The 72,089-nt window shown below is 37.6% G+C and overlaps 3 protein-coding genes across 5 annotated transcripts; 2 read left to right on the forward strand and 1 right to left on the reverse strand.

Annotated features, from left to right (window-relative positions):
* Positions 1-499: 499 nt before the first annotated feature.
* On the forward strand, positions 500-5,433 carry clul1 (clusterin-like 1 (retinal)). The gene is made up of 9 exons (XM_017411038.3): positions 500-622; positions 1,949-2,076; positions 2,248-2,396; positions 2,480-2,650; positions 2,878-3,316; positions 3,414-3,536; positions 3,611-3,825; positions 4,105-4,283; positions 4,417-5,433. The coding sequence occupies exons 2-9, from the start codon at positions 1,983-1,985 to the stop codon at positions 4,430-4,432; spliced, it is 1,386 nt and encodes a 461-aa protein (XP_017266527.1). The 5' UTR covers positions 500-622; positions 1,949-1,982; the 3' UTR covers positions 4,433-5,433.
* A 161-nt stretch (positions 5,434-5,594) lies between these two features.
* yes1 (YES proto-oncogene 1, Src family tyrosine kinase) lies at positions 5,595-26,583 on the reverse strand. The gene is made up of 12 exons (XM_017411037.3): positions 26,191-26,583; positions 18,779-19,069; positions 16,994-17,093; positions 14,674-14,772; positions 13,683-13,786; positions 13,070-13,219; positions 12,169-12,324; positions 10,411-10,590; positions 9,603-9,679; positions 8,802-8,955; positions 8,429-8,560; positions 5,595-6,373 (listed from the first exon to the last, which is right to left on the reverse strand). Exons 2-12 carry the CDS (start codon positions 19,059-19,061, stop codon positions 6,165-6,167), a joined length of 1,644 nt encoding a protein of 547 aa, XP_017266526.1. The 5' UTR covers positions 19,062-19,069; positions 26,191-26,583; the 3' UTR covers positions 5,595-6,164.
* Positions 26,584-30,477: 3,894 nt separating this feature from the next.
* On the forward strand, positions 30,478-36,018 carry adcyap1b (adenylate cyclase activating polypeptide 1b). 3 transcript variants are annotated; one of them, XM_017411101.2, is made up of 5 exons: positions 30,478-30,787; positions 31,038-31,142; positions 31,998-32,132; positions 32,470-32,574; positions 33,132-36,018. In XM_017411101.2, exons 2-5 carry the CDS (start codon positions 31,039-31,041, stop codon positions 33,313-33,315), a joined length of 528 nt encoding a protein of 175 aa, XP_017266590.1. In that variant the 5' UTR covers positions 30,478-30,787; position 31,038; the 3' UTR covers positions 33,316-36,018. The 3 variants fall into 3 exon arrangements, with proteins under 3 accessions (XP_017266590.1, XP_017266592.1, XP_017266591.1); XM_017411103.3 differs by lacking the exon at positions 32,470-32,574 and having other exon boundaries at positions 30,479-30,787; XM_017411102.3 differs by lacking the exons at positions 30,478-30,787; positions 31,038-31,142 and adding an exon at positions 31,173-31,781.
* The last annotated feature ends 36,071 nt before the right edge of the window (positions 36,019-72,089 follow it).

Consider the following 72,089-nt stretch of genomic DNA (forward strand, 5'->3'; position numbering starts at 1 on the left):
TAATTTATTTACAAATATTTTCACCACAGAAACACATTAAGATCTTTTGAAAAACATTGTTCTCTTTAAATCTGCTTCAACAAACTTACACTAGTTTTATCTTCTTAGTTTCTAGCTAGCATTTTGTTCCTTTTAGCTTTTATTTTGTGTTTTTCTCATTTTACCTTTTAGCTGGTGCTACTTTTAGCTATTATCCAGTGTCTGGCTTATTCCAAGCTTTTAGCTATTGTTCTGCTACTTTTAGCTTTAATAACTCAGTTTCAGCTTCTACAGCAAACATCAGCAAAGTCATTCAGCACTCAGCATTCACACTACATCTTTGCAGGAAGTTTTTATATTTAAAATTTTTCTCTAGATATAATTTTAAAAAATCTTTTTTATGGGTGCGTTTTTTCCAAAGGTTTCATTCGACCAGAGAAGCTCTTATACAACGCAGACCTGTGAGCGTGCCCAGTGTTGGATTAATGGGCATCAACCTTAAGCAAAGACAGTAATAGGATAAAGTTCACTCAGGACGAGCACAAATAGAACCCAACCAGGTCAAGATAACCTGAAGATCTCTGTTTGAACAGAGAACTTTGTTTACGGCTGTGGACGAAGAGGCTTCTTCATTCTTCTGCTGGTGAGTTTCATTGGTTTCTGTTGGACCTTTTTCCTCCTCTTCTACATTAGTAACAATCTGTCATTTGACCATAAATCTCACCTGAGTTTGATATTCTGCAACAAACAGAGCAATGTCTTTAATACATTTTAGTAATTTGACTCTTACATCCTTATTTGCTCTTTCAAAGTGGCATTTTGATTTTATTTTGTAGTTACTGAACATCATTTTTATTGGTTTGACATTTTTTAGACTAACCTATCATACCAAATCATCCACTTATGTATCAGTTTAGTCATTTTGTAACATTACTTAATAGTTGTTTATATAAACAAAAGCTATGTATGTTCCCAGTCGGATTTGAAAGAGCAGCTTTTAGAACCAACTTAAACCCGTATGATCAGTGGGTACATCCCCATGTGCTGTAAATCTGTGCTGGATGCCAACTTATATAACTTCACTTTCCAAGCAGACAGGTTCAGCTGCTGAAACAAACCGGCAAGTATATCAGAATCGTCAGTTTTCTTTTTTTGTGTGCATTTTTGATGGAGCCAGGCCTGCTGGCACAGCAGATGGCCCAGACATAAACACATCCTCCCAGCAGAGTCGACCCATGATGTCATTTATTCAGAGCTCCCATACTGCTGTTGGCCTCTTTTTGGTGAGACTCACAGTAAAAACAAAAATCAGCTGAATGAATAAAAGGACAGACAAGGAGACAGGAAAGTAATGTGTAAACTATTTAGATGGAACCTACTTAATGAACGCAAATTTTTAAAAAAGTTACTTCTTCTTTTCCTATTATTTCAACCGAAATCCATAAATACAGCCTAAAAAGTTTTTGTAAAATATTTTCTTTTAGTCTGACCAACTTGATTTTTAGTGTGACAAATGAGTGCAGTTTTGTAAACAGATTTGTAGCACCGCCAAGTGGCAGAAATCCTTATGGCAAGTATTTTTGATGGTGACTCTTGTGCTAAATAAAGCTCAAATCCTAATCAACTATTTGGATCAGATCAAACAGAAGTTAATTCTTTGATTATTACCAAAGTTGAAAGGTGGCAATGTTTTTGCAGGTGTGTGTTTGTCTGTGGCATTATCAAAATATCTCATGAACCACTGGACAAATTTTAATGAAACTTTTAGAAAGTAATTATTGGATGCACATCACAACTGATTAATTTTTTAGAAAACAAAAAACAAAACAAACTCTAGCATTAAAAGTGATATGTATTATTTTAAGGAATGCCAAGACTTTAATTTGAATCTGTTTGTTTATGTCAGCTCACTCATGATTTGGTAACATTGTTTCTGCCAGTAATCAGTCATTATATCATGTTCTTTCAGAGTGAATTTTTCTCATCAAACACTAAACCTGAGGATGAAGCTCCTGTTCGGTTTCGTGCTTCTTGTGGCAGCAACAAGTGTCCTCAGTTCTGTTCCTGAGGACCAAATGAAAGTGAACATTCTAACACGTGAGTTGGTAGAGCAATATCACATACAGTATGCAGATATTTAAACATATTCATCTTTTTACATTGACAAGAAAGTTAACTGAGATAATTTCTATTTTTTTAATCTGAACAATGTTTGCAGTCTAACTACAAGACTGTTACTGAGATATTTCTGCCTTCATTTATTCTCAGAGTTGTCAGAAGATGGAGAGAAACTGGTGAACGAGGAGCTGAGCAGAGCTCTGTATGGGGTGAAGCAGATGAAGGAGGTGATGTGGAGGAATGGGCAGAAGCACGAGCACCTCATGAAATCTTTGAAACACAGTGGTGACAAGAAGAGGGTAAGACCAATGTTAACTCGCCTATAAGAAAGTGGATAAAAAAGATTAATGCAAGTGATGAAGTGCTCCTTTTATCCCACCAGGGGGCAGCTCAGCTGGCGAAGGAGGTGAGTGAGAAGCTGGAGGAGGCAGAGGAGCAGTGCAAAGACTCCCTGCAGTCTGAGTGGGAGGAATGTAGACCCTGTCTGGAGGATGCATGTAAAACATTCTACACCTCCACCTGCCGCAGGGGCTTTGCTTCTTTCCAAGCTAAGGTATCTTCCCACTTTGTTAAAAGAAAAGATGATGCGAATGTGACTAAACCAACTTATGTATTTATTACTCTTGTATCTGTTTCTGCAAAGTGACTCCCTGACTCTTTGTACCCTGTGCAAAGTAGACCTGTTAAATAACCTGTTCATACTCCATCATCTTGCAGCCCCCAGGCGTGTAACCACAAAGATACATAACATTAAAAGCTGCCATAACATTTGCATTACAGGTGGAAAACTTTTTCCAAAGAGTCTCCAGGCGCTTCGGACCTCGAGAGCCCCCCATGAAAGCAGGAGACATCCTGGTAAACCAGGAGGCTGATGACTCTGAGGCAGACATCATACGAATTGAGGATTCCTTCAACCGAGTGATGATCAGGATGGACTCTCTGGTGAACCGCAGCATCACCTTTGCCTCCAAGATGAGCAGCAAGCTCGACAAAGTCCTTCAGAGAGCATTCCTGAACGCCACCGAAGTCCTGACAGAAGAAACCACCTCTGATCCCTTTGACCCCAGCAGGGATTCGGGCTTCCTGCAGGGAGTGGGCCTGGAGGAAGTGCTGGAATCCTTCTTTGACTTTGGCAAGAGTGTGGTGGAGGAGTTTGGAGCCGTGGTGACCCAGGTGTTCGATGACCTCCATCAGGCAGTGGAAAAGGAGAGAAAGAAAGGTGTCACACATGCAACTAGAGATGTTGAAGAGACTTTAAAGTAACACAGTTGTAATAAATCTCACCGATCTAATTGTTAATTTCTTATTTGGTTCAGAGAGGTTAAGCTTACCTCGCTTCCTGCAAAACAGGAAGTTGTGCAGAGATCTTCGCAGGCAGACGTCTGAGTGCTGGCAGCTGCAGAATAAGTGTGAAGCCTGCCAGGGGGCTCTGCTCACAGGTGAAGCATCACTATGTTTACACTTTGTGTCACGATCACTTCAGCAGGCTAAAGCTCACCTTATCTTTCCCCAGAGTGCCCCAGCGTCCAGGAGCTGCACGTGGAGCTGGATGAGGTTTCCCAGCTGCTGGACGTGTCCAAAGAGCAGTACGATGAGATTCTGTCCATTGTCCAACGCCACGCTGATGAAACAGTCAAATGGCTGAGCACCATGGCAGCTGAATTCAGCTGGGTGGCTCAGGCTGTGAGCAACAACAGCGCTCCTCAAAATATCTTCCGCATCACAATGGTGAGAAGGAGAAAAACATCAGCTATATATAAAAATAGTATGGAAAGCCAAAAACAGAGTTAGTAAGATGAAGCAGATTTCAAAAAGAACAATGCTCTTGAAAGTAGAGATCTCAATGTATATTAATGAGGAAAGTATTTGTAAATAAAGTTAAATATTTTGAAAAGTCTAACAATTACAAAAACAAAAACTATGAACATTGGTAAATTTAACATAATTACAAAGGAAAATCTTTCGTCTCCAACTGGTTGGTGTGAAACTTCACTTTTTCCACTCTAGGTGGCGCCAGAGAGTCACGATGAACAGAACCTTTCTACTACTGAGACCAAGGTGGAGGTAAATGTTTTGAACTCTGTCCCCCTCATCCTCACTATTCCTGGAGAGCTGGAGCTGCAGGACCCAGCCTTCATCCAATACGTCATCCAGGAAGCTCTGGACAAGTACAAGGAGCTTGTCAAGTGAGGTTTACAGACTGAATTGTTCATATTAAACATGTATACATTTAAATTCCACTGGTCATAGTGTTCAGCATTGAAAACCTGGTTTAGGGTGCAATTTTACTCTAAAATGTGTTCTTTTCTCTCTCTACAGGACTGAGGATGAGTAAAACATCAGTGATTTCTTAATCTTCAACATTTTGAACAGAACTAGACTGTTTACTTAGTTGGGATCATTTAGCTGAAACAACTAGACAACAGATGTAACCATGACTGTCAATTACTGAATGTATGGCAAAGTGAATGTACCTCTTTACTGTTGTCAAATGGTCTAAATAAATAAAAATCAGGCTATTTATTGGTCAAGTAAAAAACAAAACAAGATAGTCAACTGTCAAAAACACAAGAACTACAGGAAATATTTGTTTTATTATTTTATTTTGTTCTGTACAAAATCATATTAGCTCTCATTACTTTCATTATTCATGTCTCCCATCAGCTCAAGTCCCAGTTTTCAGGAACAACTGCTCATGATGCACAGAAATAAAGTTCACATCTTTATAGCTTTCATACAGTCTCATTTCTCACACTTTGACATAGAAATATGCAAGTACAGAACGTACCTCTGAGAATTTTTTGATTTTCAGTATCTATAGAAAACACGAAAGCCCTGCCTCAACCAGTCTGTGCGATGTGTTTGTTTCGTCTCCCTGGTTGTAGTTAAAAGCGATCCAACACCTTTAATATTGAGGAACTCACAAGATCTAAATACTGCTGTTGATTTTGTACGGAAAATGACTAAAATAAAATCTGTTTTGTAAAGCTCTAGCTGTAAAATGAAACCTTTCCTCGACCAACAGCAGAACAGGAGACATCACAGGTTTGTTTAGTTAAAAGGTTGATGATATTTTACTGATTGGGAGAAAAAAAAAGTTCCATATACAATGTTTTAAAGTTACCAGACCTATAAACCTGACATTTAACCCATATCTGCGTGTAATAAAAGATTTTTTCTAATCTTTTATAGCGATCAACAATAACAGGAATTTCATTTGACAAATTAACTCATTGTTGTTTTATGTTTCTTGTTGTTTTTTTTTAACTCTGCCCAGCTAAAATGCCCATTCCTAAAAATGTATTTTTAAAAAAGTTAAATAAAAAATTTGTTGTAGTAAATTATCAAAATGCTGCTTTATGATTTCAAGTCCCAGGTTAAATGAAAAAAAACAAAAGATAAAAGCAAAATAAACGGAAGTAGTTTCTCATTCAAATGAACGTTTTAAAAACGACTGCTGTATATAAAACACGTCTTATTCTCGGTCATCCACCCGATCACACCCACTAAAAATACATTTGTTTTTTTTTTTTTTTTATACAAACTGTATGTACATCTACTCAAATCTCGCAGTACATTCTTGCATCCACACAGCCGACCTTTTTCAGTTTCCGTAGCCACACGCCTTACAGTCACAGCACATACTTGACAGTTTGAACCACAGTTATTGGTCGCTGAAACACACATCCTCATCAACCTACATGTTCACACCAAACTCATGTACATATAAAAAGGTCTGGATTCATATTAAAAGACTTGTTTGAATCAAAATAAAGGGAAATTGCTGAAAAGGTGGGGGAATTTATCATTGAAAACCATAAAAAAGGAAGAAAAAAAAAACACGTTTGCATCTGCTTAATTGGAAATCCCACCCTTTAATCACAGTGTTGTGGTGCTTTAGATGGAAGCACCCATCTGCACACTTGAAGGACAAACATCTTCAGGTACATTAGTGTCTTTGCAAACTAGTTTATAAAAATTTTTCTTCGCAGCCATATTGAAATTTTGTCGTCCCGTGTTTTGATCTCTACCTCTGTGTGTAAGAGTTCATCCTAAATTTCTTTAGACTAGAGATTGTCTCCAGGTTGGTACTGTGGCTCCGTGGCTGTAAAGTAGTCTTCTAGGAAGGACTGGATGTACTCAAAGGTCGGCCTTTCGTCTGGCTCCTTCTTCCAGCACTGTTTCATCATCTCATGGAGGGACTCGGGGCAGCCCTGGGGGCAGGGCATCCGGTAACCTCTTTCTACCTGCTCAAGCACTTCTCGATTCACCATACCTTAAAAAAACAGAAGCATGACACAGACAAATAAATGAGTAAATACTGTAAAAGTAAATAGTTTACTTTTGTAAGGTTAAATTAACATGTAAATGATAGTTTCATGTGCTTAGTTTAATAAATCAACATTACCCTTTCAAGCTTTTGCAAGACAAATTTCAGTAGAAACAACACATGATTTAAAAAACAGATCAAAGTTACGCTGAAGAACAAAGAGCCACAAATTATGAGCAGTCCGGATCCCAGACTGATTACAGATCTGCAGGAACCATCATCTGGATTCATGCAAATCCCAAAGGACCTGCTGCCAGTGACCCATAGGAAAATACCAAACATCGTCTTTAGGTCAAACGCTTTGATGAACTGGAATGCAGGGAAATTTGCCAATGGAGTAAAAGACTCTGTATGCTGGAAAAATATAAAATCAATGGAATATATCAAGATTTTATAGATGAGTTGGTCAATTTGGTCATTTTTATTGTGCGAGTGCTGATTCAGCATCCCCACTATTGGTCTCCAGCTTCTCATTTTTCCAGATGTTTTTTAAAATCTATTTCTGCATACGTTGTGCTATTTTAGCTATTTATAAGTCATAACATTCAGCTCATCCAGGAGACGGGTGCCATGGTTTTTGGTTTATACAACTTTTATAATTTTCAAAAATATTTAACTTCATATACAAATACATTCTCCATAGAAATACATTGAGATCTCTTCAATTCCTTCAAAACCATCGTTCTCTTTGACAACTGCTTCCATTACTGGCTCCACTTTTATCCTTTCATGCTACTTTTAGCTCTCATTCTGCTACCTTTAGCTTTTAGTTAGCCTTTTGCTACGTTTAGCTAGAGTTTTTCTTCTTTTAGCCAGTCATATATATTCAGTAAGTGTTTATGGCTACAACTTCTACAGGACAATGATGTTCTTAATGTCAAAGAGAAGACTGCAGTATTCTAACACAGCAGAGTGGTTAACATACTCCAGTTTGTCACCGTCATCACTGGTTTCAGGCAGAATACCAATCAGTGCTGCTTCATCCTTGAGCCGTGGTTTCCTTTCCAAGACAGGAAGACACTGATGCTAAACCCTGTGACACGGCACAGAGACAGCTCCTCTGGGAGCTCAACTGCAGCTAAAAGAGGTTATGACATGGAGTCAGCGGCATGGTTACAGCCTTGACCCCCCTCCTTTCATCTCTCTATGGGAGAGCGGGGATCAGATTATCTCACACTCGAACAGAGAGGAAGGGTCCACGGCAGCTGCTGAGACTCTGATACAGTGGCATGCTGGTATGTCGGATGCCGTGGTGCTAAAATGATTTACGTCTTGCATCTTAAATTCTGATCTCTAATTAAATCTCGGTTATAAATCTGACTGTGTTTAACTAATTTTATGTCCTTAAACCATAACAAACCCTACAAAATGCATTCACATTCAGATGCTTGGTATGTCATGTCTAAGTGTTGCCACACTGACTGAGAAAAAGCCCTAAAACAAAACAAAAAAACAGCAATAACTGAGGCATGGGTGTCTGAAGAGAAACAACTTTAAATATGGAGAGAAGCCCAGAATCAGCAGCTCTGGGCAAAATTAATTAAACTGAACAATTTGCACCGGAACCAAGAAGGCCAGCAGAGCCAGATGGCCCTGCACACAGAGACGGTGGCTGAATCAGCTGCATCGTGAGTGTGTGACAGAGGAACACAAGATGCACAAATGCAGTTTAGCTTCGCCTCAGCAGGGGAGAAGGAATGAGGGGGGCAGATTTTGATGAGCAGATCACGATCACCAAGGGGCTTTCCCCTGAGTGGATAAGTCACAGGACACCAGGAATGCTCCGATCAGTTAAATCTATTTTTATTCTGAGTCACATATCTGGGGTATTAAAACCTTTAAAACGACAGAAAAAAAAAACATGCTGAAAAAAAAAAAATGTACAGCTAACCAATTCCTTTTTACTGGTTTGCCTTTGAAATATTTTTTTATGGGCGCAACATAAGATCCAAATATGATCCCCCATATGTTCATAAGTTTATGTTTATAAGATCTAATTACCTGGATAAGGTACTCTGCCCTTGGTCACCAGCTCTGTCAGTAGTATCCCAAATGACCAGACGTCGGATTTGATAGTAAAGCGACCGTATAATGCAGCTTCAGGGGCTGTCCACTTGATGGGGAATTTAGCTCCTTAGTTTCAAAAACAAGAAAAACAAAAACAAGTGTTAGATAAAAGATATTAAAACAACAACTGGCATTGAAATGAGTGAAATGGGTAAGATTACTTTTATTAGCTTCAGTGCAATAATATCAACAGTCAAACTAAGAATCTAGAGGTAAGTGGTAAAGGTAAAAAAAAAAGGACATAATCTGGACAGATCTCATATGCAGACTAATACATGTTTCCATGCATTCAGATCCTAACACACACCTTGACGTGCTGTATACTCGTTATCCTCGATGAGTCGAGCCAAGCCAAAGTCAGCGATTTTACAAACCAGGTTATCAGCCACCAGGATGTTGGCAGCTCTCAGGTCTCTGTGGATGTAGTTCATCCTCTCAATGAAGGCCATGCCGTCTGCGATCTGAGACAGGAACACACAAGGGGGGGGGCAATAATCAGAAAATGGTACTGGAATGTAAACAAACTAACATTCTAAAACCACTCAAGATGAATTATTCTTAAATGTTAGTTTAGAAATGAAACATTTCATTGATCTCAGGTTTTAACGCAGACTAAGCAACACGGAGTCTGCAGCACAACAATTATAAAACTCTTTAATGCAGCTGTAAAACCACCTCGCACTGGCAGTCAGCTTCCTCTGAGGCGTCTCTGTTTTCAGTCAGTGTCAAAGCAATTTCTTAAACACTTTTCCACTCTGCTGAGCGTAGAGAGAAGCGTCAAGAGCCGAATTAAGAACAGATCATAGTAGGTGACTGAACTTGCGAGCTTAAGAGGCCTCTGGTAAGAGGCTCCAGGCAGTTAAGTGATGGAGAAGAAGTAAGGGAGGGTAGCTATGAAATAAATATACCACCCGATGCAGAACAAACAGAAACCCTTATTTACTATGCCTGAGTGTTTGACACACACCGCAGTAAACGCGCTCAAACAGAACTTTATTTTGTTGTACATCTCAGCAGCATCCTCCTAAACAGACATAACGCAGCAGCTGGGAGGAAAGAGACAAAAGAAGCAGCTGCACCTTTGTTGGTGTTTACATTCTGTTCCTACCTGTGAGGCCATGTCCACCAGCTGTGGCAGCTTTAGATATTTTCCATCACCCTCTTTTAGAAAGTCCAGCAAACTACCTGTCAGGGTTAAAAACACTCCTGTCAAGCAGAATCAATACCACCGAGTGTGCAGAATGTGAAGACAACACAAAAGCATGCAGCAGAGGATGGAATAAAAGTTCAGCATCCATCACAACCATTACAACAACAAACCTACTTGGAAGCAACACAAATGTTTTTGCACAAATCAATTTTTTCAACTTGTCACAAACCCTCTTTCTTAACTAAAACCTTAATTAGATCTGATCCCATGGTGACGATCATCATAGCTCATACTTTTAAACTGATTATAAAAACACAGCGTGTTGCTGAAATCAAATTAAAAATAATACAGAATATATTTTTCATTCAATATATGAAGAATTGTTTAAATAACTGTGAAGTAACTTAGGGGCATAATAAGTTACTTCACATTTAGATTTTAAAAGCGCCCCCAACCTTTTTCTGTAAACAAGTTGTATTTGAGTAATACAATTAGACCCAGTCTTTTTTTTCCCCTGCTTTACAGATCTATAATTTAACAATCTCTCAAATTTCATAATCTAATTTACAGCAGCTTTTAAATTATATTGTTGAGCACCAATTTCAAATTATTTGTTTTCAAAGGCAACAGAACTGAAGAAAATATCAAGCTGAGGCCATATGCTTGCCTGATCAATCTAAAAATCAATGAATGAAGTGAGTGTGGGCGTTTATCGTTTTAAACTTGTCCGCATCACTTCTGGTTTGGGACTTTGAACCGTGCTTACCTTTGCCCATGAACTCAGTAACGATGTAAATGGGCTCTTCGGACACCACCGCGTACAGAGGCACCAGTTTGTCATGTCGTAGTTTCTTCATGATCTGAGCCTCCTCGAGGAACGCCTCTGGAGACATGGTGCCTGGTTTCAGTGTCTTGATCGCCACTTTAGTAGTACCATTCCATGTGCCTGAACAAAAACACAACAAAAGCAAAATGATCAACATTCATTCAAATTTAGTAAAGTTATATTTAAATAAAATTGTTGTACACACTGTAATAATAAAAGACGATGATTTAAGACTTTACATTTCCTTTCTAGTGACAAAAAAGCAAATATCAGTCAGCATGTTACTGACGTGTGTCAGTGCTCTCCAAGTACGGTGAAGTACAAAGAAAAAGAAAGTGACGGCTTATAATGAGGGAGTAATCAGGCACTTCCTGGTTGGCCGCTACTTACTCATGCCCTGCTTACATACAATGAGCTGAGGCAGTAGATCTGCTGTTCCCGTCACAAGGCTGACCTTCATGAATGAATCACACTAAAACAAGCTCTGCATGCGCACACACAAGCTGAAGGCCAAAGTAGGACAATAACAACAACTAATAATGAGCATGGTGCATAAAATTAGGAAGACGTTGAAACCAAAGAAACAAAACAAAACGCATCTGAGAACAAAGTGTATTACGACACGTGAGCAGAGAGGATTTGTAGTAAAAAATTAACAGTTGAGCAGGAAATCATCCTGAACAAGCAGCGCAGTGAGAGGCGGCAGAGAGGGATTCCTGGGATTACACAGCGGAGGCTTGCAGGTCGAGGCTTGCTGCAGGCCAGCCTTAATGAGAGAGTGAGCGATAAAAGAAGAGTGCCGTGTTCGCTCAGAGGGCCCCCGTCTCACATGTAGGCGGGGGAAACGAAGCGTAGGAAGTGACCTGTGATTACTGAGCTCTATGCGTTTGAGACAGAGAAGCAACAGCAAAATCAGCCTTTACATCAGTATGTGGGCCAGTGAGGCAGCAAAACAAGTGGGTTTCTAACTTCACTCAGCTTTAATACAAATATACATCCACTGCAGTGTTGTTTTTACACACATTTAAATCAGTTAATCATGTAAAGATACCTTATCTCTGCATATAAGCTATTATGACTGTATAACTATACACCTACAAAGTGATTTATCTTTATTTATTCACAGCTTTTAGTGTGAAATATCTGCACTAGAATGTGGATTTATGCATGTGTGTTGTTGACAGGAAGTACAAGATACAATAGCTGAACTTTCAAAAGATTTAACACAGTTTGACCAAATAAAGTTCTACCAGAGCAGCAACAAAAGGCTTTTGAAGTTATGCTCAAAGACTACATAACAAAAAAAAAAAAAATGTCTTTGTGTAGGCGTTTAAACAGAATCAGGAGGAGGGCTTTTGTTGTGTTTGACACAAAATTTAAGAATTATATAAAGAGCTACAGTACTGTGCAAAAGGCTCGAGTTATCCCTTGTTATTTTAACCTTTGTTTCCAAGTAGCAAGACTTTTTTGTAATCTTTTTAAGCTCTCTTGAGTTATGCTTTGCAAAGAAAGCATAAGGACACGAGTAAAAGTTTAATCTTATGCAGTCTTGGATAACCATAATATGACAAATTAACCAAAACACCAAAAACATACACACAGAGGTTCACACATCATTGCAGTGGCAAACTTGTTTTCATGCGAGCTCTTACTGAAACACAAACTGGGTATCTGAGTGCCGCGCAGACGGTTTCTTACCCATCCAGACTTCCCCGAAGCAGCCCTGCCCCAGTTTGACCTCCAGCCGGAGGGACTCTCGTGGGATCTCCCAGGCGTCTTTAGCTAGTCCCTGAGTTTGAGGCTTCACTGTCGGACACACGATTATCAGCTTGTAGCACAGTCCATCCGCATGTTCTGGAAAAAACAAGACAAAAAAGACAAAGAGATAAAATGTGATTTGTTCAGTTGCAACTTTGCAAACTTAAGCCATGCTTTCATCTTTCTTCATTCTTTTTTTTTAAAGAAAGAACTTTGTATTGGTATCTACCTAAATAAGCCACACTTATTTAGTATTTTTCAAACATTCAGTGATAAATTAAAACTCCACTCCTTGGAAGATTTGACAACCGTTTCAAATGTTTTTCATTTATCAATGAAAAAACAGTTTTTATAAAAGTGCGCACACTTGCTGACAATTCAGTTGGTCAAAGCTTCTGTTAATCAAATCTTCTAAATACACACAGAAGCAGTGAAACTGTACCTACATTTTCCACATATATCTTTTGGTTTTAATTTTGTTAAATACAAATACAGTGCAATATATTTTTTTTCTAAGGTTGTATTTATCCAATTTGAAGATCTGCTGAAGAGTAGCTGATTTTTTTTTTAATTAAGTCTTTATAAACCTTGAAACTTTACGAGTGTGCTTTTGGTTTTTCCAATGAACTTATATAAAACAAGACAAAGAGCTACTCGTGCAAAAGCTCACATAAAGAAAAGAACACCAACCTGAATGACTCAAATTTGTCTGAATTTCATAACCGAGAATCAAACAACGTGAGACCAACTAAAAAAATGCAAAGAATTTGCCCTGAGCTGAAGGGTTTGTTGTACGCCGAAGTCTACCTGGGTGACGGTAAGAAGTGAGTGGGCTGCATACCTGTGTAGTGTTTCACCAGCTTCTGTAGTGTCTCAAACTGGGCTCGTGTGGTTATGTAATATCCACCACTGTCCAGCTTGCGGATTTTGTAGTGTTTGACGTTGTCACCCTTCACATCATCCCAGTCACGTATAGACAGAGAGTAGGCACCTTTGAAATCCAGAAGAAATCAGGTTAGATGCATTTCTTTGTAAAAGTAGATCTTTGAAATCACGCTTAACATGGCTACACGTAAATTAAACAGGATTTAAACTACAGAGCCATACCAACCAACTGAGAGTCAGTGCTGCTCAGAGTTATGTTGAAATAATTATCACCTGGCTGCAGTAGGTGAAAAATGTTTTTGTTCTTATGTTTCTTTGCTCTCTTTCGCCGAGAGGATCCAAACACTGACAAACTGAAACTGACATTTCTCGTGCCTTAGCAACTATCTCTTAATCCAAACTAAACCACCTGCCAACAACAACAAAAACAAAACATATAAAGAAACAAGAAAAATGTTTCTTATGGTCAACTAAAACGGCCTTAAAAGCAGGATTGCATCACCACATATGTGATGAAATATCGATAATCTTTTGTTGACGTTGTTGCTTTGAGATTACAGTTTGCTTACCTTTTGTTGTCTCACTCTCTCGTACCAAATAGGTGCCCCGTTGATTCCCTGGAAGCAGTAAGAGACGCTCTGCATCTTTGCGTCCCATTTTACCAAAGTACCACCTACAGAAAGAAAACAAGACAGGCACTCAGATGATTCAATACATGATCTTATCAATAAAAGAGAAATATGTTTCTGATGTGACACTGAAATGTTTGACATCTGGAGGTTCTGTATATCTTTTAATATCAGCTCAAACTTTATTATCTGGGAAATATGACTTTTAACATTAAGGATTTCTTTGTGTAATTTTTAATGGGTTGTGTTCAAAGTCAGACAGAGGCAAGCAAACATTGTAAAAATCCAACTTAAGCCATTCTACTAGCTTATTATGAACACTGCTGAAGGCACTAAAATCTTAACTTCTTCCATTACATATTTGAATAAACTAAAAAATGTTTGCTATAAATAATTGAAGAGCTCCAAGCTGTAAACAATCCCACTCTTAAATTGTGTGAAGAGCACAATGTTTAATTCAAGAAACTCCTACATGTTGAGTCTTGTTGCAAACGAGCTGAATTGTCTCACCAGGCAATCCTGCGACCTGTCAATAACAGGTACGCGCTCCTTTTAAGACGCAAAGCAAAATTTAATTGGATGGGTTTTTTTGTGCATTTTTTTTTCCTCCTACATTTTCTTTTTTGGATGAGCATCTAAAACATCTAGCGTTCTTACAAAAAAATAATGTCAAAGAAGATGCAGCCAAAGTGAAATAAGTCCAAAAGTGTGTTAGAAGGATTATAGACCCTTTATGTTTCTGTCACACCAGATGAACAACAACAAACAGCGCCAACAGTTCCCTCCACTCTCAGCCCAGTAGCATCAATTTTCACTTTGAGAGAAACTAATTGAGTGGGGTGTGAAACAAAAGAATAACAAACAGGGGAAAAGAAAGAAAAAAAGTAGAGTGGTAAAGTTTGGCAGAAACTGTAATGATTTGGATTCTTACTCTTCAGCCTGTATGGAGTCGGCTGGTGCCACGTAGTTACTGGGGATGTAACCTTTCTCTCCTGTGTTGATCGAGCGGGCCTCCCACCAGTCACCTTCCCTAAAGAGAGAAATATATGTACTCAAACAAAAGCATGGCAGAAAAATCCACCTACTCCCACAGGAAGAAGGCAAAGTATATTCAGATAAAAAAGAAACAAGGTCATTTCACACGTCATCCAGCTGCATCAGAATCATAAATCATCATCATGGAGGCAGAATTTGGCCTTGAGTTAAAGTCATCTTTAACCCATCTATACCTACCAACATCAAACTGTAAAAACACAATTGTTGTGACTTGAATGTCGTCTGGTATTATTTTTTGTCTTTTGTAGCTCTTTAGACCCTTTACATATTTATAGAATTTATAGAACTAAAACCGTCATTATATTAGGTTTAGTGTTGTGCCAAATGAAAGTCTGTTTTGATTGGTTTTAGAACTGATTAGACTTACTGTGGTCATTCTATAGAAAAACATACTGTTTCAATCACAGAACAGCATTAAATTAACATTAAGTCACAAATATTCACCTACTTAAACCCACCTACTGGGATTTTAGGGGGTTAAACTCTTCAGCGTCTTTTTGTTGATAATAAGCTTTGTGAAGCCATTAATTATTTTAAATTTATCCATGTCTTACACAGTGTCTTTTAGGTAATTCAATTTGGTTGCTTAGGCTAAATAACTCCACAAAAGAGCAACTCAAGAGACTCTGAGAAGTGTAAAGGTAAAAAAAAAAAACATACAGATCAGGGGATTGAATGTATTTGCAATCTAGACTGGTTAACTGAGATCTGACCACTCCAAAGAGATGTAATGCCTGGAGTGAAAACTTGTACCTAAAGCTGTCCGTTTGTGATTGAACACATGTTAGCATCATGTCTGAACAGGGCCAAGGAGGACAAAAAGAAAAAAACAGCTATGTGCAGTTTAAAGACAATCAAATGAGTCAATGAACCACTGCTGCAGCAAGCTCTGGATGCCCTCTGAATGATAGGACGACTGAGCAGTTAATGGAAATTACTGATGCAGATACGCAATATTTGGCCAAGGTTTTGATCTCTATCCAGGAGATGTTTATTTTATTTTATTTAGACAATAATCATAAAATCCTCATGTTATTAATGTTTATATGTTAATAAAAAGTCTGTATTGTTATCATACCAACTCCTGAAAAGATGCAAATACATATTGCTTCAGGGCTTAGATTCAACATTTTCCGACTATTAGAGTATAAGGTTGATGTTGAAGGCTGTTAACGGCAAAAGACTTACTGTCATAAGCAGAAGTAGTTCATAGTAAATACAAGATGGTGAATGTCCTTGATTTGTTTGCATTAATGAATACAGCTACATACAAATTGTAATCACAGCTTTTATTTCCTACATTTTAAAAATATCAATATTCTAAAATTACCCACAATACTGTAATTAAATTATGAAGTATCTCCCACCCACCCTTAACTGGGAGCGTTGAACGGCAGATGTTCAAGGTTAAATTCAGAGAGGAGTAACTGAGCTGCAGAGAAGATGTGTCTGGTGGCATTTTGAAAAACTTTATCTAATCTGTCCTTCTCCCACCTCTCCTCTGAAAGCAGATGGCATTTTCATCACTATAAAAGCCATGTGAGCGTAGACAGCGGCGGGATAGGATGTGGCATGTGATGAATGAGGAGAGCAGGATTTATTCGGCTCTTGGAGCTCTGCCAGTTGTCTCAGTTATACACGTGGGGGAAAAAATACAGTGCAGCACTGCCAGATAGCAAAGAATAGATAAAATAACGTGATGACTTTGTATGATTTATATTTTCCAATAACATAGGGTTATAACCAACATTGTGAAGATATTTCTGATTGTGAATCAGGTTTATTCATTCGGTTTGTCCTAAAATGATTAAAAATTGAAACATGACAAACAACTATGTGCTGTTTTTAACAATACTAAACTAAGAAAATGGATTGGTTGAATAAAAATGATCCATGAGATTAGATATATTTCATGCATATCTAAATCTATATTTTATTGCATGTATTATTTAAGTTTTATGTATTAGTACATTTGACACTGTAACCCAGATTTGACTCCATGAACTACAGGAAACGATGGGAACTTAACAGATGGCCCATTAACAGAAGCCATTAACACAGCCTGATCCCAGCCTTAATATCAGACCTGAATCCAACCAGGGATTAAACACACACTGTACATACACACACAAATAAAACTATAAACGCACACATCAATACAGCAGGTTTATTGGTGTAAAAGAGCATGTACTCACGTGTTGTTAACAATCTGAAAGCGATCCCCTTTTTTGAACGACAGATCGTCAGATGTCCTCGCTTCGTAGTCATACAGAGCGACAAAAAATGTCACTCCACCTAAAAACAACACAGAACTGACCATCAGAAGGGCATAAACAACATCATGTCAAATATAAAAAATTTAATTATGTCATATAGTTCCTCCAGTAATACTGTGCATCAAATGACAACAGCTCTAACCACCCAATTACACAAAAACCCTCAGTATCATTTTAATTTTATATAACAACATAACTTTCATAACATAGATTTCAACAATAGTACCATTTTACTTTTGTTTAAAATAACAGCTTTCTTTTACAATAACCTCTTTCCTGCCCCTCAGAGCTTAGTCTAAAAATACAACCAGGCCTCTCAGCTGTGATTTTTTTCTTTAAAAACCCATCAGGGAAGCAGATTATTCCCTCCACAGTTCTCAAACCCTGTGGTTATCGTAGCAATTTAGATCAGAGAATCAAATTGATGCCATTTAATCTTTTTTCAAATTTAATGAAAAGAAGTGACAGCTGACAAAGTGCAGAGAGGATTCTTGATATGTCCGTGTTGTGGGGAAAAACTAATTAGGCAAAATTAGATCTACAGCAGCCCTTCAGGCCAATTTACCACCCGGAGCACAACAAATGGACTGAGGGGTCTCAGAAGGATATCACTACACTTATGAGGTCCTACAGCTTGTTAGAGACCAAGATGCTGGGCTTTACAAGCTTAAATACCTGTTTGATTAGTTTAACATTAGGATTCAGGTTTAGGTTAAAGTTAAGGTAGGCATTCAGGTGAAAAGGCAAAGAAAAAAGTAATAAGATCAGGAATGTCATATCTCCATGGCAGGATCTCAACAAGGATGGAAAAACAAGGGTGTGTGTGTGTGTCTGTGCACAGGTCATTCTTTGTTGTGCATTTTCGCTGAATAATTAACCCCTTCAATCAATAATGATCCTGATGTCACCGAGGGTCAATTTAATTACAGGCACACTCCCAAGTAAAGTCAAACTACTGTTGGTAATAAAAACTTTTAATGCGCATGACTGAAGCCAATGAATTCTGTGCGTGTAGTTGTTGTTTTTGGGCTCAGGGGAGGCCATGCCAGATGCATTGCTTCCCATACTTTAGACCTATTTTGGTTTTCTCTGCAGCCTTGATGTTTTGGCTTAGTCATTTTAAATGTCTAATTTGCATAACATCTGCTGCTTGTAACATCTTGTGAATAACAAATGTTCAGCAGAGTGTAGTCTGAAGTTGTTTTAAACACAATGACAACAAAATGGAAAGTTTAAACAAGGCTGAGAAAATGTCTGCAGCATAATCTTTTCTTTGGGGTTTGTAAATTGATTAATTACATTAAAAATTATTTTTTATTTTGGTTTTAATTAGAAAGAAATAAAGCTTTTAAAATCAACATTTATTTTACTACTTTGAAACGTCAATTAAGAGAAAAGCAAACAAAAAAATAACACTAAATGTGGAGCTTGGCTGATTTAAGATACAGGAGTTCAAAAGGAGCTGGCAGCTGGAGAAAATTGCCATGTAAAACATTGCATTCAGTTGCATTTTTGTCGGCTACTTTTTGTTGACTGACCAAAGATATTTTGCAAATGTTTGCCTAGAAGAGTCTGTGTTATCCCCAATCTGCACAACGCAGAAAAAAGCCTTGTGACTTTAGCACTTGACACTGGGTTTCGCCTCGTGGATGGTCAGCCCCCTACTTTTTCTAAATAGCCTACTCGTGAAAATTTTGAACTGACCTGAGATCACATTAGGGAAGGAGTTGTTCACAGCCACTGCGGTGAAGGAGGTGGAGGCTCCTCCAAACGGTGTCATGACTGAAGACGTTCCACCAAAGGGTGTGAGGGCGGCCGTGTGGCTGTTGTAGCTGTTGTTCTGTGCCTTCGTGGAAGGTGATTGACCCATTAGGGTGGGTTCGGGCCCATAGTGGCCCAGGTGAGTGTTGACCTGTGTGGCATTTGAGTTGTCGGTTCGATACTTCAGGGCCGGATCCTTGCCCTCTTTACTCCTGACACAACCCATTGTCAAACCTGCAAAGAGGAACAGAAAATAGAAGAATTTGAGGGAACAATTATGATACGAAGCTGAATTTATTTCAATCTAACCACATAAGATATTTACCATCCTACACCTGAAATGCATGTGAATAACTACTATCAAAAGTACTCTTTTTAGGTTGTACTATGTAGAAACTCAAAAGTGCCACAATCCAGTAAACAACTACTGTACAAAGTAAATGATTATTTATTTGACAATGTCTGATTAAATGCGGAAATAAGTACAATAAATATTTAAAGTTTAGCACTTTTTTTTATAACTAGGAGTTGTTTGTCATCTTGCATGCCAAGTGACAATGATCTTGCTCAAAGTATGTGATGGAGATGACTCTCAGCCCTCATTACATCAAATTTTAGCTCAAAATCTGTAAAACCGACAGAGTTAGAGGCATTTTTGTGCTTGCTAAGACTGATCAGATGTGGCGACCATCTTGAATCAGGTTGAATCTAAAAGTTAGTCAGTTGTAGATTCAATAATTACTGGTGACAGACAAACACACACACAAAAAATTTGATAATTCAGATAAACATCTGCTTAAGATATTTGAGAAACAATCAAAGGATAGCCATGAAAAGCAACTTTGCACAGGACATGGACAGAAAAACATCACAGCAGTGCTTTGTCATAAAATGAAATATAATACGACATCACATAAAGAGAGAAAACCATGACATTGTTAAAACTACCCTGAAGCATTTTGAAGGGCTTCAGCTCAAGTTCAGGAAAATAAAGATTGAAAGCCAGGTGTGTGTGTGCGTGCATGCGTGAATGTGTGTTTGAGTATCGAGTCAACAAAGTGAAAAACTACAACACCCTATGAGCACCTCTCCCAGGTGATCACACTGTACTGACATAGATCTTAAACAGGAAACAAAAACTGTAAGGATAAGAGCTGCTCCTTCAAGATTTTTGACACATGAAAACTATTAAGCTTGTGTCTGTGAGTGAGCTTTAATCTTTGATGATTTAGGGCAAATTACTTTATAAAAAAATAAAAATGTAAGAAAACATTTCCCTCAAGTTTTGAGAGAAAGACAATTGACTGGATCCACTCAGTCACACAGAGCAGATCTAAACACTCACTAGAAGACTAAATGCCAGTCAGTGATCCACCTGCAGACAACTTCCACTTCAGTCCCGACAAGAAGTATCCAGTAACGGGTAAGTACACGCAGTGCAAAAGGCGTGTGTCGTCAAGAGCTGCTAATTTCTCCGTCACCTTTGGCCTTTCTGTCAGATTACTGCTGTGTGCTCTACGCTTGCCACTGCGCAAGAGATAAACCCTGAGACAGTGCTGCTTTCACTGACTCATATCCTGGCATTTGAAAAACTTTAGAAGATAGTTTCATGTACCAGTGAGTAACAAATCACAATGATTCTTTTTCATCTGTAACAGAATAATTACGGTGTGACTCTATGGCAAAATAGAGAAGAAAATATTACAAATACAGTAATTACAAATACCTGTACTTATTGAAGATGGGGTTAAACACACATTTTTCATGGGCACCAAACAGACAATCCCACAAATGGTTTTAGCGGCACAAGTTTTCAGACACTGGACCAAAGGCACAGTCCTCTCATCCAAGCATTAAACTGACAGATATTTGTCAGTGAGGAACATGGAGTGTTAACAATAATAAGAAACGTCTGACCACAGTTGGAAGTTGGAACAACAACAACAACAGGTTGTCTCAATTTTTGGTACACATCTTTTTCTCCTAAAACACAATATAATTACCAGTGTGGATCTTGTAATTTGAATTTCCAAGTCCTTGTTGATGAAAGAATCACTGTGATCAAGGAAAACAAATTAAAAGCTGCTTGGTGCCACTTTATTGTGAAAATCTGAGGATTGACCAATGTGTGATTTGACAGCATTCTTGTCCTCTTTCCACGAGACACTTCGGGCTTTTTCAGGCTGCAGTAAATTACAGATGCAGACAGAGGGGCTAAAATTTAGACAATATTTATTGGGTGAAGGCAAACCTCTCTGTAGTTGAAGCCTATAATGTCTTTGCGACAAGAGATCCTTTTGACTCCAAGAACGGGGATAGAAATCCATCAAAACAACAGAAAATTTTTTTTTCTACCACAGTAGAGCCAGCACCATAATTTTTAAGGGAAGGAAAAAAAAAATTAAGCCTGACAAGTAAGTCTGTGGCTCGTGAACAGCTGCACTACAACCAAACATGAAAAGGGCCTAAAATCAATCTATGGATCCATTTGTGAAAGATAACGTATTGACTTTTCCCCTCAATGGAAAAACAGCATTGAATGAAAGCAAACACTGAGGAAATAAGAACAGCAGAGGAGGAATCAAGATTAATTACAATAAATTACACAAAAACAAGAAGGAAGCAGCAGAACACAAAACAAGTGGATAACAATAAAAACAATAAAACCCATTGTGAATGATAACTGCTCAACAAAGACCCATGATCCATAAAAGGAATCAATTTAACTTTGTTTTTTTATAATCTTAAATCATTCTAAAACCTCAGTGATCCACTTAGAATTCAAGTGTAAGAATAACTTAACTTAAACGTTAAGTGCATTTTAAGAGATCTCCTCTTTCCATTATGCCCATTTACTTTACAGGTTATTGACAGTATAAAGAGATGTAAATATAGTTGTCACCTTTGACCCTTCTACATCACAACTGTTAACCTCCAAATTGTTCCAAATATCTGTCTAACCCCAACGCTAACAGCATAACACAGATCTTACAAAAATAAACACTGAAACAGAAGAACAGAGTACCAAGAGTTTAAAACCTCAGCTGTTTTTAAAGTGAGATCGGGCCGGGCCTCATACAAAGAGTCAAAACCACCAAGCATTTTGTCATGACTACCAAATGACTCAGTGGTGTATTTCAATAATTAATGTGTGGCATTTGTGCTTTAAAATAAAGCCAACACCAACTTGAATGACAAAAATCTTGCTAAATCAAGCAACTTCTATTCAAACATCAAGCAAATCTGAAAGCAAATTTTGAAACCCGTTTTTGTTACTTTATTTTATTTATTTAATAACTTGAAGAGTAGTGCAGCATGACAAAGTTGACACATCTAACAAAACTTTAAGGCTACTAATAGCCTCTCTCTTAAGTCAACATGTCTCTTCCCTATTTTTTTTTAAAGATTGGGAATTTTCATTTACACCATTTCACAGAGATGATTCACTTCTGAAACTACAATGAGCCGATCACAAGCCTGAACGAGCCCACGCATTGCGATGTGTAAAAACTGGTTTAACGGTCATGTTTCATTTACAGTCCCAACAGGACACCTGAGGGGAAAATCCAAAACTGATGAAGGAATATCATACCAAAAAGCAATCAAAAAAAGCTTTTCTTTATAAGCAACCTAAAAGCATGTTTTCAAAACAGTCATCTATTTTTAGAATCTCCATATTCTAGAATCTGATTTAATTCTTTAGAAGAAAAACAACAACAACAAAAAAAATCTTGTACAGCATGGCCCAAATATATGTGGTAACACTGAAAAAACAAAAAAATGACGAATCTCTTCCAGTTTAGTCGCACAGAATAAGATCTTTGTTTCCTCTTAACAGTCATAGTCAGCTAACTTTTGCTGTAGACAAAGAAATTATTTTGTGGTGCTCCCTGAAGAGCTTATCTCAGCCACAAAGGAAGACTTACGGCTTCAACATGGCTTCCATGTCTGCGTGCAAAAAAAAACCCATTGGGATTTTGTCAATGCACAGAAACTCATATCCATATTATTTTGGGTATGCTGCACAGTCCAAGTGAGGCTGGTTTGTCGACTATATTTTTGAAAGAAGAAAAAACAGAAGTTTGACTGAATTCTCACCAGAATATTTACACATTTTGTATGTCTTTTTAGAGCTAGAGTGATAAAGTGAAAATACTAATGTGGAAAAAGTAAATCCTCAACATCCCATCTAAACAAGCATCTTTGCTTCCCTTCTCTACAGGGACAGAAGTGACAAAATGAATCTAATCAGTATCTCCAGTCCTAAAGATACAAGTTAAAAATGTAAACACTACACTGAATAACCAACAAATATTTATGAATATGTTTGCTCACAGGCAGAACAAGAATACACAAGAGACTGCTATTTTGGTGAAATAAATGCTGGAGCCAGACCTCATCCAATGACACGTGACTTGTGAAGCTGTGTGCCAGACAGCCAGTGATGCCGTGTTAGATTAAAGAGATACAGGCTGTTGCTTCCCACAGGACTGAGGAACAACAGTGCAACACTACGGGCAGGAAGCTTTTCTGGAGCTGGGATACATCAACATTCAAGAAAAGTCCCCTACTTTGAGAATTGTTCCTAAATACAACAAACTGTCAGCTTGTTTCTAAAATGCAGGTACAGCCTCAAAATATAACTGTAGGTGTGTCCAAAGATCTGACACACCTTTCAGCAGATGATTTATGAGCAAGAAAGAAAAAATGTGGGAAATTACAATAAAAATTCTGGGAACAACTCTGTTAAAACTTACACAACCAGTGTAATGTTAAGAAAATGTTATAATTAAATGTCCCATTTTAATCCTTTCCTTCTAGACCCTCACTTTACGTTTTGCACAGTCATCCAAAGAATTAAGTGTCTCCCAATTCTTTATGAACTGTGCTAGTAAAGAAGTTTAATTCTAACTATTCTCTCAGTTAAAATATAAATAACATTATAACTAGCGCAATGCATTTTGATGTACTACATTTTGCATTATTGTCAATCTTCCTCAAAAGGCAATTAAATCATGAAGTTGTAAGATGATGTCTATCGTAGGCTATATAACTGCATGGGATATTAGCCACGTCCTGTCTGTTTGCATAAAATTATTTAGTAACCATTAAAGGCTTCTTAAAGGCGTGTCTCATTTTGTAGTGGAATATTCTGCCCACCACCCCTTCAGGACTTCAAATTTAGAAACGCTTAAAAGCTAGGAGTAGGAGGTAACATGCTAATAAAATATAAGCAATTGTAAGTCCTAAATCACAGCTGATTTTTTGTACATGCTGTACTGATACAAAGCAGAATAAAACATTTGTATTGTATTTAATTAGGATTTTTATCCTATTTAATGAGAATAATCACTTGCTGTTTAACATATCTTGAATGAGCAGACATTAACAAAGTACCCAAAATATTCTGGAGAGATTCATGGTGTTCATGTGAGAGATGTTCTGCTACAAAAAAATCTGTGTATAATTTCATGCCACTTCTTTAAAGAATGCAATGCAAATGTAACAAATGCAGAAACAAAGATCAAATCTTTTTTTTCTTTACACCTGGCATTGATGTGTGCCCTCGAAGAGGCAATCACAAGTGGGATGTTTTTTTAGTAGGCATTAAAAGTGCCCATCTGCTGTCATCAGACTGTGCCTCAAGACTGGTCAGATCTCATTCCACTACCTTATATGCAAATAAAATACATCTTCTGCTCTCGGGGGAAAAACAAAAAAACAGTGTTGATTAGCTGGGAGGTGGCTGCAATACACTTCTCATACCTAAAGCTGTGGGAAATGAGAAGAAAATTAAAGCAGCACAGGCTAGCCAAGATGAATCTATGATAAGAGCCTCCAACCCCCTGATGAACAGATTACTGTACCTTAACTCATATGGAAATCAGACAGCATGTTTTGATTTTACTTCTTTAAGCACAAACTGAGTTTTCCTAAAAATACCTTCAAAGACATCATCAATCGCCGGAGAAGGTCCATGTGAGCAACTAATATGAAGCTTTGAGGGTTTTTTTTTTTTTTTTACATATATCATGGTGAATAGAGGCTACATTTACTGACTCGCTATGGAAACCATCACTGAGGCACAACACAGTATGCGGCACTACTGGGTCTTATCGTCAGGGCGGCCTGCCATCTCTGCCAATCACTGTGAGTGGTGGGGACCGGCAGGGGGGATGAGAAGAGGAACTTCCTTCCGAATCCATTCATGCTTTTGAGGCCACCTGCTGTGCCTGTCAAAGGCTGGAGTGAGGCTAGGAAAAAGAGTGAGCCATCCTTAAGCCTTAGAAAAAAAAGAAAAAAAAAAGAAGAGCTCCTCTTGTTTCCTTTGCCCACATGGCTGAGTGTGGATAAGTGAAATCTCCTTTTGTCATCAAAAATCCAAACATTTGTTTCTCTTGTTATGATCTGGGAGTCTCGACTGATGCTATGAAAGCCTCTAATCAGCAGACTGTAATGATGATGTAGAGTCTCATTCGTGCCATGAGGACACTTGAGGAGTATGTCTTTAGTTAAACTAAGTCTCTGAATCCCAGCCAACACCACCTGTTAGTGCTCCTCACTTCTCTGCCAGTAGTCCACTCCATTCCAGCTGTGTGTGTGTGAGAGAAGGAGACATGACTGTCCGGCCAACTGGGGCTGTACTAACAGAGGGATTACCGTGGAGGAGGATTACTGTGCCACTGGAGTAGGCGAGCACAGCAACAGACCCAATAAAAATGAGACAATATTAGAACATAAATGTAAAAGTTTATGTTTTACACCTCTGCCCAGCCAAAATATTCAAGGGTTTAAACATGGGAGGCACAGAGGCACCTTCACATTACAAGCATGCAGTAACTGATTTGGAAACTTGTGCAGAAATCTTAAAATTACTAGTTTGGAAACTTTTGGGTGCATTGCATTGAAAGGCCTGGAACAGCTGAGGCCTGCAGCAGCTGGTGTGTGTGTGTGTGTGTGTGTGTGTGTGTGTGTAAAACTGGGTGAGGCAAAGAAAAGTGGAGGTGGTTATGCTCTGTATTTGTGAGGAAAACTTCATACCAAACACTAAAGTAAGGCTTTAAAAGCAACATTGAGTTGTTTTGTTTTATTTTGTTTACCGTTTATAAACAGAGACCGTGAATACAGCAGCCCTCTCATTGTTTTTGTCTCCAGTCGATTAATTTAACAAAATAATCTTTAATCCCAATGCCTGGGTCAGAAGTGAAACAGAAACAGAGCTTTTTAGCGATATAAGACACCAAGGAAACTCTCATGATATTCTCCTAACTTTCACCAAGTGTCACAACACCGCAAGGCCCTGCTTTACCCCACTTTTATGAGAAAACGTGACTTTTCCGGCGAGTTGTTCTTACCTTAAAACCAACCTCAGCCTCCTTTAGCTTCGGCTACATGCGTCCTGAGAGCTTTTTTCCTCCCTCGCCACCTTTTTATCCCCTCCAAAGAAGTGCAAAAAGCCGACACAAGCGCTCCAACGTGGAATCTCAGTCTTCAGTCTGTCCCATACCGATTAACTACTTCACCAGCTCCAACTCCTTCCCTCCCTGGGATCCTTTCTCTTTTTTTTATTCCTTAACAGCGAGGACACACCGCCAGCTTCCAAACACTGACAAATATGGCGGTGTGACCACAGAGCGTAACAATAAAAGTATCAGAAATCACCGCCTGACGGTTGCTCAGGCTTCCCCAGAAAGAGACAACAATAGCGGGACCAGTTCAGAGAGGAGGCGATGAGGCCAAAGAAGGAACCGCGGTACGTTCACGTGCTCACATTGGACTCGGAATGTTCATTTTCGGAGGGTTCGATAACTAAGAGAGGTCTCAGAACGCAACAACGCGGAAATATTGAGTTGGGTTTTCTTTTTTTTTAAATTATTACTACATAACAAAACTCCCATTAATATTTTTAATGGTTGGTCTGATCATTAATTTATCAAACAATTGCTTATTTGACTTTGAATTTATTTACATAAAATGAAAAAGGTAAGTTAGGTTTTTTTTATTTAGCTGTTGTCCAAAACGTTTAGATTTTAGAGTTATGCCACAAAGGTAGTCAAATTCTGAAAATGACTAATTGTCATTGTGCTCCCAGTTGTCATGACACTTTCATCATTTCTGTTTAGTTATTTAGCAGTTTTGTTTGTTGTGTATATTTAGTTCTTACTTTAGGCTAAAATGAATGCAGCACAGGACTATCAAAAGCAAGGACCGTACTATGACTATGACCTCCTCCACACACACGCGCACACAAACACACACATATACCCATGATTCAAATATAAAAATCTAAAGAAACTGGGTACATGAGCTATATTTCCTCTTGATTTTTATTCCGTTTCTTGGACAGTGAACATGTACTGTAATTTCCGACAGAACTTGAAGCAGACATTGTATCCTGCTGAATGTCCCAATATGGCCGACACCCCTGTGTCTCACAGCAGAGAAAATCTCCCACTTGGCTCCGAGATACATCAAAAAAGTCCTTTGCATCGTTCCCCTTACTCGAATTGTAAACAACCGCTTTATAAAACCTAAAAAATGTTGCACACAAAAGTGACAAATACGTTGTATCACTCTGCTTAACCTTTGAACCCAATTCCCAGTGTGACAGTGTTTGGCGCCCTCTAGTTATTTATTTTATTACCAGATTTATTTGGATGTAAACTTCAGTTAACGTTGATAAGGATTAGGTTCTCCTTTTTGTAATGAAAAATGGGTATTGCCACTCAAATTATTTTTGACCCATCACAAATTTAAATATAAAGGGGGTTAGACTATGTTTATTTTTCCTACAGCTTTGAACACCCATTATTTGTGCAGTAGCCTATTGAAAGTTTCTAAGAAACCATAACTCACATGTAAACAATAAAGTAATGCTTGCTATGTATTTTGAACACTTGAATTTCTGCATGTTCAACATGTTTGGGAGTTTTTGAAACGTTTGCAGGGATTTGCTGACCCCTACTGACTCTGACTGCAATGTGTGCAGAAATCGTGCAAAAAGCAAAGCAACAAGTTGGCCAAACATTGTAAAAACACAGTAAGAGAGAAATCATCAGCTGTGCTTCACATGTCTGTGTTATGTATATATTTTCTTTTCTACCTCTTTCTTATGAAAGACTAAAATACAGTTTACTCACTGATTCATCAGAGATTCTGATTGGTTCTAAATGGTCTAAATGGTGACCGAATGAACACAGACAGCCACATATGCTTCAAATTATTTAAACCCTAATTTAAACTACAATTTTACAAAGACAAATAAAACTTGCTTGAACATGCTTCAATGCTTTTTTCATCAACTCTTCATGTAACTTTCCTCTAGAGGTGTGCAACTAAAAAGTCATGCTGATGCCATTTTTGAATGTGAAATGTTTTCACATTATGATATCAGATGCTCATCAATTAAATGTGTCATATTTTTAAATCTATTTAAAAAACAACAATTACATAACAATGAAAAATTGCAACATTTTGGATTTTATTTAAATTTTTACTTAAATTTTGTAGAGTTTTTCATGTTAAATAAATAAAATTTGCCCCTACTGAATAAAAAAAATATATTGTTGTCATAATTTGGTTTATTTAGGCTATTATTTAACCTTTTACTAAATGGTATAATATATAATTTACTGAATCAGTATTAATTATAATTGGATCTAACTGGATTGCATATAATTGGATTTAAACTGGAACTTTATTTTGTATAGTATCTGACTTTTGTTGGTGTTATTTTGTAAAGTGAGTTTTAAAAAAATGCTAAAAATGATCAAACTTGACAATGAGAGAAACATGTTTCCTCATTCAAAATGTAGTCATTGTTTCTCATGAATATTGTTGTAAACGTCTTGCTTTAAAGTGATTCATTTTACAGCCACAACTTTTTTACATGAGATAAAAACTTTTTTGTTAAATGTCAGAGTAATAAAGGGTCAGACAGTGTCTCATTAACCTACATTACCTCAGTTCTTTGAAATATAGGCATAGTTTAAATGTACTTTACAATCAGTGAGTGCTGTTGAAGCTGCTCCTTCCATTTTCAAGCTCGGATGCAGAAATTAACCTTGCGTTATTTTGATGACTACATGAACATGTTTCACATCTCTCCTCATGATGGCGCCGTTTGCTCGGGCTGCTGAGCTCCATCCTTTACCTGCCTGCTGCTCGAGGCCTCCTAACATCAGCAGTCTGCTCCAGTTCACACATATGGGGCTTAAAGTGCGTGCTTCGCAGAAATCACGTTCCGCGTAAAATAGATAAATAAAATAAATAAATAGATAAATAGCTGAGGATAGCNCCCCAGCAGTGACTGGCTTCGTTCGTCATATTGCGTCAGCTCAAACAAAACGCTGACGTGAATCTCCCCCCTCCTCATTGGCAAACTCTTCACTTTGTTGGTGAATTATAGGTGTGATTCAGTGATATGTGGTGGTAAATATATCAAAGTAGTCCTAAATTCATCTTGATGATCAGAAACTGAACTTAGTGTGGATCAGTTTAACTCCTCTTGCATTAAAACAAGCCTTTGTCCTTTGAATGAAAACTCTCACATTTCATTATGAGTGTAATACAAAGTATAGTAATCTAAAGTTTCGAATATGATAACAGTTTATTGCTCTTTACACAGTACATGACCTTATTAAGAATGAGAAAATATAACAAAGAGAAGCAACCAACATCAGTAACTGCATATAAAATGAATGTCACCAATAAAAAGACAATGTAAGTCCGACAAGTTTTTTTTGATTAAGTGACGCACATTCAACAGTAGGTCCAAACCTTCACTCTAGCTTTTCGTTTCAGTACACAAAAAAGGCGCATTTGAATGACACAGAGGCCTTGAAATTCAGAAAAAAATGTCACTGAAAGTGACTGAATCGTCCATAAAGCCACGTATCCAGCTGCGTCACCGCCAGCTCTTGTTCCCAAATCAGATTGTGCCTCGTTTACTTCAGCTGCCTCAAAGGATAAGTCGAGACCTCGTGTCGTTACTGTACACTCATTATCCCCCCACCCCTGTTATCCGATGAGCAATTATTGTAAAATGATTAGAAAATATGACTGGAAAGTCTGGAAAAGCCGCTATTTGAGAGGATTGATTTCAGCACCGGACAGCTCCCCGGGGAAGGGGAGCGGCCTTGAACTTGGGACAGCGGAAGTCTGAGCTACCTCCATCAGAAACCCAACACAAAACAAAACAAGCAAACAAACAAACAAAAAAAAATCAACTAGTCATTTAAAACCAACAGAAACCAGCAGAAAACCTAACCTTTCCCCCAGTTCTCTCAGAATCATTAAAGGAGCCGACATGAAACAAAAACTGTGTGGACAACCTGATAGAAATGGCATCAGAATTGTGTGAACTCATGCAATTATTCGCCACCGTATCTGCCTTTAAAATAAAACAAAAAAAGTTTTAAAGTAAACTTCCATCTTTGGAGGGAGGTTGGAGGGGGGCTGAGTGTGATGGATGCACCGATGAGGAAGGAACTGTACTGTTATATTCCGGGAGGAAGACTTGATGACGTCTATAGCATCCTTAATGTGACTTGGTGTAGGGAGGGAGGAAGAGGGAGGGAGGGAGGGAGGGAGGGAGGAGGAGGAGGAGGGTGAAGGCTCATCATCAGCGGATAAAAATCCTCGGCAATCGCAGCGCAGGACAAAAAGTTTGGAGCAGCGATATGTAGACGGACATCCAGCAGCGCACTTTGAGTTTTTGTGTTTGGTTGCCCCCCTCCACCCTGCGACTGCTGGAGTCCTCTTCAATTCTGTTCCCCCCAAAAAGAAACAAAAAGTGAGACAGGCTGCGCTGAGGGGAACATAAGGAGACGTCGGAGGCGCTTCAGCCAGGAGAGGAGAGAAGTGGTGGGAGAAAAGACACCGCTCCACCAACACAGCCGCGCCCGGATCACAGCCTGAAGCACAGCGCTCTCCCTGCCTTCCTGCTTTTAGGTATGTGTTTTTTTTCCCTTCCCGCGGAAAGTCTAAAAATTCTAAAACTGAAAAGCAATGGAAATGTTAATATTTTTTTGTCTAAACTGTGAAGAGAGCTGCATGTGTTTAAAGTAATTCTACACTTAAACTTTTACCAAAAAATAAATAAATTGTGCTTATATAAGAATAACTTATTAGTTTGTAAAAAGAAGTATGTGTTTTTTTTCCACAAAGAAACCAACCTGTTTAATGTTTCATCTTCCAACAGCATGGCCAGTTCGAGTAAAGCGACTTTAATCTTGCTCATCTACGGAATCTTAATGCACTACAGCGTCTTCTGCACACCTATCGGACTAAGTTACCCTAAGATTAGGTAGGTTGGACCTTTATGGGGTCCGTATCTTCGTAGTTTGCATTAATGGTGTATTTCAAACGATGTTTGATAGCTCATTAGTCATGTTGCTGCTGCGTTGTGATTATTCATAACAACAACAGAAAACGTATGTGCGCAAAATTACGCACAAACCCATGCGCGCAGTTTCCAAACCCCAAGGAAAGAACACTCAGTCGTTGCAAAGCGCGCAGGTGTTGTATGGAAAATGCCTATGGAAATTACGCGCATGGATCTGTCCGCTGGGGCTGTTCACAGAACTCCCCTTATTAAAAATGAGAGCGCAGTCAGAGTCAGAGTAGTGGATAGCCCTTTGGGATGACGATGGACTGGCGTCACGAAAGAGAGGCGAGGCAAAACGAATAGGAGAGCTCTGGCTATATAAGATTTATTGTTTTTTTTTCTTTTTCTTTTTTTCTTTTTTTTCTGCTGCTAAAAACACATGCAGAATTTTTTGGGCGTGGTTCACATTGATTCAGAATTTTCTCAGTTATTTTAAGCCCCCCCTTTTTTAGGTTTTCTGGCTCCGTGCCTACACTGATCATTTTTGCACCTATTGTTTCGTTTTCTTAAATTATTAATGAGGCTGGTAAGGGATCTGCAAAATGGTATTTATTACGGGTAATTTGTTTCGATTTTGCAAATCTATTTAATGAAAATAAACAATTACTCTATCTATAACAATACAAATAAATAACTATTTTTTATTTTTATTATTTTATTTTTCGTTTTCATTGATTTTTCTTATTTTAAACTCGTCATTGCTTTAACAGAGTGAGACATTTCTTCCACTCCTGCGTCCCGCTTGTGCATCAGGTTTTTCTCCTCCCTTCACAGACTTGAAAACGACGCCTTCGATGAAGATGGGAACTCTCTGTCCGACATGGGCTTTGATGGCGACCAGATTGCTATACGAAGCCCCCCATCCCTAAACGACGACGCGTACACTCTATACTACCCACCGGATAAAAGGTATAAATGAGCTGATACATCCCAGCTTGGGCTGCTTTTATTTCGATGACATTTTTTATTTTTTTTTTATTTTTTATTTTGCTGGTTGCGATAATGTTTGCTTGCTTTGTTTCCCCTCCAGAGTTCTTCATGTTATTTGTCCTGTTTTTTTCACACAGAGTAGCCTAAAATGTTGTTTTCGATTAGATATAAATGATAAAAGGTGGCTTAGATCTGCGATATTGGACGTGCGGGGGCATTTTAGGCTACTTTGGATCATTCTGTCTGCGCTTTTTTTGCTTTCTTTTTTATTTTAAGTCTCTGATGATCTGTGTGTTTTGGCGTTTTATCATCTCAGAGCAGAAAGGCATGCTGAGGAAGAATTAGATAGAGCCTTGAGGGAGATCCTGGGTCAGTTAACAGCAAGACATTATCTGCATTCTCTGATGACTGTTCGTGCAGGGTAAGGGCATTTCTCTTTAGCGTTCACCTGCACTTCTCTTTCTTTCTTTTTTTAAATTACGTCTCTGCGCTGCACAACTTCAGGCTGCTGCATTCACTGTCATTTTATGTGCATGGTTTTATTGTCATTATTTCTATTTTATGTCACCCCTGTACACAAATAAACCCCACCTAGGACGTCTTCATTCCATTTGTTTTATTCTATTTTTGTGGCGTGGTTCTATTATTTAGGAGGCTAAAATACACCCCGACTGATGTGTGACTCAAAAATAATTCATTAAATTAACTGTTTGTCTGAGCGCTAATGAAAAATCATGCGTCAGAATATGCAGTGCTCTCCAAAATAAATAATTTATACCTTTTAAAAAAATGCGCAAATAAGTTTTTTTTCCTCTAATGGGGAAGATGAAAAGGGAAAACGGCCTATAAATACATTGATGAATGTAAGAAGCTTTGAGATGATTATGATAAAGAAAGAAAACGGCAAATTTGACCAAAGGAAAAAAAAGGTTGAGGGATCAACTCATTTTATTCTCATTATTCTGATTTGTGTTTCAGTGAAGACAACAGCATGGAGGACGAGTCAGAGCCCCTATCCAAAAGACATTCAGATGGGATCTTCACTGACAGCTACAGTCGCTATAGAAAGCAGATGGCCGTGCAGAAATACCTGGCAGCGGTTCTGGGTAGAAGGTACAGACAGAGAGTTCGGAACAAAGGACGCAGGCTCGCCTATTTGTAGCGTCCTTAAAGCGCCCAAAATGCCCTCCTGTGTACATACATCCAGTCTTTAAACCAGAGTCATTCAGATATATCTGACCAACCAGTGGATTGCGCCTGTGTTCTCTCTCAACATGTCTTTATTTATGTATGAAGTAAAGCCATTAAAATGAATATTTTATTAATAATATCAGTTTTTTCCCCTTTTCCTTTTTTGTACAAAAGCACTTGATAATATACCGCACAGTTGTGGACCAATATTTTATTTTCATGTTAAGATGTTGAAAACAGCAAAAAAATTACAAAAAAAAAAGAAAAAAAAAGAGATGAAATCAGATTTAAAAAGAAAAAAGATAGATGTGCACCTTCAACATTATATGCGCTTGAAATCTTTAAAGGTCATCTACATATGCAGAAAATAAATAGATTTTAAAAAGACAATCAAAGCATTGAATGTTATACTTATTTTTGTAACCGACGTTCTATTTTTTTAGTGTGGTTTTGTTTTTGTTTTTTTTTGTTTTTGTTTTTTTTTTCTCCAAACAGGCCCAAAGAAGCAGTGAGCATGCCATGTGAGGCATATCCAACTTATCATAAATGATAGATGTTTGACCTTGTCCACCCATTTCCTTGCTCCCTGTAATGGGAGCTCTGTGGATTTGGATCGTTTGCTGGAAGTCAGATAGCTTTTTTTTGTTGGACAACCTCTTATTTGATGGATAACTGAATGACTTAGTGAGAAAATTTAACTATTTTTTTGTTTGTGCAACAGAAAATGTCAATTTCAGCCTCTTGAACGAGAATTATTGCCTTCACTGAAGTTAAAGTTGCTAACAGTATGCAGAAATCACTGCCTGCTCACTTGCCTCAAACTCATTTCCAGTAGGAGACAGATTGTGCTCAATGGAACTGTGCAGAGAACGTATAATGTGTGTGTCAGTGTAGCATTGAAAACTACACATAACACACATTCATCTCAATGCTGTCGGTCAACAGGATTATTTAAGGAATTCAGCTGTTGATTGTATTTAGGCATATAGTCAGAAAAAATCAAAGAGACACATAAAAAACAGGAAATTAAGCAAAAAGGTAGCATCAGAGTAGTTAAAAATATTTACCTTTTCTATGGTGCATGAAAACTGGCTTAGAAACTGCATGCCGTTGTGCTTTTTTAATTTTTTGCTAATTGTGAAGTGGGCTGTGCCAAGCCTATTTCAGCACCACTCCCCCTCAGATTCTTTGTGACAAAAAATGTGAACAAGGAGGGCTAGAGGTGGTAGAAACTGGTACTGCACTGACTTGTTGAATTTTTTACCTCCCCTTGCCACTGTCAAAGTGGATATGGGATCCCAGTTTTTGTTTTGCTGATTGCTTTTTGTCCTTGTAGCAATGTCTCGGGGTTATTTTTCATCTCAGTGGCCATGCTAAATTGTTGGTAGGATAGTGCTGTGATCTGTGTTGGTTATGTGCAGCGAAGATGTGAAGGGTGTCAGGTGAGATTTAGTGAAGAAGAGAGTGAGAAAAGAAGAGGAAGTTGGATAAGTGAGTATGGAAACAACCAAAAAAAAGGTGAGAGCAGGCCGCCTCATCAACCTCGGTGAGATCAGGGTCAATGAGTCTGATAAGAAGAATATCGGATGTTGAATTCCCCTCACAGAGTTTCAGCAGTAGGATGTGTTTTTCACTCTCGCTCTGAATGAACCCCCTCCCTTCAGCAGAAGGATATCCCCTCTGACTTTTATTAGAGAGGCATTCTATGTATTTATTCAGCATTATGCAAAAGCAGCTTTATGCACTCCGCCCCCCCTCTGCAATCGAATGTGTTCCCCCATACAAACTATCAATACGCTCTTCCTTCAATCTGGCTTGATCCCACATGCTTTGTGTGAGCTTGCAAACTGTGTTCATGCGTGTGCTGATGTTTATGTGTGAGGATGAGTGACTGAGCATAAATGTTGGAGGTGGAAACAGCTTTCGGCTTCGGTGCCTTGCTTTGATGTGAGAAATAGAAAAAAAAAAAAGTTTAAAAAAAGAAAAAAAAAGAAGCTAAAAAAATTCGCCACAAGTGACAGATGGCAATTTTAGTGGCCCTACAATGCTGCAGTCCATTAGCTTACATTGAAACTTCCTTTTACTCTGTTTAACTGCTGAGCTTAGTCTGCCCCGACGGTAGTAGAATTAGGCTTTTGTTTACAGCATGGCCAATATTTTTTTTCTTTTTAATATTAAAACAAAGTAGAGAAGAATAGAATGTATATGTTGATGGAGCAGGCGGTGTGTGTGTGAGAGAGTGCATGAGTTTGGAGTCTTCATTGTATGTGAGAGTTGTGAACAATGACCAGTATTTGTTGTTGTTATTTCTGAGGTGTTGTTGATTATTTTCATACTGGGCGATAATTTATTCATCAAAAAACAGCCCCTATATATACATATTCTTTCCAAACTCTGTGCTTCACTATCTAGAATAAAAGGGTTTCAGAGCAAAACGGAGATGTTGTTCAGATCATAGGAAATGCCTGTTGTTGATAGTTCTGACAGCGCCAAACGCCTTACTTCAATGTGTAATCTCTTATCTATTTGAAAAACAATGTGTTTTAAAAGTGAACCTCAGTGCAAGTGGCATCATTATACACACAGGAGTCCTTATTATATGGGGTTTTTGCGTTTCTCAATGTCATGAAAGTGTTGTAAGATTTGTATGAATAAATTTTTGTAAACAACCACATTTTCCCAATCAATGTCTAATCTTTGAAACACATCGAAGTGCAGCTAACACAAGCGGCTCTGTCACACACCAAGCCTTTTGTTTGTAGTTTTCATCAGTACCAAGATAAAATGAACCTTTGTTTTCACATTTCTTTTCTAAGAGTTGATCTTCCTCTATAACAAACACAAACATCAGGAAATAGCTTGAGACATCCTTCAGAAACCACAGTTTCAGTTCCAGTGGAGTGTGTCGACCACTCAAGGTAAATGTGTTATTCCAAAGCCAGAGCCACCAAAATGAAACAGTAAATGAAACAAATGTCAAGAAGAAATGCTTGAGATGGACCTGATTTAAACTATAACAGAGACATTCGTATTCAGTCAAAAGCAAAGACAAACAATCTCAAACACAGCCTATTGTGTTTGAGCACTTTAAGATGCATTTTATGATAAAAATAAAAGGAAATGACTGAACAAATAAATTAACCTGGGACTCTTAAAAGAGAAAACAAAACATCTTCAAGGATCTCTCCAAGAAAAGCTGCAACTCTGGACTGAGCAGCGGAGCTGGGAGCGAGCCTCTTCTCACCATCCATCCAACCTCGGCCTTGGAGGAGCAGCTGTGTCCCGCGGGAGAAGAGGATGGGTGTGGCGACGGATTGTGTGTGATCTGATCCTCATCAACCAGCAGGATCATGTGTGTGTATATATGAGTGCACATTCACCAGAGCTCAACTAACCCAATCAGAGAAATGTTGCATGGCAACGGTCCACAGAGGGACACGGTTATGGATGTGTCAAGTGTGTTTGTATGTGTGGAAACGGAACAATGTAGAAAGGTTGTGTTAGTGTGTTGGAGAATGTTTGTGTCTGTTTGTGTGTTTTGAATGTGCAGACCTTGGGTAGGTCTGGACTGGAGTTCTTCTAAACAAAAGATACACAGAGACATTCTGTGTCTCTCGGAAATAGTGAAATAAAAGCAAGAGAGGAGCACAAGTGCATAATATGATTATTAAATTGTTATGAAAAAACTGCCACACACACACACACACACACACACACACACACACACACACACTTGTGGACATATATTTTCCCTGAGGATGCTGATTCATGGTACCTGCCCTATTCCTGTGAAAAGGCTGACAGATCGTCAACTGTCAGACTCCGAGCCACCTTTGTGAAATATAGGTTGTCTCCATTTTTTATTTATTCTCCCTCCCCCCAATGCTTATTCTCCAACTGTCATAAAGTAAAGCAGGAGTAGATTTCCTGACAAGCAGAGCTCTCCTGTGGCATTTTTGCTTTAACATAAGGATGCAAGTGTGGGCCAAATGAGTCTAGTGAGATGCAAAAAAACCAAAACAACAACACAAAAGAAAGGTATTCACAAATAAATTGGATTTCATCTGCAAGCTCTCATACACCCACAAGTGGATATTGAGACAAATGCTCCAATTTGTTGCCGCAGCAGTGGACTGCACATGAGGGGCCACCCTCAACCAATTTGTACATAATGTACATTAATGCCTGAATCAATAAAAGATGACTCCTCCTTCCTCTTAGCGCTGCATCACTTCTCCTCTGTGGCATAAATCGCTCCACTTCTCATCTTCCATCAGCATCTTTTACAATTTAGCTCTTTTTTCAGGAGAGTCGTTTCTTCTTATTATGGTCTTGTGGTTTAAAATAGGAAGAGCCTCTCCATTCCAGTCGGCACAAGCAGCCCATACCTCACACTATACACAGCTTTGAGTGATACACAAGGCTTAATATGCTTCCCTCTGCCTCTAGACACGTCTTAATCATGTGTAAAGTGTTGGAGGAGGAGGAGGNGGGGGGGGGGGTGTTTGGGGCTTTTCCAGTGAGGATTCCCGCATCCGCCTCCAGCACCACAGCCACACCCATCTTTCTTTCTCTCTGTGTGTTATATGAGAAGCCAGAAGTGAGTGAGATGAATCCATTGTTTGTGATTTACACGTCTCTGCTCTTTTCACTCGGTGTGTATGTGTGTGTGTGTGTGTTGTACGAGCCATACAAACAACTGAAACCACCTTCCTCTCCTCCCAAATCTCTCTTCTTGCAATTCAGGGTTAAAATACACAAGTCACGAAAGAGGCCGAGACACAGCAGTGATGCAAACATCCTCCCACCCATCTCACCCGCCCCAAGTGTATCACCTCATGAATCATTCAGTGCTCAGGTTTATATTTCTTTTGGAGGGGAAGGGGGGTGGGAGGGGGCAGTCTGGTCTTGTCCGCAATGAAACACTTGATTATGAAGCCCTCAATCTCCTTTCCTCCCAAATCCCATCTCGTGGCGGGCTCTGTCACATTTGCCACTGAGCGAGGGGTGCTTCGCAGTGAACACCAGCCTGTGCCCCCCCGGGATCATTGTAAGACAGGGGGAGAGAGAGAGAGCAGACAGGAAGACTGAAGAAAAGAGGGGATGTGGGCGAAGGTTTGCAGACACGGACCACTGATCAGGAGATGCTTCTGCTTTACTGGGAACACTTTACCTGTGCTGCTTGACTAATCATGGGTGACCACAACTATCCATCATTTATTACAAAGCTGCTGGGCCAGAAAGAAAAACAAATCAAGGAAATTTTCTCAGCTACTGTACTTAAGTGTGGCTTTCTCTAAGCGGCAGAAAAAGGAAGGATGAGGGAGTTTTTTGACCAATCAACAGGACAATCATTGGCTATAATACTTAAAAGTGAAAGCAAGAAAACAATTTTGCTTTTCTTTATTCCCACGAGACAAATGTTCTGTCATGAAAACACGGACATGATGTCTGGTCAGTGAACCTGACATGACCACATTTCACTCTTGCTTCTGAATCAAGACAAGAAATGAGCAGAGAATTTAAAAAATGCCAATTTTATGATGTTGTGTTTTATGAAGTTTTAATGAAGTTTTTTAATCAATGCTCCGTTTATCTTTGCTTCAAAAGACCCAAATGTTTTTTGTAATCTTTTAAAACTAGTCATGATCAGTAGTTCTTTCCTTGGGTTTTTGAAGGACTTTCAACAGTTTTCTTTAATCTTTGGCTGCTTTTTCCACTCTTGTATTTGACCATGACATACTGTGCTGTGTGTACTTAAAGAAATGAAGAAGTGGACGAGTGAATGACAAAACAAAAGCATCTGTATTAGATGAACAGCATCTAAACTTAATATCTTAAGGAAATAAGAATACTCTGGACACAGGACCTGAGGAATACTTCATCCTTCCTATGTGGTTAAACAGAAGGGAACTGAACTTCTCTTATTTCATGAAGACATTTCACCTCTCATCAAAAAAGTTTGAAATGCCTTTAAAAAACAAGACAAGAAGTCCAGTTAACTTCTTTTAAACCACTTAGGATTGTTATGTCCTGGATGATTGAGTATCTACACCAGTATCTACACCAGCGTATGCTGTTGGTTTCCTCTTTCTTTTTATTCCTGAGAAAAACAGTGGCAATGTGGGTGGACACCAGCAGGAGAACTTGCTGGCTTCTGAACTTACCGAGATACCAGGAAGTTTTATTATTTAGCTCATAAAATCATAAAAAGGGTCATCCTTGGTTGAAGGCAGAGCTTTCTTGCTATGTGTCATGCATGGCTGCATGTCAGCATCATGCATGCTGATCTCTACAGTTTATCATGTTATAAACAAAAACATAAAGTTCTTTTATCACAAAGTTTTGCTTGTAGCTCATTTACTCACACAGGCCATCATGCTTTGGGCAAGGTTGTGCAAACACTGAATTATGTATCATTGCTGGAGCAGCTGGGTGTGAAAACTCAGTTGGAGATTCGTGAAAAGAAATCTGTTCGTGCTCTTAATTCCTACCTCGTCCCTCTCACCTGTCTATTGTAAGAGAAAGACAGCCTATTACTTCTTCCCCCTGCCGATACCCACCGTTGAGGTTCTCTCCACATCGCTCACCCTCACGTCTCTAAAGTTGGAACACATTTCCTGAATAAGATGAGTATAGAGAAATGGAGAACTGTACTGAGCAGAGAAAGAGAGAAATTCTTGTCAAGTTTAGGATACATGAGTTGTGCTCGTGTAAGTCAAATTTACACCCTGACACATTGCATGTGGTGATGTTGGCTTTCCTCTTTCCCTTTTAATGAACACTAGATGAGAGTGTGTCTGTCAGGGTGTGATGGGAAATGGTTTAATATGCCAACATATTATCTGCAAAGACAGGTTATATTAAATAATACTACTTCTTAGGGTACATCACCAGACTTGACATCCTCTATGGACAATGAAAAATGATAATGTCTGAAGAGAATATTACTTGAAAAAAAGTAATTTTCTTTTGGTTTAAAGCCCAAAGAACTGCATGAAGAAATTGATGATATTCAAAGAAATTCTATTTACAATAGGGACCATTTTATATTTAAACATTCATCTTTGTAAAATGAATCTCCTCCTTTTCCAGTCATCTAACATTTTTGAATCTTGAAGACTTTCACATGCAGAAATCTTAAAAACAGCCTTATCCCAATCCTCACACACGTAACACAAAAAAGGTAAGAGGCTGACGCACAGGCTTTTCCTGTCTTTCACATGTGTTCAAAATAAAAGAAAGTGCCTGTCAGCGATCAACACACAACTCTTTGGGAATTGTCTGTGGCAGCTCAATAAAAAATGACGCTGTGTGTTAAGGAGAGACATTCTATGAGAGAGAAACACAGAGAAGTGAGGCAACCACCCAGGCTCTTTATTCGCACCTGTGAGCGACATCCTGTGCTCCCCGGGGAGTACAGCATTCGAATAACACCTTGTAGATTCCCCCCTCTTTCCCTTCTGTTGGAGGGCTCCCCTCCAACTCTGCTTCTCTCATCAGAGAGAACGTGTTACACACGTTATTTAATCGGCTATGCTTCTAAATTAGTAAGCCATGGTATTAACATTTTAAGTTTTGCTTCTGTGATTTAACCTGTCCTTTACTTGGTGACCATCAAACTTTTCTAATGGCAATGCATATTGACTTTGCACCTGTGCAATCATGTCAGACAAAGACTAAATTGCAGACACTGTAAGATAGATTGTTCTTTTGTGACGAAAAGTCATATTCTGTCTATATATCCAATTAACTTTGAGTTGTAACACACCCACAGGCCTTTACTGAGTAAAAAAAAATTGAGCTCGGCAGACATTAATGTTAAATACCAATGAAAAATAAAGCTAATGAAAAAGACTGCAATTAAATTGGTTCATAAATAGTCACATGGTCAAGTAAACATGCAGTATGTTCACTTTACTTGATATAAAACTTGCAGCATGCCAGAAAGGTCATTACAATTAATTCTAGTATGCCATTTCAGTGTCACAGCATCAGATTGTTGCAAGAAACTTATAAAGGCTAAGACTGTTTGAACCAAACATCCATTTTCACCTTAAAGAGTCTCTAGGTAAGCAAATTACCAGTGAAACATTTTAATGTTCTTCTCAAGAAGTAACATAATAGCTAACAATAGCACTGCGCCTGAAGGACTGTTTAGTTAATATAGATTAAGTAGATGTTGTGGCCTCCCACAACAACATTTATCCTAATAAAATGGGGGTTAAATTCTAAAACATTTTCAGACAAGTATTAGATACATCAGTTCTGCAGTAGATGAGCAACAAGCTTTGATGCTAACATAAGCTGACAGATGTTGAAGCAGAATTTAATAATTTGAGTAAATATCTCTTTTAGTTGAAATAATTTCCATACACTGACTGTAGTAAACGAGAAACAATCTGTGTAGAAATCTAGTTTTTGGCTTCTTCTTGTATTATAGCAACAATCTCCTGAGTCTGAGTAAACTCAATCTAAGACTAGAAGGCATCTCCAACTGCTGTCATTTCTGCTGTGGCTATGGCAAAGATTGTATATAGGTAGACCTCGAACCTGAACCTGGAAGTTGAAGCCGAAATGGATCCAGCTTCCCTGTTGGCTGGTTCCAGTACAAGTTTTAAGTCCGACCCCTCCATGTTAACAAATGGGATATTGCTCTTGTTAAAAAAAAAACTAAAAACACACCCCAGATAACTTCTTTTCAGATGTTGAGTTGAATTTATTGAGTTTCGTAGTTCTTACCTTGCTGCTGTATGTTAAAATTTTTATTTTCCTAACACGTTCAGCTGTAATTAGTTTTTTCATTCTTAAAAAAGAGGTCATATAACTCCAAGATTCAGTGCAGAAGATTAGGTGGGCCTTAAAGCCTCACATTCCTTCTGCTCAGATGCTGGTTACAAAAATACAACATGGCAGCTTCTGTAAAATGGGACCTGCTGGCTTTAATTCCCAACAAAGAGAGAAGGCGGGGATACTTGGTTTACCAGTATCATATGTCTATGGGATTTGGCTATGAGCTTATGTGCTAACGACAGCCACTTCTGTGGGGCAGGGCTTAGAAGGCAGAGCTGAAGCACAGCAGAGAGGAAGTGAAAAGAACTGTTTTTTTCTATGTTAAGACAGCTTATTTATGGCTGCACACATTTTGAAAAGGTTTTTAAGATTGTATAAGTAGAAAAAGATCATTTTATACATGTTGTAGACATTTTTATTAATGCAGGCCACAATATTTCACAAACTCTGACCTACAGTAGTTGTTTTTGTGTTAAAATATGGGTGTGTTGTCTAAACCTGATCAAGCCAGAAGTGGGAATAGAGGAAGGGTAGATGAAAGCTATATTTACAACAAAATAAAAATTAAAGATACTCCTAAATATTTTGTGTCCATGTATACAACTAGGACAAAAAAAGTCTGTCTCTTAAGACTATTTTATTACAGTTTTAGAAACTATGGTAAACTGTGCTGAATATTTTTGAACTCCTTACAAGAGATTTCCTGCTTTTATGTTATTGAGCTACATACACAGTGAGCAACCATTGTGAAAAAATAATTTATTATTCCATTACGTTTATAGTAGATGGACATTAAATGAAAAACAAAGATTTAAACAAATAAACAAAACAATTCAACCTTAAAATGTTTCACATATTCTTTTGTCTTGAGACATCTTGGCTGAGACACTGGGTTCCTTTCTGCTGCTCTGTCATTTGTTGCCTCAGTAAAACAACTCATGCTCGTTTGTTTGGAGGTTTGGCAGCAGCTGCCAGTCGAGTGACATCATCATCATGCTGGCACGGTTTTTACTGAGAAATGAAGTGAAACAACATGGCAATGAAAAATAAGCATCGGAGATGTCTCTAAATACAAACAAACACACTGGAGATAATTACTCTGAGCTTATTTTAATGACCGGCATTAGGCAGTGGGAAATCAATGAGTATGAAGAAAGAACTTCCATGAGAAATCCCTGAAAAGTCCTTCCATTTCTGGGATAATAATCCACAAAGCATACCCAAATTAAACTGAATTGTATTCTGAAGCCTTTATGAAGTCAGTGCTTTATTTTCTTTTTGTCTTCTTTTTTTAAACAGACAAAAAGAATAGTTTTCAGGACTCTCTAAATTATTTTGTAAAGAAGACACAAGAGAGGGGGATGAAGAGAGGTAGAGAAGCCTTTGTAACTTCAGGTCAATTTGATCCAGAGGCCATGGGAGGGTTAAGCAAAATGAAAAATATAAAATATGAAGAAAGTAAAAAGCAAGTCTAAATAGTAAAATTCTGTTATCAGAGCTTACTTGTTAGGAGTCAATTTCCTGTGGCTTTTTGCATGTGTATCAACATATACACAGCACTTAGTGTATGTAAGAAGATAAAGTGTCGACCCATTAGCGAGCTGGTGATATTTTTAACACAATAAATTGTCTATATTTTCTGTAAAAACTAGGTGAATCAATTCTGAAGAAAAGGAGACAAGCCCGTGTGTTTATTGAAGCTTTGTGAGCTTCTCATTTCCTTTCAACACTGCTTCAAATTCACACAACAAGAGAAATATAGTAGATGACAAGCTGAATGTGTTTAGTCATTCCAAAAAGTTCCAAAATGCTAAAATGTATTTTAGTTGATAATTTTTCACCCTTGCCTTTGCTAAAAATAATTGTTAAGATTCCAAAAATTAACACTTTTCCCCCCCTCTTTCCAGTTGTCATACGTTCTGCACATGTGTTAAACTGACAACTGACAATGATTAAAACACACAAGCAAAACAGATCAAGGGAAGATTTACATTTGTATCATCTGAAAAGCAAAAAGTGAGGGAAGTACCAGCATAAATATATGTTAAAAATATGCTTAAAGTGTCCTAATGACCCATCTCATCTGGGCGGATTTAAGACTTACCACTGAGCACTGTCTTGAGTACAAACCACATGGCTTTACAGATGGGCTGTTCAGATGGTTCAGTTACTGAAATTCTTAAGGGAAACTGATTAAAAGTCAAGTGATGATAAATGCAGAAGTTCTTTTTATAATAAATAAATATAATTTTTTAAATGTTGACAAATAACATCTGTGCTAAAGCACAGTTTAGCTTAAAAGCCAAATGGGAGAAAAAAAAACTAACCATACAACAAACAAACAAACAAACAAACAAAGAAAACCCCATACTACTTCTAATAGCTGGAATCTGGCTAATGAAATCAAGCCAGGTGCTTTTGTGACTATACTGTAAGCTCAAACCATTTCCAAATGTGTCTAATTTTGGAAATAATTATGAAAATTAGTGTTTCATTAAGCTACAGAAAACATCAGAACTTAATGAGGTTATTTATTTAGAGCGCAGGCTTTGAATATTAACAAACTCCTTGGAAGAAAAGAAAAAAAAACTTTTCAGATCCAAGTACCTAATGTTTCCAGGCATTTTTCTGAACAATTCCTGACCTGAGTTGAGTCTGATCTCATTGTGCTCAGTTAATGATACACCTAAGGACATGTGTTGGTGACATCACATCTGTGATTAAGTTTTCTGTACCAAAGCCCCTTGCCAATCCACCCTCCAGGTCATTTTCCTGATCCAAGGCTGATCGCATCACAACTGGATGCATACTGAGAAACAGCTGTCACTCATCCGAGCCTCAGAGGTGTCCGTCACAAAGGCTCGTGGATCCAGAATTCTCACCATCTGCTGCTGTTTTTACTGGACGTGCAATGCAGGCAGGCCGATATCACTTCTGCTGTTTGGTGTGGGAGGTATCGTCACTGACTGACAGCAGCTTGTGAGCATGTTCAGAGCCATATGGGCCAAGGCTGACTGTCGCATGTTGGCAAAAGGCAAAACCATTAGTGTATGAGTTGAAGTGTAAAAATTAGCACTCTTCCAGACAGATGCCTCTATCTGCTCATTTAGGACAATTATGTAAAGCTCCAAACCACAATTCTAGAGCCAAATCTTTTTTTTCTGTTTTAATTTAAAAAGTAGATGTAAATAGCATACTTGATCAACATTTGGTGTGTTAAGACTCACTGTCATGTTTTTTTTAAAATAACTGTCACAACTTTGTCGTGTGATACGTAGATGATTCATAACCGCTAGGCACATGTCTTCAAGTTGGCACTGATTCAATTAAAATGCTCACATGTCTGTTATAGGTGTATTTTTTGCTACACTATTAGCAGCTTTTGTAAAGCCTGCTGTTCTGCTTGAGGAGGGACTTGCAATAGGTGGTGGCATGTGGGTGGGCTGGTTACTGCTAATGTAGCATGTGGCACAAAGGAGACGGGATGTACCAAGGTAACATTCATGTGAATGCCAGGATGCAAGTTGTCTCAGCAAAACAGTGTCATTCACTTTGGCATTACATTTAAATGACATGAAAATGAATTACATGTGTCTGCATTGGTGTACAGATTGGCCTACTGGTGCTTGTTCTAACACAAGGAGTATATATATATATATATAGCAACTGTATGCATTATTCCAAAAGTATGCTGACTCTGCAGGTAGTAAATTCTCCCCATAAAAAACTTGGTTAGAATCACCACGGCAAAACACGCAAAACAAAATGCAACGCTCAGAGAAATGCCTCCGGTTAAAAACTGGGGTCAGTAAAAGCGTATCGATCTTTGGTGGCAGCAACTTTCTCTGTCAGCAAAATTATATTTCTGGATGCATCATTTCATCAGGAAGCCAACGAGATCTGATTTGAGCTGGGGGACATTACATTACCTCGTCTCTTCTGCAGTTTGAGTGATCTATTTCTATCTAGGCACTTCAAACTATATTGCCATTTAAGATAAATTTAGGTTGCACAGAGCAACTGTGGGAGGTAAAGCTCTTTGTTGATGTGTTGTGGGGCATGCCATGTACCTCATTAATTGCCTCATCTGTTGAGTATATTCCTACTCCAAGCAGTCTCATCAACCTGTGTGACATATTACTGAGCTAGCATGAATAAAAATGGAAGGTAATGAGAAATACGTTTTCCAATTGTCAGCAGACAGTCATATGTTATAGAGAAGAAACTGGAACTCCACATCAAGACTGAAATGCAAACAAAACAACAGCAAAAATGTCAAAATTGTCCTTCTGGAGCTTAGAGTGCAGAAATGTTTTAGATCTGGAGGGACTGGAAACTCTTGGGTGTGTGTGTAAGCGGTGACAGTAGCAGGTAAATTTCATGAGAGGAAGTGATGAGTTTTCTTGAGTGTGCTGATTTTCACAACTCCTGCTTTTCTGCTCTAACACAGTTTTGTTAAGCGTGTCTGCTAATGACACCCAGTAAGGGGAACAATTTTACTGAACCGAGAAAAATCTCTCTCTGGGGAAAACCTCTGAACAATCAATGAATTCTGATTAAATCTACAACAGCGTCGGAGAGGGCGCTGCAGATGAGACGCTCGTCTGTGGTCGACGTGATGTGATTCATGACAATCCTGAGAGTCATTCGTTCCCTATCAGGCGGTCGTCTCTCCGAACCTGCGGGTCAACCTCATAATAAATATAGATGTTGACACGCAGATTCTACCAGTCAAGGAAGCAGACAATACATGTTGTGGGTGGACCGAATCTGGCCCCGCGTCCACACCTGACACCCTCCAATTAAACGTGACAGATGCTTGGCACGTGCACACGCACATTAATACTCTGCACCACGAAATGAAATCTCCATATCTGACACTGGGCACCCCCTCTTCCATCTACCCCTCCACTGCTTCTCCCCTTTGTTCTCTGGGTGTATGTGACCAGATGTGGCCCTACTATAAATTTAATAAGGATACAGAGATGCTATTGTGTTTTTGCCCTTTTCTTGGAAAGACTATAAGATTCTTACAGTTTTTTGTTATAAATAATTGATGCATTATCCGTATATGAAACTAAGTGAGTGTACATTAGTTTTTTCGACCTTTAGGTCCTACACACAGGCAATGATCCAATAGATGGGCTTCTCCAAATCGCCTTATTAGCAGGCTCCATGTGTCAGTGGTTAATCCCACTGGTCTCTCAGGGGATGCCCCCGTCCTCCTCCCCTCCTCTTGTCACCCCCTCATCACCACCTCCACAGATGGGTCCTTTTATTTCCCCACAGAATACTAATAATGCCCATTGAAGGATTCCAAAAGGACTGGTTTCTCCCCTTAATACCAGCCACTGGGCTGAATGGTATAATGAAGCAAGTGGTGGCTAGGGGAGGGAAAAAGGAAGATCTTACGAGCAAACAGACAACAGCTAATGCTAACAAAGACTTTCTCCATTGATGTTTAAGTGGTTCCTTTTGAATTCATGAAGCACATTTTATGTTAGCCTCATCTCTGTGAAAACATATCCACAGACATTTAGCCTATTTGAAATAAAAAAGCAGGGCTATTTATATTTCTTTTATGGAAATTTCAACACTTTATGGTGTTAAGTGACACATTTATTGAATACATGCTGTATATTAATGTAAAAATGTACATAGCTTTCATGCAGAAAAAGTTACGTGAAACCATATAGTCATGATAAATACAAAGAGGACTTCCGTTCAGTTCTGACATTTGAATATTTTTTGAGCTCCATGTGAAGTAGCTTGTTACTTTTAAATGCTTTGATTTTTTTTCTTCTAAAGATTCACCCTGAATGTGCCCCAGTTGGTCTTAACACATTGTCTCGTCTCATCACAGATTAACTTTGTTTTTGTTTATTGCTAGTTTGTGCATTTGTTGTTCTTTTGGGGACAGAAAAAAAGCCCAAAACTAGCATGTCACTTTTATTTAGCAAGTCTGGAGTAAAAGATAGATTTTTCTGTTTAGGAAAGATTTCTTGTTCTATCAATTATAATCGGCTGTGCTTCTGTCTTAACAGGTATTGTGCCAAGATTACAACCCGTAGAGACAAATACAGGATAAAGTGTGTGCAACAACTAAATGAATTAAAGACCCAGCATTACTTAAATGAATGCATATTGCTCATTGTCCTTAATGCAAGAGTTTTAGACTGAGATCATCTTATGTTAAAAAATAAAGCCATTTTGTTCAAGCCTTTTAAAAAATAACAATATGCACAATCTAAATTAATATTCTGAAATGTCATGCTGAAAGTATCTGTTGTGAATTACTCAGCATCTTGTGTTTTTTAAGTTCAGCTGTCTGTGGCATCTTGAACTGGTTTGGCTCCAAACCTCAATCAGTTGTAGAGGTGCATCCTATGAGTGTTTTCTGAAAATTTAATTAAAATTCACCCAATGGTTCTTGAGATATATAAAATTTACTGAGATATAATAATTTCTTTGTTTTTAAGATCAGATGGCTGTGGCATCCATGTTGAATCGGGCTTACTCCAAAGGTTAGTAATTTGTAGATGTACATCCATTGATTACTTACTGAAAGTTTCATTAGAATTTGTCCAGTGGTTCATGAGATATTTTGAACCACACACAGGCAAAATCATTATTGTCAGACTTTACCTTTAAAAGATGGGCAACTATAAAAAAACTACAGATTTTTGCCTAGTCACAGTCAGTATCAGCCCACACACCCATAACACCACAACTAAGGACTCAAATCACATGACGGCATCAACCTTTAAATCAAACTATCTTCCCTCTACCTCATCCAAAGTGTTTTTGTCGTCAAAACTTAAGAATAGTTGGGACTCAGGATGCAGTCCCCAGACTCTGGAGTGCCACAACAATATAATGCAATTTCAGCGAGACAAAATGGTTTATGTCCGCTGCAGACATTTAAAGTAATCAAAACAAGAATGCATTTAATGAGATAATACCTCTAATAAAATTAAAGCTGGGGAAAGTTAAACAATTCTCCATCAGCCTTTCATGTTACAGCACAAACACACAGTTATCTTTAAATCAGGAGGGAAATTAACGCGCTGCAACGAAACAGAAGATATTGCAGAGATTACTTATATGTCAGGTTGCCATATGGTGGCAAAATATAGCTCCTATTCTTCAAACAAGGGACACAGCCAGCAGCAACCAGAAGGAAATAAAGATGGGGAATTAGTGAGCTACTACAGTTTCTAATTATGGGGGAACATTATTGAATGTCTCAGCGACGTTAAAGTGTACAACAAGCACAGCCCAGAGTCAAGTCGGTGAAATGAACAGGGGGATGATTGAGAGCTTTTTAACAACTTTTGTGTCCCACTGCAAAAAATGACTGTTAAATCTCAGTTGTGTAGAGCTATTCACACGATCTTTGCAATAATTCACACCACAAGACACAATTAAAGGCATAAGAACTGTTTCTGAAGTGCATAAATAAAACGAGGGAAAGGGACTTGTCTTGTTGGCTGCTCCAGCTCCAGAACCTGCAAACTACTGTATTACTTAGCACCATCTGTGTGTGTTTTTTTTTCACAATGACTATTAAAACAAAAAACAAACAAACAAAAAAAAACCTTAGTGACTCTAAGGTTTATTTTTACAAGCTCTTGTTGAATAATAATGAGTTTCATTTTCCCAACTTTGATAATCAGCTGCTGTACTTTTTGCCTCTTTGGGCTCCAGAACCAGCACAATGATCCATTTATGTTTTGAGAACTACTCTCAGTATAATAAGAGTGTAAAACAATGTGTACTGTAAAATATTAGCTTAATATGTTCTTATGTATGTCAAGATGTTATGCATGTTCTGTTATCCTGGTTTTCATTCGAGGTAGATTGTTTGTAATTCTCAATGTCTTTTAAATTTTTATAATTATTATTTTTACAGTGCTTTAACTTTAACACTTACTTTTGTTTCCACATACTCGTGTGTCTGAATGTGAGTCAGTTGGGGAAATAAAGTCTCTGATAGATGCAGGAAAATGGGACAAAAATAATCTTTTTAGACATGTATTACTTTTTCCCCAGAAAATCTTTATTTTTTGTTTGTTTTTGTTGCTTTTGTTTTATAGTGCTGACTTTTATATTATTGAAACCGGACACATCTGCTGTAGTCTGGTGTTTCAACAAGTTGTGTCCTCCTGGCTGAAGGAAAAGAAAGAGAAAAACACCCCAAAACAATCCTGTGAAAAACAGAAGTCATTTTATGTTCTTTAGTCCCAACTGGACAAAGCAGTTTACTTGGAGCTTGCACTACAAAGCAGGATTAGGAGTTTAGTGAAGTCTACAACTGCACAATTGTTGTGTGCTCGATAGTAGATCAACACATATAAAATTACCACTTCACAACAAATTAATGCTTTTAAATCATCTGTGAATAGACAATGGGAGCCTCCTCTCTTTTTTTCCCCCAAAATTACACTATTATATTTGACTTTCACAGAGAAGCATCTTTATTAGAGAACCAGTTCTCATCGAAACAGAGGCTTCTGAAGTTCAAAGTAGACCATAATCGCTCCTGTATTTGTTATTCTTCATTACTTATTTTGTTACTTCTTTACAGAATAAGAACTAATGTTATGTTTTACTCCATATTAAGTATCACTGAACTATAACAAAAGATTTAATTGACCTTTTTTGCACAAGATCGTATGAGATTGCATCAAACTGCACTATTTTGTTTGATCAAGTTTGTATCTCTACTGAGATTATAGACAGGATGTTTAAAGCCTAATCAAAACTACAAATACACATAAACAATTTCAATTCAACTGCACAGAGTATGGATAAAAAACAAATCTTTTTGAGCTCACTCACTGGGTTGAGTTTATGTAACTGATTCAATGTAAAGAGCATTTAATACAGTCGGGACTACGTCTGAAAGACTTAGGTTGAAACTTTGTCATGTTTCAATAACAGGCGGCACCTGCAGCACAGTTTAATGAATGCACACTAGTAAATGTCAGATCTACTCCTACTTTAATGAGGCTGCAGGGATATTAATAAGCTTATTAATTTACACATTCAAAGTCACTTTTTTTCCCCTTGCCAGCATACTCAAACTGTTTTGACATGTTTTTTTCTTCTCTTTTTTTCAGTCTTACACTAGTAGATAAATCACTTCATGAACTCTTATGACCTGTCTTGGCACATCCACATCTTCATGGTATCTATATCTTCACGGTCCACTGTGTCAAAGAAAGTCTGTCATCCTCCCAGGGTCTGAAAAAGAAGTGGAGTTGGACATTTGTTTGTATGAATATTGCATTTTTCCTTCATTCAGAGGCTGAATTATTGAAGAGAATGCACTCTGAAAAAGAGTCTCAGTGAGGTGCTTCAAAGATACAGCAAATTCTGCGCTTTTGGGTCATTCTCTTTCTTTTGGTGTAATAGAAAGACCTCTGCATGAGCTCAAGAGATGGAAAGCGTGGTGGAATTCCTCCCTGCTGGCTATAGCACAGGCCGACTCGTCTGTCTGCAAAAGCAACAGATGGCCATGGTCTTTGGTTGCTAGGAAACTGGTAATCAAATACTTTAATTCAGATTGATTTAGGAATCTGAGGTTTATTAAAAGAAGGGTGAAGTCTTTTGTTATTCAGATGGCAGGATGTCTTATTTGCTCTTATTTTAGTTGGTAAATATTTGCTCTCGGTGCTGGATGCAGACTTGGCATTGTGCACCGAACAGGCTGTGGATTTGTGCAGAAAGCTTAGAATTTGAATGGCTGACAGTGTCTGGCTCACGGTACCACTGGAAAAAAGAGAAATACAAACAAAACCAGAATCCAGTAAATGTCCACTGGTGGATTTAAATCTAAATTTATTTGATAAACCAATTACATCTTTCACCTAAAGGTCACGCCATGAACATATCTGCATTTTGTACTCTGTTAGCTTGCAGTTTTTGTTTTCAGCTGCTCAAGTGCAAATAAATTAAAAATTAAAATAAAAAATGCAACATATTATCATGTTTTCTACAACATGTTGTTTGTTTTGTTGTTCTAACCTTGAGAAAACAACCAAGAAACACTGTAAATGGATTCTATCTCATCCTGCTAAGACCCAGTTGGTCAATAGGTTTAATTATGAAATACTTTTTTACAGTCTGGATAATCTGACCATATAAAGCTTCCATTAATAGAAGGTTAAAATCTGGATAGAAAGGTTTTTAGATTTTGTTTTTGCTGGAGAACAATTGGAAAGTGCAATAAACAATGACCGGACTTGTCCCAGCCTGATCTAGCAGGGAAAATGATGGAAATTCATAAAATAAAACTTTTGAATTCATGCAGAAAAAAGTGCAAAAATGCATTTTCTTTTGCCACTCAGCATGATTTACAAAGTAATTTATTTCAGCTCGATGTGTTGTTTGCGTGTCTAACATTTTTGTTTATTAATATTTTTAGCCAAGAGAGCAAGTTTTTGCAACCATACATTCTGGAAAAAGGAAAATTCAAATTTGATATTGCTGCAGTATGTTTTAACACAGAAGTTTTACTTTAATCATCAACTTTTCATACCTATTTTAAGTACTCTCTGATACAAAGTAATTAATGGACAAAACTGTAATGACAAAGAATCTTCAAGCAAACAGCAATTAACCACCCCTCCTAAAAAAGGCAGTTTCAAAAAAAAGTTATTTTAAAACATCACAGATTGGGATGAGACAAGAACTCGGTTGATCTGTTTGATGGTTTAGTAACTAAACCCACAACACAACCTTTCTCATGTTAAAATAAGAAACTGTTAAATGATGTGATAGTTCTTGACAAAACACCTTTTTTTTTAATTAATTTGTATGTCTTTTAGCATGAAAAAACTGATTCAGTGAGTTCAGGTTAGCGCAGAGTACATTAAACTTATTATATTGCACATAAGTTCAGAATAAAACTAAAACCAACAGTGTTAGTCCTGATAACCTGTGGGAACATCAAGATTTTAGCATTGTGTTTGGTCAAGCAGCCTAAATCCAAGTTTATCAACTGATCTCAGTGCCAGTTCAGGTTTACCAGCTTGTTGTCGTTTTACACAATACAGTTTGTATATTTCATACAGAGCTCCCTAAGCTGCTTTGGAGCTTTGTTCTGCCTATTATAAGCTGCCTCTTCTGTAAGCTACTTTGGAGCACACCTCTACCCCAGCTTTTGTTTTGACTTAACCAGTGTCATGTGGCTCTGTTCAATACTGTCGGGGCTGTTTACTGCTGCTCTCACTGTCTAAGTCATTTCACATTTGCAGATGGTATTATGGGTATGTTCAATTCAACTAATAATTACCTTCTGTAAATGCAAATTGTGCTAATAAATTGTGGTATTATTGTAGCTTTCCAAAAACAGTTGCTGTAAAGCGTGAGCTAACCTGGAGACTCAAAAGCTGCACATGTGTAATCTAGTCTTTACAAATGTATTTCTTAACTCTAGCCAAGTTTTTCTTTACTGCATAATAATAAAAATAAAAACTACTTTTGTATGCTGTATACAGTAATACTGTGTCTTAAAATAGAGGGTAAAGACAATCTAAATTGCAAAAAATAAAGTATTTGAGATGAAATTTTGAAACTCAATTTACAATACTCCATAAGACTTAGAAATACTTTTTATATATATATATATATATATATATATATATATATATATATATATATTGCCAGGATTGTGCAGAACATCTTATTTTCTTCTGATGTACCATTTTTTGAAGCCACAGTTTACTTTAGACGGCTGACAATTCTTATTTTTAGCAGCATGACTCTCAATTAGACTCAGCAAAGCAAGACAGTTTTCAAAAACCAGCGTAAAGTCAAAGAGAATGCAGTAAAACTGGAAAGGACAGCAGTCTCTGAATGCTGACTGTTTGGGTGTAGAGTTTTTTTTTTTCATGGAGCAGATTTGTTGATTTGCCTGTGGTTGGTGCAGGAATAGTTAAACCCCCCTGTGATGCTGCAGTGCTGCAGTCGGTTCCCTCAGTTGGAGGGACTGATCAGAGCTGATATAACATTTCCCTGGTGAGTTCATAAATAGATCCAAACACAAGACAGACCAGTCTGGAGGAAAAACAGCCACTGATTGTTGCTGTTGTTGCTCGTTGTTCAATCAAGGCAAAACAGAAGTGTTATTTTGTCTTTCATCTAAAATTAACCATGCGTTATGTTCTTTGCCTTATTTCCTCTTTGAGTTTTCCCTACCTCCACCAATCATTTTTGCATTTTTGTCTTTAGGCCAAACAGAGTTGCCAGAGTCAGGATGAAAAAATTGAAAAAAGGGAGGGTGGAGGGGGTCATATTTAAGCAATTAAAAATACTGAACCAAGCAATTGAGGGTAGAAACCAGTGTGGTGCTCATTGCAAATCTGCAGAGGTGGAGCTCTGCAGTAAAACAAGAAAACACAAGGAGACAAACAAGAAAAAGAACAAACTGTCAGAGTCAACAGAGATTAGACATATATGCTAAAAATAAAAACATCTGGACAGGTTTAAAAAAAGATTACCTTAAAATTAAAGGCCTAGCATTCCTGGAACTATGCATATTCCCCTTCTTGTAAAACTGGGTAAGTTATAGCCAGTTTTGTGATTAGTTGGCTGTGGCGAGCCATCTTAAATTAAGCTGACTCCAAAATTAATCAGTTGTACACCTAATTATTAACTTCTGCAAGTTTCAATAAAATCTGTTCAGGTATTCATGAACAGACAGACAAACACACAAACACACACACACAGGCAAAAGCACTATTACTCTGCTTTTGCCTTTGGTGGAGAGAAAAAAAATTCTGTATCATGAGAGTAAAAATTTAACCATCTCATCTGAACCAGCAAACTCTGTTTGGATTATTAAGAATATGTTACAAAAATGGTCTGTCTGTTAATATTTTTATTATGGCACAAACCTTTCAACTTTTCCCATATTTAGTCCATTTTGTTCTCCATTTCCTGCCTTCCATCTGGTATTATTCATCAGATTCATGTCTGCTACAAATAGAAACCATGCCCACCTCTAAAATAAAACATGTTTGACGTTTTGACTTGGCGGCACAGGACTTTGTTTATGGAACTGACAGCTCAGTATATAATATGTTGTTTTCCAATGTGAAAATGCGGAGGAAAATTAAATCTTGACAGTAGTAGAGAACCAAAGCTGTATAAAAAACAAGGCACTAAGGGAACATTCATTGTGAAACTCACAAAAGGTTGCAAGGCTCAGAAAACCCTCAGGTGTTGTATTAGCAGAATCAGAAACTCTATTCTGCAGCTAGTAGGTCAATGGGCACAAAAGAGCAGAGAAACATCATCATTTCTGATATTTTATTACTCTTCGGCTAACATTAAAATTACAATTTTTAGCCCCCATTCAGGTCCCCCTTCAGGCTGCTGCTGTAAACTTTAGAATAAAACACATTCTCATGTTATATATGCAGGTGTAATTTCAGGTGCCATGATTACTCCACCATACATTTCCCAAACTGCATTTGCGTTTAAAGCAATGAGAACCAAATAAGCACCAAGCAAGTATCGGAGGTGATCCAAGAAACAACCAACAGAACTACAACTCTGTCACTTCTCAAGATAACATGGTTTTAGTTTAAAACATCATAAGCGGTGGGCGATATGCATTCTTTCAAATATGGTAAGACCTTTAACTACCTACTAAATGATGCTTATTGCAAGAGGTGTGCTATAAATTGTCAACAATCACTGTGTCTTAAGTGTATTTGAGATTGCATTTGTCATGATAAAAAAAATCAAAAAACATAACATTAAATAATTTCTTACACCCGTGTTGAAGACTTTCCTTTAGTAAGCAGGAGTTTAATACGATGGATTCAGGTTTTTTTCTTCTCTTCTAAGAATAGACGTGACATTTTTTTCTCTCATCTCCAGATGATTTCCTTCTCATTAAAAACCATTAGACGATATCAAAACCACATGTCAGATGTTTGTGTCCTCCGAGACGTTTCACAGTGGCAACACGTCATCAACCTGGTGACACTTGCAGTCCCCATCCACCCCATTCACACACCGGTGATCCGCTAAACAGAGCCTCTCGCTGCGACACAACTGGAATAAAACATGTCCTACAGATAAAACAGCTCTTTGAGACCAGAGGATAAAAACTCCAAAATCTTCTTTTGACATGCAGAATAATGCCTATAAATTTAACATTTATAAACCATGAAGAAATTTTCAATAAGATGTTCAAATAAGGTGCGTTTTTTGTGATGCTCACTTAGTGTTTCACTGTCATACTAGAAAAAATTGTAATAAATTAAAAAAAAAAATCTTCCCAGCATAACCCAGCGACATTAAGGCCACACTCCTGCAGGCGTCTGAAACGAAGCAGCCTGAGATGATAGTGACTGAAAGAGATTTTTTGTGTATAAATACAGTCTCACATTAGGGAATACTGGCACTAAATATGTAATAGGCTACAACTTTACAGGGCAAGAATACTTTTTTATAAACTTGCACAAGTTCATACATTAAAAAAGTTAACTTTAAGTGTTAGATTGCAACAAGTACATACAGTTTCAGAAACACTTTTCAGTCAAATGCAATTTTTACCCCCAAAAGTCGGTGCTTTTTCTGAAAGTGGTGATTTCTGTACAAAAAAAGCCCATATGTTGTGTTTTTTTTAGATGCTTATTAAAAGCTGTGCTCATAATGTTGTAAAATAATGAGCACTGTCTTGTAAAAGTGTAATGTCAAGCTCCGCATCTTGACGTAAGAAACAGTCTGCACCATGTAACCTTGTTACTCTTTCTGAGCTGAAACACCGTTTCAGTTAAGTCCTTTTAGACTAATTGTGTGCTGAGTGCAAATAGAAAGAGACAGTTTTTTTCTCAAAAGACTTCTGTGTGTACCGGGGAAGACTACACTTTCTTTTCTTTTTCTTTTTTTTTCTTTGTTGTTCATTTTAATGAGGACAACTTTGTAAAATTGGTTTCTCTATTTTTTCCAGACTAATTTTGTAGCAACAGTGAGAAGTTGTGGAAAACAAAATAAGTCTACTCTTTATCTTTTCATCAGAATCGTCTCTATAAACTGACCTGAGTAAACTACAAAAAAAAAACAGACAGGCTGCTGGCATTAAAAGTAAGTGTTTCAAAAGTATTCAGAGAAATTCTTTGCAAAATCCAACTTTGAGATAACATTTTGAGTCCACATGAGATAAGCTGCATCTCAGAGCAAATCAAACTGGACCCATTTACCAGCTGACGGATTTCTGTACCTCAGGAAAACAAAAGCATGTGGACCATTTTTAACTTTCTCTTTGTGAAAGGCTTTTTAGCCAGGAGTTGTAGTAGAAAAAAAAGTTCACTCTCTGCACCTCTCTGGAGAGAGTTACATGACCTGAGAGCAATGTATGGTCAGATCAGGTGCGATATCAGAAAACAGAGAAGCACAGATAACAAGACACTTGGAGGGTTTTTACTTCCTCTGGTGAGATCGCTCTCTATTCCTCTGTGGTTGCAAAGCAAATACCTGTTTCCAGCTTTGATAAGGTCAAAGTGTCATAAAAGAAATATGCCAATGTTTTAAAAGCATTGGGGATCTTGCAAAAACCAAAAAATAAAAGTCTTGGATGAATTTCAAAATCTATTTAAACAATCTGCTTTTAGAATAAAAAAACTGTCCATCTATGATAATTACTTGGGTTTAGGGCAGTGATCATGAGCTGACAAGTAACTGTGTAAATACTGATTCAGCATTTTTTGTTTTCCAGTATTTTATATTTATTTTTATTTGTATGCATTTTGTTTGCTTTCTTACTACTTTTGCATACTTTCGTTTTAATTTAGCCATTCATCTATTAAAACATTCAGCTCATTCGGGAGATGGGTGCTAGGACTTTTGGTTTTGGTAAGTTTTATACTTTTCAAAAATTTTTACTTTATTTACAAATATTTCCCTAAGCAATTACACTGAGATAACCTTTTGCTACTCTTAGGCATTTTGTTACTGTTTTGCAACTTTTAGCTTTTTTGCTAACCTTTTGATACTTTTAGTTTTTAGCTACTGTTTTGTACTGTTCAAGTAGCATCAAGATTGAGTTTTTCTGTTTAAGAAAAAATATAGTTTGCATGTGGAAAAAGTTTATTCCAGCAGATGAAAGTATAAAGCCTTGCATTCATTTGTGGTTTCTTTATTGCACCAAGATTACATCAGGTTTGAACACAACAGCTCTTCAGACTATTAGGAGCTTTCATGCCTTTGTAGGATAAGGAGGATTAGTGGCTTGGCAAGAAAATACCAAGTTCAACTTTGGGTTTTAGGTGTCACAAAGATGCATAATCTCAGAATGTCACTGAAGGATCTGCAATCTCTCCTTCTTTCTCTCTAATATATAGAACACCCCACCTATTGTCTCTTCCCAGTTCCTCAAAACAAAACAGCTGAAAAAATGTGTTTTTTAAATGGAGAAAAAGTTGGGATTTGTTTTATTTTCATTATTTTTCCTCAGAGGTCATAGAGTGGAACAATTTCCAGTTAAAAGACTGTGTATGAAAAAAGCACCACTCCCTGAACAAACAACTGCCTTAGAAGCAAAAATAAATAAATAAAACAAGAAAACATTTAATGCAGTTAGTTGCTTTCAGAGTACAAAAAGCTTGTTCTCTCTTGATGTTAATGGTGTAATTTATGTGCACTTTATGCTTTAAAGTAGCAATACATAAAAAACATTAATTTAATAAAATGCACATCTATAAACTGGCACATCTTTTGCTTTGACAATAATGGAACACTGACACTGATTGTTCGTACAGCCAAATGGCCAAAAGTTACTTTAAATATTTTAAACCTGCTTTGTGGCAATTTCTCCAGCTACCAATGTTTGCAGAACTTATTTCTTTATTTATTTTATCTACCTGCCTTTGTCTTGAACACCACGGGTGTCCCAGTGCATTGATTGCACTTCCTGAGTTGGCTCAAAGTGGATTGTTTGGAGTGACTTGGCGCTTATCGGTACGGTAATGAGCAAAGCTTGATACCTCCAAGTATAACATTGATTCCTGAACAGCGAGCCACAGCTTGCAGCAAGATTGAACATCTTGACTTATTAAATAAAAACTGACTCCAAAGAGTGGACAAAGTTTAAATAAGTGCTTTGAGAATAATATTAGGTTTGTATCAATATTAGGTCAATTTAAAACTTTTTTCCACCTAATTTCCACCTAATCTCTTATTAGAGATCTGGTGTTCCTTCATATAAAAGGCTATCAACGTATTTGATGGGTAATCATCTATACTAAACAATGATTTTAACTCAAGAGCTGTTTATTCCAAAGCAGATGAATTTTCTTTGACCTGTATGACTAATAGAAATTAATAGAAACTTTTAGGAAAAATCTGTGCAGAGACTCAGTTTACCATTATTCTGCTCTAATAAAGACTGGATTGATAATAAATGTTGAATAGTGATCAAACCAAATACTCTAATATTCAATATGAGTGTGGACAAAGATCAGGAGAGTTATTGTCACAAAATCAAGATCAGTTAAAAGTAAAAGAAACAGAAAAGAAATACACAACTGCAAGAAAATGAAAGTTAGTGCAACATCAGGTAGTGATCAGATAAGAGAAGAAAGAAATTCCTAAGTTCAAAAAGAAACAAACACTTAATACAGGGTAAAATACTAATGAAAAATAAACTACATAAAGACATACTGTATATTGCACTTGTATAAAAACATTAATTGCAACTGTAATATAATATATAAGTATGTGTTGCTTTTGAAAGAACATCAAGTGTACATGAGGAAGTCCAGCCTGTAAAAAAAAAAAAAAAAGTAAAAAGTACTGAATTGCATGTTTATGTGTTTAATGCAGTCAGTTGGAGCTTTGCTGTTTCCGAAGTCTGATGGCAGCTTGTTGAAACGACCTGTAATAATGTTCTTTGTGGCATCTGGGGCGCAGCAGTCTGTCGCTGAGGGAGCTCTCCAGTGCTGTTACAGTGTCATTTGTGGGGTGGGAGACATTGTTCAGTATAGATGTTAGTCTGACAAGCATCCTTCTGTCTCCCACCACCTGCACTGGAATGAAGGGGTATCATAGGACAGAGTTAGTCAATATGTTGAAAAAGAATAACTTCTAAAAGTAAGAAATATTAAACTGTGCATTAATTAAGCTGTTTTTGTTGCAATAGTTTTGTTTTGTTCTTCTGTTTGCACAATGTGAAGTCCGTTACTGTTTGATGAGCTGTGAGTTAATTAGATATACAGTTTTGCAGTTCTTCATAAAGATGCAAAACTTACATATATTTTCACCCTTATTTTGATCTCCTCTTAGGAAACAGTGTTTTAATCTCCTGGTCCATTACACTAATTATGTTAGCAGGAAGTGATGTGTTGTTTGCTTGGATGGTTTTCATTTAGCATAAATATTATCAGAGTTAGAATTCAAACTCTTGCATATTTTCAAGTGACTAAGTGATTTGAGATAAAAACATCAAGACATAGAAATAAAATTTACATAATCAGATGAAATAATTAGTTGGTCTTAAGAACAGTTATTGGTAAGAGCACATAATTAAAACTGGGGTCCTGAATGTCAGCACTCCTATGCTCTGAAGGTACTGTTCTAATCTTACTTTACTCAGAGGAATTTCTAGCTTAACATTTTGGTTGCGTTAGACTTTAAAAAACATTTCCCAGTTTAGAGTTTGTGTGAGTAACATTTAAACCCAACTTAACTATTATTGCTAAACTCTAAAATTATGTCTTGAAAGTTGTTTTTTCTTCTTTTTTCTAAACACACTCTATGTCTGCTCGACACAATGACACAATTAGCCACGAGTTGGTGAACATAAAACAGTTGAAGATGAAGAGTCAGATATTGTTAGTAATGACCAGTAATAACAGTAACAGGGGAACATGTACAGATATTTACTGACCCATATTATCAAATAGGAAGCACAAGTTGAATTGAGCTTGAAAAGCATGCTGTCTGTTTTTGTGCAACCTTATGGATCATACACAGCAGTGTGCATTTGTTGATGCTGAACAGAGCTTCATGCAGCAGTTCAATATATCAGCATGGTGCATGGGGCAGTGTGAAACACTCATTGGGAGTGTTTACTTCAGAAAACAAGCCGAAGTAAAGCTTTCTGGATCTGCAGAAAGTCACACATTGTGCCTGGCATAATGTACATTCATGCAGATAACACAGTCTCGACGTCTCAATGTTTTTTACTGTACATATACTTTATAGACAATAAGTAAAAAAACTGAAATTTTGCAGACATTGATACCAGCACATTTAGGTGGGAAAGTAATGTCAATGTGATCACTGATCACACATTTTATTTGCTTGTTGTCCCTGTTTGTGTCTTGAATCAGAACATGTAGTGGGAAGGGAGGAAGAAGAAACAAGAAAGAATGTCAAATATAAAAGAGACCAAGATAGCTGGGGTGAGAGGTGACCAGAAAGACAGTTATAATACAAAGGCAGCTTCTGTTTCATCAAAAAAGGTGAGGCAGGTGACAAACGGTAGAAACCACATTCCAGAGGTGAAACAGAGGGGGCAGCTGCCACAATAACACAACACAACAGCTTTCTGCTATTTTTATGTCTATACACCCCTGGGAATAGGTGAACTTGAAGCAAAATTAAACAAAACGATTGTTGCACATGTCAGGTAAGCAGAAAGACAGCCTGTTATCGATACCAATGATGCCTATGTTAAAATATCTACATAAATGATGTGCATAAGTCAGTTGCTTGTATGTTAAACATGAGCCTGTATTGGTAACAATACAAGTCCCAGGTACGTACCATGTTAACATCATATAAGTACTTAGTACATACTGGGCTGTGTTTTGTGTCTCTACCATACATTTTCTGAACATACCCCTTCTCTTCATAAGGAGCAGAGCAGACACTAAAATGTTGTGTTTTATAAGCTCAACAAATTGATTGCTGGCAACAAAAGACAACCCTGGGACGTCTTTTTCACAATCAGCAGGAGGGAGAATGGGACAAACTCTGGAATGTCACACTCCGCATGAATATTTGCTCTAAACATGTTTGATTAAACCAACAAAACATCTCATCTTTTTTTAAAAAAATGTTTGTAATCTGATTCCATTTTTAATCAGTGACTAACACAATGTCCACTGAGACAAGCTGTCAGCTTGAGGCTGCACACCCTATTAATTTAGACACAGCTGTTTCATCTGCCCATCTGTTTCAGCCGGCACTGTGCGACTGAAGGTGCTGTGTTGTGTTGTTTGATTTTTCTTCGTTGTTTTTCTCTATTAATCTTGGGACTTTCCATTACTTCTCTTCAGGCAAGTCGTGATTGCCTGAATGCATCCGGAGCTTTGCAAATAAACTTCGGGGATCTTTTTGTGTCCTTTGTCGTTGTGTTTTTGAAGTGTACTTCAGCCACTGAGCAGCACAATGAGCAGGTCGTTGGGAGTACAGATGACTGAGCACAGAAAGACAAGGTAAGCTCTAATTTCAAGACTCAGCCGCACAGGGATTTGTGGAAGTGATGTGACATTTTCACTGCACACAGACAGGGTTTGATTTCCTCTTTCTTTTTTTTTTGTTAGGTGGAGTGGTGATGGTAGTGGGCGGGGAGTGTCTTTGTTGACAGATTTACCATGAGTGTGATTGGCGGCAGAGTGAGGAGACACAATAGTGGGTGTGGAAACTTTGATCAAGATGGCATGGTGCTAGTTTGACATGAGGGACCACTGGGAATTACATTTACCTCAGGTCAATAGCACATGTTTTATTACTTGCTGCTGTGTCTTACACGACAGCCATCCATGCTTTTTAGACCCTTTTCACAGATTGGTGCACTTTATCTGTTGAAAACAAAAGAGATATCTTTGTGAAAGCATCACGGCCAAATACACGCACCTCAGTGTGTGCTTACGCTCAACAATTCAGCATCACAGAATCAACTGAGTTACAACAGTATAGTTCATTACAACAATGAGTTGTGTGCACCAGTCCCTCTCTTCACACACAGACCAATCTGATGGATCAGTTCAAGTTTTTTTAAATGTCTATGGGGAACCAGTGACTATGGGGTAGCAGATTTCAAAAAGAACAGTTTTTCAAAGAACTGAAGAGCTCGCAGTGTATTTCTATGGTGAAATATTTGTAAACTTAAATATTTGCAATAATATAAATGTTACAGAATGGTTCAAGCTGTCACCTCACAGTAAGTAGGTTGCAGGTTTGCCTCCCTCCTGGGTCCTTTCTGTGTAGAGTTTACATGTTCTCCTGGTGTACCCCTTGGTTTTCTCCACATGCTCCGTTTCTTCCCTCTGACCAAAAATATGTATGCTATTTGATAACTCTGAATTGTCCCTACATGTGAATGACAGTGTGAAAGGTTGTTTGTCTTGTTTGCCTTTATATGGCTCTCTGATGACTTTAAAACCTGTTCAGAGAGTCCCCTGCCTCTCACACAACAATCACTGGAGATAGGCACCAGTTCTAACTTGACCCTGAATGGAAAAGTAGGTAAAGAGGATGGATGGATGGATGAATGGTTGGATAAAAATTACAAAAAACAAAGGCCATAGTATGAATTCATGCCATGAATGAACTGAAGGTTACAATACATAAATAGCTAAAATAGCACAAAGCATGCAGAAATTGCAAAAAACGTACAGAAAATTGATCCAACAGTTTTTGATTTGTGTTCTTTAGTTGCGTTTATAGGGAAGACCTGAAAAAAAGTTCTGACAACATGTCAATGAATATGAATCAGTGTGTCTCATAATAGTGTCAGCAGGTGCCAAAATAACAACAGATGGCAGACATGTATATATGTTCAAAGCCGGATGACCAGTGGGAGCAGCATGGGTCTAACTGGGTACTGCCCAACACTGATTCACTATTACGTTAGTCATAACAGTGGACTCACAGAATAGCATGACAAGCTTCAATCTTTTTTATCCTGATATCCTTTACGTTGGGATGATAAAGATCTGGTTTTCTTAAAAGTTTAGTAGAAAACCAAAAATCTAGCAAACCAACTTAGGAAGACCAACAACATATTTTGAATTTGTTTGATTGTATTAGCATTATGTGAGTCTAGAAATGGTCTAGCTGCAGGATCAAACTATGAACTACAGACTTTGGTCATTTTAACAAATTTCTTGATCAATTATCTGAACCATAGAGGTTATTTAGTTGTTACTGTTTGGTTTTCTGCTTGTCCTGTTATAATAGCCCAATTACAAGATCAAACTATGCAAAGAAAAAAGAAATACTAAAGGTGGGGTAAGTGTACTCTATTAAAACTGATTACCTTTTGATGTTGACTGGTTTAGAATAGAGTTTGTTTTGTGAACAAAACCAAAAAATGTCCAATTAATTGCATTTTAAGACAGTTATAGTGTGTAAAAGCAGTAAGTCAGAGCCTCTGTCATGCTGATGAACTATCAAAAGTTATTGTTCACACCAACATTTAAAAAAAAAAATCTACAACGGTTTTCTTTCCATGCAAAAAAACCCAGGAATTTGTGGTGTTGTTTAGGTCACGTTAATGTCTCTTTTGGAATCTGTGAGTGGGATATATTCAATGTCTGGTTTGTTCTTGCGAGTTCCTTTGTTCATGCATTTCTGTCTGCACATTGTGCACTTGTGTGGGCGCGTTAAGCCCCTGTATATTTTTATATGGGATCCAAGGAAGCAGGTCGATATAACCCCTGCCCACCAGTGTCACCCTAAAGTCCTACACACCATCTCCCAGCTTTACCTGTCTAGAGTCATCTCTGGTAATCAGAGGGATCTCATCCCAGCACATCTTTAATCATGCTGGAGGTGGTTCTCGGAAGCACAGTACACAGTCATTGAACTGCTGACCTGAACTACCAACTTATTTCATCTTGGGATGACGGTTTTAGCTTTTTCTGACCCAAAAGTTTAATTTGGAATGTGCCATTTATGTCACAGCATCCCAGAAATGAATACATTTCAGAGGTGGTGTTCTGGTGTATCATACAAGGTGGCGTAAAGTAAATAACTGCAGTTTTTTTTTTTTACTTCCTTATATGACAGTGTTGGGAATTATTGCAATGAGCCTGCTACGGTGTTGGAAAGAAGCTATGCACATATAATTTGGATTTTTTTAAGTGGTACTGATACAATAAATTAGTTCTGCACCTCTGCTTGTTTATACGTGTTTTTATTTGTGCCAGTGGCCATATTGACCAGTGGAAGTGTATCATCTTTGAGACAAGACTGCGTTAGTACAAAGATCTTGTTTTTCTCCAATACGCCAGCTAATGTAAAGATTTTACAAGCTTCTTTCTCATTTAGGAAATCGAAAAAAAACCAAAACCCAAACTTGATATCTACTTACCTTTAGACTTACTTATTCCCAAATCTTTAGATTTGAATTTTCATTACAGCTGTAAATTGCGATGACAAAATTAAGAAACTCACATATTGACCTGACTCATAATTTGCATATAGGCAGTACTTATCAGTACACAAGTGAAAGCACTTTGACACAAGAAAATGTGAAATGAAGGTGATTGTAACCGATGACGGCTCTGAGCTCCTGTTATATGCAAAATAGAGCGATAGAAGATAATGAAAGATTAATGAGTAAATCTCAGGGCCATGAATATTTTAGCATGGGAAGTCTGTTCAATACATGATCACCCTGTGAACAGCTTCCTGTACACACCACTGCCTCGTTCGCAGATTCAGAGATGATGCTTATTAGATTTTCAGGTGGATGGCATTTTTATTGCTCTAATCTCTCATGAACCTTTTTCATAAATCCTTTTATATGACTTTATTTTTAGGTTTTATTACTCGTCATACCATACATGGAAGGAATAAATAGGTACTCAAAACAGATGATAAAAAAATGATGGTTTTTTTTCTTGCTCAGACTTTAAAGATCTCAGACAAACACTAATGTTTCTAAGTTATAAATGTCTTTAACAGTGTGATTGTAATTGCTCAGTCTTGGTTAAAGCTAGTATCTGTTTTTGTGTCTGTGCTCCACTTCTACACAAAAGTTGTTCTTTGGCCTTTTGCATTTCAAATTCCTTTCAGTTTGTCGATTCTTGGGTGATGAGGGCCACACTTGACATAGCCTGCCTCTGAAGCTCGCAGCTCTAAATGCTTTTGTGACTGACACACGGCAAGGGATCAATGGATTAGTTTCCATGAGATGGGTGTTCTTGGGAGCAGTAGACGTGCCTGCACATGCTAAGAGTGGGATTACGGTGAAGCAGACAGGAGCTCTCCGGTCCGATGGGCGCCCGTCGCCTCATCTCGAGGCTCAAGATGGTGACAAATGGAGAAGGCTGCCAGCAAAGTGCACTCACATCTTCAACTCAATCATACTGAGTCAACACAGGAACTCTCACTGTCAGTCAGGTTTGCCCATTTATGCAAATAGGAGCCAATCGGCAAAAACCAGCTTACAAAGACCATTACTTGACTGTTTTTACTTCAAAGTCCCGTGAACGCCTAAGATATTACATTTGTATTGTAAAGGTTGAATCCCATTTAATTCCCTGCCTCTCCATCAAGGGGCAAGGGGTGTCCCAATAATTTTCTGTGATGTGGATGTGGTAGGACTACCTGTACCTACAAATGAAGATGTTTCAGAGGCATATACTTCCCACTGGGAGACCTTGATACAGATCCAAAACCTGTTGGAAGGACTGTTAATCACCTTTGGCCTTGAAATATCCCAGGAGGAGCTGGAGAGTGTTGCTGGGAAGCAGAATGTTTGGGTTTCCCTCCTAGACCTGATACCTCTATGACCTGACCATTGATAAGCAGGAGAAAATGGATAGATGGATGGATAGCTAAAATTGTGTACTTTTTCAATTAAAATATTTTCCTATCACTACAACCATTTAAAAGTATAGATTGATGTATTATATTTGGTATCATTGCCAGTATTTATCAATCATTTTGAAATTCCAAAAACCCCAAGTCTGGACAGCACTTGGTGTAAAGAAATTTTTTTCAAGGAGAGAATAATAAATATCATATTGTATTGCGTTGCAATATGAAAAACCAGTGACCACTACGTACAGTATTGGCTTCCTAAATGGCTGCCCTTTTCTGTAAAAAATTATTAAACTACTATCACATGTGATTTCAAATGAAGGGCAGAGGGGTCACTTGAAAGCTTGGGGATAACTTAAAGTTTCTAAGTGGGTTCTCATGATTCCATGCAGCTTTTCTGTTCTTTTGATGGAGGATCAGGCTCATTCCTCACAGCTGCATTTTACATCAAACCAAAGCATTGAGATTGAGAAATAAGATGGATGAATACAATGTTTGGCGACATGTTCATGATTTTGTCAGAATACACAAATTAATCCATTACCCAATATTGTCTTGCATGGACATATTTTATCCAAGCTGTTGGTCGGGTTTATCTTTGACAGAGTCTTAGAGTAGTGTTTCACTATGAAAGATATTTATAGAACAGGGAGGTGTTGTTGCTGTCTGTTCCAGGGAAACCCTGAACTGTGAAGATGATGTATGGCTTTAATGAACATATTGCATAAAAGCAATACCAGCAGGAAAATGAGGCAAAAATAACATTAGGCAAATTTAATCTTTGACGCAAATGCAAACAGAAGGTTTAGGGCAAACATACATGCATGATCTTATGCATGAAATTCCAACGCAAGCTCATTTAGGCAACAATTTACATACGCAGATCTCACTACACCTGTGTATTGGCCCCTTCAAGCACTAAAACAGTCCCATTTGAGATTCCTGCGTTCAGTTTGATCACAGCAGCTGGGAAAACACCGGTGACAGCGGATGTAAGCGGTGCACAGTCTTCCCCCCCTACTTTGCATGTCATCAAAGCGGTGGTCGGGACTTCCGATTCCCCTGTCTCCTTACCAGAGTATGAATAATGCAGTAGTGCGGGGTTGCCTGCCTGACAGAACAACTTGATAAAAACAGCTTGGTAATACTGCAGAAAACGTCACTACAGTGAAACAAGACTGAGGCAGCTAAATATAAGTACGACCAAATTCCCTGTAGTTTCTTTTTATTCAAGAAAGAATATAAAATAGTGTTTTAACCCTGCTAATCTAAATAAGAAGTAGTATGTTTTGTTAGTCGTTTTATTTTTCTCACTTTTTCAATCTTTTATTATTAGTCTCTCATCAGCTGGTTTCTTTGCCACACAATAAAATACAGAAACACCCAAACAACAATGGTAATACTTGTTCTAAAAACATCAGCTAGAGACAAATGCCCTCTTCACACACAACAAACTTTCTCAAAGAGAACCCAGATTTTGACTTTATATTGCAAATTATTTATTTATTTATTTTGCCATCAGGTCATATATAAAGTTTTAATAGATTCTCTGATTCTCAATTATATGCTATTTGTCAGAATATCATTCCTGGTGAACATGATCTGATTTTAATTTTTTTATGATTTTTTTGGATTTTATGTAATTCTGTCACTGTGGTTTCTGCTCATTAAGCCTTGAGATAAAAAAATGTCACTTGTTGAATAAATTATATATTGCGATGTAGGAAACACCAGCAAGTTTGTCTGCAAACACCCAAGTAAGCTGCATTTTGGTGTAAATATGTTAGTGTTTGTTACTCTTACTACTTTTATAAATTTGGCCTCATTTTGATCTTAAATGCTTTCAGTGTTCACCTTCATTTATTAGATGAGAACAAGTAAAGTGACCTCCATTGTTCAAGTTATTTGTTGGCAAACTCAGCATCTCATATTGCATGACTGAAATGCACTAATAAATGAAGATCTATATGTAAACGATAAATGCAATTTTTTTGTTTTTGAGGAGGTGCATTTTTTTCTGTCAATTTTCACTTTTTTTTTAGATACTCACACATCCTACTATTTTAGATGCAGGTGTGTTAGAAAGTGCCACATCAGTTTAAAACTGAACTTCCCACATGCTGATTTTGCTCAGTGGGCCATTACAGTTTTACCAATCATACTGTTGCCGAAGTGTTGTTTTTATTAAGTGTTTAAATGATGGATAGAGTCAACCTTATTGGGAAAAGATGAGAGTTGTTACATAGCTGCTTTACAAGAAGTGATATAAAACAAATTAAACATATTATTTTTGTCCTGCAACTAAATAATATCTTACAGCTCTAATTTTCAACTTTTAATTTTAACAGTAAATTAAGTTTCAGCCATAAGACAAGAAAATGAGGATCTTGCATCAAACAAAAGAAACAAAACAAAACCAAGAGAAGTACCTCAAAATACAGAAACAATTCATGAAAAACTATTAAAAACAAGTTGGGTGCAGTTATCAAAGTGAAACCTGGTTTGAGACAAGAACAGGAAGCAAAATTACCAAAAATGAACAAGAAGAAAGGTTTAAAAATAAAACAGGACATTATTAAACATCTTAAAAACCTACAATCAGTCTCAAACTGATTAAGTTTACTCCCTGTTTTTAAACCTCCAGTCATCCCACTTGTTTCAGATTTATTGTATAGTTATATGACTGGTGTTCATCAGGGGTGCTTCCAGAAAGTTTTTATAAAAGAGGTGGCCAGATGGGGGCCACTGATTATCTTGTGATGGCACTAAAACCCATGGCCTTAACAGAGCTTTTAAATCTATTGTCATTAGGGGTGTAACAAGACCTTGTGCTATGGGATCTCACAAAAATTAAAATGTCACAAGATCCTTTGTTTTCCTCAAAACGCTACTTCATGACTTTGTCTGGTGAAATTAGAACTGAAAATGCCCCCATCAGAAGAAATTAATTGTGTGGCAACAGGTCACAAACCTATCAAGCACAAGGACCACGAGTCACAAAACTGTGTAGCGAAGACAGCTGTCCCGTCCTCCTGCAGCCTCTGTAGGAGACAGCAAGAGTCTCTATCACGTTTTTTTTAAAAAACAGAATGGACTTAATGCCGAGGCTAATCAGACTGGGTCTAATTTTATAGATCAACATGCAAATCAAAAGTCTACGTCAGACGGATAAAAAAGGACATCAGTGAGGCTTATATTGTCTCTGTGTAATCAGAAATACATTCAGTGACCTAAACAATAGTGTATTATATTTAGACCAGAACATATTTCTGAATTTGCCTGAGTCACCCTTTTTTAAGAACTTTGAAAAACATTTCAATAAGCTCTGTTATGTAACACATGTGATATAACAGCGATAAGAGCTCAGCACCAGCACATCTCTGCTGACTAGGATCCCACAAAATGGAGCTTTTAAACTCTTAGACACTTAATTTTTAAACAGGTTCCTACAGAGAAGAAAGTCTGCTCTATGAAATGCATGTTTCACAGAAGATATAAATGTTTTGTTTCTATCTAGTAAAAATCTGCTTAAAAAGTTACTGGAAAGCATTTAACTGACATGTACACATATTGGCCACAATAAACCTAAATACTGAAGTTGATATCTATCAGTGACATAAATCAGGGGATTGGGCCTTTGATACCAGGTACACTCAGTTGTACTTATTAATGTGATTAATAACTGTGCTTTAATATTAGGCCATACCAAAATAGATGCACAAACAACGTCTATTGCATTTAAGAAAAATGGTTTAATACTGTATAAACAGTCTGTTTTCCAATAAATTTAGTGTTTTAACGATTAAGTCTGTTTGGACATTACAGCCAGAGCAATAAAAAGCATTGCAGCTTCAGAATTAATTTACTTCTTGATACCAAATGTGTGTTTTTATAGAGCAAGACTTACTATGATACATGCTCAAAAAAAGCAAAGGCTATTTTCTCACTCAGCCTGACTGTATAATTCATCTATAATAATGTTAAATAGTCCAGTAGTAATGAGGTTAGAACAGCAGGTGTTATTTCATAGAAATATTCAAGCAAATATGGGTTTCTATGAGGTAAATTAGGACTGACTTCTAAATAAATTAAAGTGCAAATTTAGTGCAATCGGGATACACATGGCTGATATGTTTTTTTCTATCAAAAAAATGTCTAATTTACCATAATCAGTGTAAAAAACAGTCTAGTACAATTATTATTCACTTGTGTATCTCTATAACTGCAGATGTCTCTTCACACTGGACATATAAATCATAGAGAACAGGATGAGAAAAAAACAATCAAGAATGACACCACATTTATTTTGTTCACAAGTGTTTCCTTTTTTATATATATATAAATGGGACCATCTGAGAATCAAGATGTGATCATCCTGCATCCTGACAGTAACATGAATAAATCTGTGGAGCCTTAAGGTTTCATAAATAATCCTGAATCTTGTTATTTTCAAACCTTTGGGGAATAAAATTTAGAATTTTTTATCTAATATACCTTTTGTTGGATGAAAATTTAATCACTGTAGCATCCTGTTCCTCAGAAAGTCAATATTATCACAGACAAAATTACATTTTACATATTATGATTCACAGTCACATAAATACATCACCTGGTGGCATCATGAGCATCATATTTTTGTTCTCACTGCAAGATTATTGGCTAAACTGTGAACATCTTTTTGCTAAAATTCTTTTTTTCAAGACACGCTTTGTTTTGGACTAATGATGTCTGTGCAAAAACAAAGAGGTTCTATTGTATGTTCTTTTTTTTTACTGTTTCAAGTTTTTTTTGTGAACAATCACCTTTTACCCCAACGGCTCACTCAAAGTGTTTGATATCATGCTAATGATCAGGAAGAGTGGATAGCACATAGAAATTAGTCATCCTTCTCTAAAACAAGACATCTTCAGTAGAACAAATGTACTGTGAAAGTTCAGCTGAATGTCACGATTCAATATTTCACTCAGCTTCCTTGACTGCAATATCTGCAGCAGACTTCATGTTAAATCTTGAAGAGTTTGATGAGCACCAAGGTGACCTCTTCTGCAGATCTCTTCTGGTCTTATTACTTATTCAGTGCAGGAGCTGTTTCTAAATAGCAACATATCACAACTCGACACCCTACTGTCATGGCAGCTTTGATCGAGGAAGAAG

This window comes from Kryptolebias marmoratus, linkage group LG20, assembly GCF_001649575.2.
Source record: "Kryptolebias marmoratus isolate JLee-2015 linkage group LG20, ASM164957v2, whole genome shotgun sequence".
Lineage (NCBI taxonomy): Eukaryota > Metazoa > Chordata > Actinopteri > Cyprinodontiformes > Rivulidae > Kryptolebias > Kryptolebias marmoratus.

What these genes read in the sequence shown, in the direction of transcription:
- adcyap1b (XM_017411101.2), top strand. Translation starts at nt 31,039, where the DNA reads ATGGCCAGTTCGAGTAAAGCGACTTTAATCTTGCTCATCTACGGAATC. An exon ending in CTAAGTTACCCTAAGATTAG is followed by an intron (nt 31,143 to 31,997) that starts GTAGGTTGGACC and finishes CTCCCTTCACAG; the next exon opens with ACTTGAAAACGACGCCTTCG. An exon ending in CTGATGACTGTTCGTGCAGG is followed by an intron (nt 32,575 to 33,131) that starts GTAAGGGCATTT and finishes TTTGTGTTTCAG; the next exon opens with TGAAGACAACAGCATGGAGG.
- clul1 (XM_017411038.3), top strand. Translation starts at nt 1,983, where the DNA reads ATGAAGCTCCTGTTCGGTTTCGTGCTTCTTGTGGCAGCAACAAGTGTC. An exon ending in ACAGTGGTGACAAGAAGAGG is followed by an intron (nt 2,397 to 2,479) that starts GTAAGACCAATG and finishes TTATCCCACCAG; the next exon opens with GGGGCAGCTCAGCTGGCGAA. An exon ending in ATATCTTCCGCATCACAATG is followed by an intron (nt 3,826 to 4,104) that starts GTGAGAAGGAGA and finishes TTTCCACTCTAG; the next exon opens with GTGGCGCCAGAGAGTCACGA.
- yes1 (XM_017411037.3), bottom strand. Translation starts at nt 19,061, where the DNA reads ATGGGTTGTGTCAGGAGTAAAGAGGGCAAGGATCCGGCCCTGAAGTAT. An exon ending in AGAGAGTGAGACAACAAAAG is followed by an intron (nt 13,220 to 13,682) that starts GTAAGCAAACTG and finishes TGGATTTCAAAG; the next exon opens with GTGCCTACTCTCTGTCTATA. An exon ending in GCTGGTGAAACACTACACAG is followed by an intron (nt 12,325 to 13,069) that starts GTATGCAGCCCA and finishes TGTTTTTTCCAG; the next exon opens with AACATGCGGATGGACTGTGC.